This window comes from Petromyzon marinus, unplaced genomic scaffold (assembly GCF_048934315.1).
Source record: "Petromyzon marinus isolate PM22_M1 ecotype Great Lakes invasive population unplaced genomic scaffold, UKy_Petmar_22M1.pri1.0 PM_Scaffold_26, whole genome shotgun sequence".
NCBI lineage: Eukaryota > Metazoa > Chordata > Hyperoartia > Petromyzontiformes > Petromyzontidae > Petromyzon > Petromyzon marinus.
In genome coordinates, this window is record NW_027423235.1 from 149,388 (window position 1) to 221,117 (window position 71,730).

At 46.4% G+C, this 71,730-nt stretch overlaps 3 protein-coding genes and 1 long non-coding RNA gene across 5 annotated transcripts; 1 reads left to right on the plus strand and 3 right to left on the minus strand.

Annotated features, from left to right (window-relative positions):
• Positions 1-1,622: 1,622 nt before the first annotated feature.
• On the minus strand, positions 1,623-19,483 carry LOC142923056 (chitin synthase chs-2-like). 2 transcript variants are annotated; one of them, XM_076063995.1, is made up of 6 exons: positions 19,112-19,483; positions 17,632-17,794; positions 16,332-16,418; positions 13,458-13,599; positions 3,354-3,554; positions 1,623-2,367 (listed from the first exon to the last, which is right to left on the minus strand). In XM_076063995.1, the coding sequence occupies exons 1-6, from the start codon at positions 19,165-19,167 to the stop codon at positions 1,964-1,966; spliced, it is 1,053 nt and encodes a 350-aa protein (XP_075920110.1). In that variant the 5' UTR covers positions 19,168-19,483; the 3' UTR covers positions 1,623-1,963. The 2 variants fall into 2 exon arrangements, with proteins under 2 accessions (XP_075920110.1, XP_075920109.1); XM_076063994.1 differs by lacking the exons at positions 1,623-2,367; positions 3,354-3,554 and having other exon boundaries at positions 12,450-13,599.
• LOC142923055 (uncharacterized) lies at positions 19,484-24,741 on the minus strand. Its single transcript, XM_076063993.1, has 3 exons — positions 24,736-24,741; positions 22,526-23,598; positions 19,484-20,845 (listed from the first exon to the last, which is right to left on the minus strand). The coding sequence occupies exons 1-3, from the start codon at positions 24,739-24,741 to the stop codon at positions 20,785-20,787; spliced, it is 1,140 nt and encodes a 379-aa protein (XP_075920108.1). The 3' UTR covers positions 19,484-20,784.
• A 132-nt stretch (positions 24,742-24,873) lies between these two features.
• On the minus strand, positions 24,874-30,169 carry LOC142923057 (uncharacterized). Its single transcript, XM_076063996.1, has 3 exons — positions 29,736-30,169; positions 27,466-27,598; positions 24,874-26,240 (listed from the first exon to the last, which is right to left on the minus strand). Exons 1-3 carry the CDS (start codon positions 29,894-29,896, stop codon positions 25,890-25,892), a joined length of 645 nt encoding a protein of 214 aa, XP_075920111.1. The 5' UTR covers positions 29,897-30,169; the 3' UTR covers positions 24,874-25,889.
• A 13,887-nt stretch (positions 30,170-44,056) lies between these two features.
• LOC142923049 (uncharacterized) lies at positions 44,057-52,826 on the plus strand. Its single transcript, XR_012940496.1, has 2 exons — positions 44,057-45,291; positions 46,403-52,826. It is a non-coding gene; the product is annotated as an uncharacterized LOC142923049 (long non-coding RNA).
• Positions 52,827-71,730: the final 18,904 nt, after the last annotated feature.

The window sequence follows — 71,730 nt, forward strand, 5'->3', positions numbered from 1 at the left end:
ACGTGTGGTTTGCATGAAACGAAATTGTGCGAGGATCAGGTGTGGCAGTCGCAGACTCAAGGATTCAGATTGTGATTAAAATAGCCTCGGCGTCACTCGACCAGAATATGTCAGGTGATCACCACATGCAAAATGTAGTCAATTTCTGTAATTTTCATATCAGGGCTCACGACACATTCGACCACTATTGAGCAGTGACATAACCACCGCGGTGATGTGTAGCATAGTATCGATAAGGCACAATTATTGCAACACACCGCTCTATGGGACGTTGGCACGTGTTGTAACAGGCATTGCAAGACCCGACCATGTCCATCCAGTGCTCGCCGAGCTGCTTTAGCTTCCAGTTGCCGACCAAATACATTGTTATAAGGTCGTACTCGTAACACAAAAAGAGCGTGCCACAAATGAACTACAATACCTTGATAACCACGTCAAAGAGCATAAACAATCACGCGAACTCCAGCTATCCTCGCAGTGGCTTTTGGCTAGCCATCGAACAAAGACCGTTACCGCATCACAAGCTTTCAGATGCGCTGCTGCGGCCATCTGGAACGATATTCCTTCCGATGTTAGGAAGCCACTGTAGTTTGCACTTTTAAATCATGTAGATTGAAAACTAATTTCTTTAAGACTGCTTTTTGTGTTTAGTTTTTTGTACGTCCCCTGCAACTCCGATGAGCAAGGTTGGCTACGTACGGTGCCAAAGAAGTTCAACATATATACGTACATTGTGTTTCATTTGTAGCAAGCACGTTGTGTGCAATGAGTGCCACGTGCTTCTGCAGAAGAAGCGTGGGCGCCCACCTTGATCTGCGTGTCCGGCTACGTTTTGAAGCAGACGGCGATGTATAGTGCAGGCGGAACGATGGAGATGAGAAGTGCCCAGTTTTGGTCCATTTTGAAAACGAAGGTGAAGCAACCTGAGCACCGGCACGAGACAAATACCACACGAGCTGAATACCATCATTAATACATTCCTGCGGAGGGAGCTGGTAGGAACGTTGGGTTGCTCGGTCAATGGCCAGGGTCAATGGCGGCATGGTGTATTCCGCAAATATGCCCGACTGTGAGGGCAGACACAAACTGGTGTGAGTAGGTTAAACGTTGAGTTTTATAAGGGCACCACGGAGTGACCAGCCCCTCCCCACCCCTCCCACCCCCCACCCAGCCCCACCCTCCCCACCCTCCCCACCCAGCCCCACCCTCCCCACCCAGCCCCACTCTCCCCACCCCCCACCCAGCCCCACCCTCTCCACCCAGCCCCTCCCAGCCCCTCCCCACCCTCCCCACCCAGCCCCTCCCCACCCAGCCCCTCCCCACCCAGCCCCTCCCAACCCTCCCCTCTCCACCCAGCCCCACCCCTCCCATTTTATTCGGGTGTCCGGATACAAGTGAACAGACATCCACAGACATACACAATTAATCCCCTGCCTCCTGTGAATTAATCCCGGTTGGGTTTCCAGTCCACTACGTTTCCTACCAGTATCATCTCATCACCACAACCACCACCATCATCACCACCATGATTGACGACAACCGTTCAATCAGCTGTAAAGAAAAGAGTGCACTCAGATGAACAGAATCGTGCAGCCTGTGTGTATGGAATTTTTTGGCTGAAAGAAACATGCAGCAGTTTGAATACCCTGGTACACAAGCAATACGACTCGCAATATTTTTAAAACGCAAGCAGTGCGCATACGTTATGATGAGAGGATTAACACGACCACTCACTTTGAGGTTGTATGCGTTAAACACCCAACGATGGCCAATTGTTATCGTTAAATATTTGCAATCAAAAATCTCGTGGAAGGAACAACTCTGAGTGACGACTTGAAGCCATGCACGACTGTGAGCAGAAGTGTTCCAAGTTAACTTTTTTTTAAAACGAAACTATTTTTAATATACCAGATAAGGCCCACTGAGCTATGTAGCTCTTCTTCATAAGCAACTTGGCCACAAATTATAGCTGAACGAAGTGGCTTATTACGTAGAAATTTATAGCAGCCAAATACTCAACGCGTGATTTTGATTCTAAATGTAGAGAGAAAAACCGGAGAACCCGGATAAAAATCAACACAACCACGAGGAGAGACATGCGAACTCCAAATATACAGGCGTCAGGGTCGGGTTCGATGATCTGATAAAGAATATAGAGCCGAGAGATGGACGGGTTCTTCTTGGCCGTGCGGACGCCATTTTCCAGGATGCTGAAGGTGTTCGCCATCGTGGAGGGGCCCCAACGCCTCCGCTGGTTGAAGAACTCCTTGAATTCCTGCGGGGCGTTGGTGTAGGCGTCCGATCCGGTGCAGTACTCGACGCGCCAGCCCTGCTGCAGCATCACCGTGCACAGCCAGCGGTCCTCACCTGCACCAACAAATGGAAGAGGGGACGTCCGCGAGGTAGAGGGTAACCGGCTCATAATACCCACAGCCAGCACCAGCTCCTGGCCGAGCGGCATATCTCTGTAGCTGCACCGGCAGTAGCCCTCTGCAATTATCTCTCTCTCTCTCTGCATCTCCCACTGCTGCATACGCAGGAGCCACAGCAACTACATCCAACCAGCATCATCCACCTTCAAACATTTTTTATATTTTGCTTGCCTTTCAATATTCGGATTTTGATAATTAAACCAAAATCGACGTAGTTTCCCCATGACCTAACAACCTTACCTGATTGGCTCTGTCGGGTGTTGGACGCTTATAGTTAAAACAAATTTACACTAAACCTACACGACAATCTAATCCAGCAGGAATGAATTGTGAATCATGAATATTGGTCGTGAAAGTCTACGTATTAAATTGATCTTGCGGGGTCTTGGCCCAAGTATTACCACGATACAGTGAGGGAAAAAAGTACTTGATCCCCTGCTGATTTTGTACGTTTGCCCACTGACAAAGAAATGATCAGTCTATAATTTGAATGGTAGGTTTATTTGAACAGTGAGAGAATAACAACAACAAAAATCCAGAAAAACGCATGTCAAAAATGTTATGAATTGATTTGCATTTTAATGAGGGAAATAAGTATTTGACCCCTCTGCAAAACATGACTTCGTACTTGGTGGCAAAACCCTTGTTGGCAATCACAGAGATTCTAAGCACGTGATGTTGCATCTAAATGAGGGAAAAACTAGAGGACCCTTAGAAAGTCTACGCAACCATGGGGAGAGAGACGCAAATTGCAATATACACGCGTCAGGGTCGGGATGGAACTTACGACCTCCTGTATACCAAGCTTGGGAGTTAACATCTCGCCAGCGTGACATGTATACATGTTGAACTTCTTTCGCACCACACGTAGCCAACCGTGCTAATAGGAGGTGCGAGATCCAAACACACGTCGACGCTTACCTTGGTCGTACTGGATGTACTGCAGGGCCTCGGTGGCCACTGTGGTGTAGGTCTTGAGGACGTTGTCATCCATGATGGCCTTGGCTCGGAAGAGGCTGAAGCAGCCAGGGCTGCAGAGAACGCAGCCCATCACGTGCTCGGCCGTCTTCTGTAGCCAGTGGCCTACCGCGTACTCGAACTTCTGGTAGCAGACGAGCGGCCCTGTCGGTGTATAAACAATTGTGGTTAATTGGCTGAACGCAACTCAAAGTGAAAACCCAATGGAGCAGTCCTACGATTCAGGTGTGGCTTTCTTGGATTCATTTATGTTGTACGTATGTTGTTTTTATATGTTGTATGTGGGTTATATGTTGTATTGTGTATTGTATTCATGCTGTATGTACGTTGTATGTATATGTGCTGAAAAAAGGACTGTGGGTTTTGCATTGAAACCACAACCAAAGGACGTTTTTTTGTAAGTATGGAGAGCGAGGTTAGAACTTTGAATTCCGAGATTGGGAGGAAATGTAATTGCGGACTACGGGGGATTAAGGGCGAGTCAAGAGGAGGGGTGGGGAGGTACAGGAGGAGGGAGAGGGAATAGGCAGGTGGGCAATGGAGGGGAAGATCGGAGACATTTGGGGGTGGAGAGGGAGGGAGGGGTTGGAGAAAGAGTGGACGGCTAGAGGGTAGGGAAGGGAATGCTGGGGAGACGAAAGGAGGGGGTTATGAGAGAGGGCAGGAGGTGAGGAAGAGAAGCAAGCCGGGAAGAGCGATCCGGGAGGCCACGGTGGGAAAGCGGGAGGGCAGGGAGCAGAGGGATGGGTGGGGTCAAGTAAAACAATACATGCTCTTTGAATTATTCTCCTGTTTTAATTGCGTATTTGTTATTTATTAAAAAATGTGCATTCATAAATAGATGTGATTTTTGTTATAAGAATAAGTCAAGGAGTGGCTAAATCTGTGCTCTCCGGTTTCCTGGGTGTCCTAGCCGGTCCCGCCTAGCTTGACCACTTAATAAACGAAGGACATTTGAATTGTGCCGTTAAAGCATCGAGATTAGATATTAGTGCGTGCCATGTAGTTTGATTTCGTCGTAACTATTGTTGGATATGAGCTTTTTCCAAAATTGATATTAACAATAATATCTGCCGATATATATTTTTTTTAATAATAAAGAAAAATAATCCATAAAACACACAAACCCAAAAACACGCAAACACAGATGGAAATCGTAAAAAGGACATAAATGTATAGAATAATAAACTCCAAGAGAGGGCAGAGGTTATCTGCGAAATCTCCAGACTGCCACGGAAGGACGGTGAAAAGGGGGTATCTGTTTTCTCTCACTCAAGGGTTGGAGAGAGAAAGAGATCCCGGCCGTCTTTGTCTCTCCCCGCAGCACGAGAAAATAATTTAACACCCAGTGAGGAATGGCTTGTTGTTACAAAGAGGGTCGTCCCCTCCGCCCCCCAGGATCATATAACGCAGATGGCTTGTGGAATGCCACACACACGCATGTACACACACACACACACACAGGCCACGCCCCCCCCCCTTTTCACTGCGCAGAGCGGAGATTTTTTTTTATATATATAACGGTCCAACCATTTTTTCAAAAGTTCAGTCAAGACAGATCAACAGTTCAAGAAGTTCGACAAGACACGAGCAGTCGCAGCGAATGGCTGGCTCCAAGAAGCGCGAGCCTCGCTGAGTAGCGAGGATCGCCGAGTCGCGATGTATCAACGAAAGTGATTTCAGAGCCGAAGGGACGAAGTATCACTCAAAACTTTATTCCTACATCAAGTGCCAGCTTCTAGCTGCAGCGCGACCAGCGCTGCCAAGCAAGAGCGTGCAGCTCAGTCATCCAGCAGTGAAGAAGCCGGCTGCCAACGAATCAGCTGAGAGCGCTCGGGCATCTCAACAGAGAGAGCGCGTGCGACTTGGCTTATCCAGCAGCGGAAAGAGCCTGACCAGCAAGAGTGTCAGCGCCACTGCGCGCCACTTCGGGCCACCAGCGCCACCACTGCGCGCCACTTCAGAGCGCGCCACCAGCGCCAGCCAGCGCTACAGCGCGCCACTGTTCGCGCCACCAGCGCCACTTCATGCCACGGTGCGCCACCAGTGCTGAGAGCGTTCGAGCAGCACCAGGAGAGAGCAGCGGGCCCGCACTCAACACCCATCGGCGCGACGACGGCGAGCGTCGTGCCGACTCTTCCAGCCAGCTGTGGACAGAAACTGTGTACCGTGTTCATATGCCCCCTCCCCCACACGCTCACCCTCACACCCCCACTGCTCCGCAGGGAACAAACACATTTTTGACATAAGAGATGCCAACCTCGGCGTCTGCTTTACGCAAAGAATTGAACCAGTGATAAAGAAGACACACGATACGCATATCGGGATAATCAAGAAGGGTTGCCACTCCAAGGCGGTGCATTAAAAATCAATTGATAATGAAAAACACTGCTGCCATTGAGTTACGTGGATAAGGTCATTTAGAAGCAAAAGAGTCGTACCTTTTTCTTTTCAAAGGCATAATCTTGCCAACGAATCCATTAACGCACATTTGTGCCTTTAGGAATAATACTTGTTTTATTGTTTTTCGTATGAATATCGTCGCATAATTTTAAGGACTTTATTCATATTTCTCATATGTTCGTGTTACATTGCATAAAAATTAATTGCCAATACCCAAAGTGAAACAACGTGATAAGAATTGACTTGAAGGTCTATGAAGGGATGTGGTACTGTGTGGGCAATTTTCAAATACGAATTTGCATATTATAAGGTTAAGGTTTTTGTTAGGATAGCATATGCATGTTCTTAGCATCTCTCTCTCTCACCAACTGCTCGCGCTACGCGGGGGGGAATGAATGAAAGTGAAACGCAATCGTGATGGTTACCGTGTTAATGCTGTGTTGAAATTCCGAGATTGAGCATTCTCATATTATCCAAAATTAAAGTTTAGCTAGAGAATAAAATTAATTAAAGCAGAAGGGTTGTGTGTGATTCTTTCTGAAATTCCGCATAAGAATTGCTCTGCGATTGAGATCTGAACCTGGTGGACCTATCATAAGCACACTAACACACATAATCAATAAATGTTAAAGCAAGAATAATCGTATCCTTATTGCTAATACAGAGTTAAACAACGAAGCCAAGTTGACTCTCTCATTCACGCTCACAACACCTGCATAACTGCATGCGATTAATTGTCTCATCCCAATTGATAACCAACCTTCGTCACCGAGGCTGGGCCCGATTATCATAACGACCTGCAGTATCATAACCACACCCACTCGCATAAATTAATACGATTATATATCGAATTAGCATAATTTATATGCATAATTACACATATTCATGTAATTTTGGATAAATTATGCTAATTTTAAATTTCATTTAATTTTCATTATTTTCATAAATTTTTCATAACCCACATATACAACACTGTTTGGTGTTAGTCATACTCTTTGGTTCTATTGGGTAAAGTCACGTAGGTAAAAAAAAAATAACAAAAATCACGACGTTTTGACCACAACACAAGTGGCCTTCATCAGGTGAAGGGACCAACCTGTCTGGAGGACAGCGTTGGAGTGAAAAAAGTCAAGCGCAGTTCGCCTCCTTTAAGCTGTGAGTGGGTAAACAGAAAAGACGCCTTGACAAAGGAATTAGCATAAAATGTAAAGCTGTGCAAGCTCGCAAATAGAATCAAAGATACATTAGCACCACCGTGAGAGTTTGGGATGCCACTAATTGAATGAACATACTGTACCATTAAACAAGTCCAGCGCAGGTCGCCTCCTTTAAGCTGTGAGTGGGTAAACAGAAAAAAACGCCTTGACAAAGGAATTAGCATAAAAATGTAAAGCTGTGCAAGCTCTCAAATAGCATCAAAAATACATTAGCACCACCGTGAGAGTTTGGGATGCCACTAATTGAATGAATATACTGTACCATTAAAAATTCCTTTAACGTTTGGTTCGATTTAGAACATCTTTCCAATGGTTGCTTAATATGAAACCATCTTCTCGGTTGAAATTGTGTCTGTGTTTGTAGATCTGGATTGCCTTGTGAGCAAATCTCTGATAAAAACCCGTGGGTTTGCAAAGAGCCTTGGTATCGGAGAAAATTATATCGTGATCACCCAAAGCGTTGTAACAATGATCAGCTACGGCAGAAGAATTCGTTTTGCCGTGTTTCAAAGCTGATTTGTGCTCGCAAATTCGGTCAGAGACATGTTGCTTTGTCTCCCCGATATAGCAATCACCGCAGGTACAACTCAATTTGTAAACCCCGGGGTACTGTAAGTCAGGAATGACATCCTTCACGGATGGGATCAGATCACGAATTTTGTGTACTGTATTGAACCGGACCTGGATCTTGTGTTTGTTTAGAATTTTGGAAATCTTTTTAGTAACGCCTGCTATATATGGTAGTGTGATGGTTTTGACCGGAGTATCAAGTGGTTGTTTCTGTATGGAGGGAGAAACAGTTTGGCGGATGGTACGGTCAGAGTATCCATTCCTTTTGAGGGCCAGGTGTACATGTTTTAATTCACTGGTCAGGTGGTGTTGGTCCGAAATGCAATGAGCCCTATGGTATAAAGTTTTGATGAGATAATTCTTTTGGGCTGGGTGGTGGTGGGAATCAGGTTTCAAGTAGGAATCTGTGTGGGTGGGTTTCCTGTAGACAGAATGCCCCAATGAGCCATCAGGTCTCCTCTCAAACAGAACATCTAAGAATGGTAGCTTGCCATCTTTCTCCACTTCAATGGTGAATTTGATGGCGGGATGTCTGGAATTGATGTGGCGTAGGAAAAGGTTCAGAGCTGGGAGGCCATGTGGCCAAATGACAAAAGTGTCATCCACATATCTATTCCACAGGGAAGGTCTGAGGGTGGAAGTCTGGATGGCGTCTGATTCAAATTTCTCCATGAAAATATTGGCTATCACTGGTGACAAGGGGGATCCCATGGGGGTACCCTCATTTTGTTTGTAGAAGGAGCCATTCCAAGTAGGTATTTTTGAGGCAGTGCCTAACCAGTGCAGGTGTGTCGGGGTCTAGTCCATGTTGGACCAAATTTTCAATTATTTCAATGGTATCAGGTACTGGGACCTTAGTGAACAAAGAGACCGTGATATGATCCCATCCGTGAAGGATGTCATTCCTGACTTACAGTACCCCGGGGTTTACAAATTGAGTTGTACCTGCGGTGATTGCTATATCGGGGAGACAAAGCGACATGTCTCTGACCGAATTCGCGAGCACAAATCAGATTTGAAACATGGCAAAACGAATTCTTCTGCCGTGGCTGATCATTGTTACAATGCTGTGGGTGATCACGATATAATTTTCTCCGATACCAAGGTTCTTTGCAAACCCACCGGTTTTATTAGAGATTTGCTCACGAGGCAATCCAGATCTACAAACACAGACACAATTTCAACCGAGAAGATGGCTTCAAATTAAGCAACCATTGGAAAGATGTTCTAAATCGAACCAAACGTTAAAGGAATTTTTAATGGTACAGTATATTCATTCAATTAGTGGCATCCCAAACTCTCACGGTGGTGCTAATGTATTTTGATGCTATTTGAGAGCTTGCACAGCTTTACATTTTTATGCTAATTGCTTTGTCAAGGCGTTTTTTCTGTTTACCCACTCACAGCTTAAAGGATGCGACCTGCGCTGGACTTGTTTAATGGTACAGTATGTTCATTCAATTAGTGGCATCCCAAACTCTCACGGTGGTGCTAATGTATCTTTGATTCTATTTGCGAGCTTGCACAGCTTTACATTTTATGCTAATTCCTTTGTCAAGACGTCTTTTCTGTTTACCCACTCACAGCTTAAAGGAGGCGACCTGCGCTTGACTTTTTTCACTCCAACGCTGTCCTCCGGACAGGTTGGTCCCTTCACCTGATGAAGGCCACTTGTGTTGTAGTTGAAACGTCGTGATTTTTGTTATTTTATTTTTTTACCTACGTGACTTTACCCAATAGAACCAAAGAGTATGGATCCTTGCAGTCACGAAAGCTTTAAATCTAGAATTGGTGTTAGTCAGCCTGTGATCTGCCTCAGCTCAGCATGGCACGTGCCAGCTCATGCCCACTGCTATCTTCTCCTGGCAGATTTCATGGCCATCTATTTATTTATTGTTTGCGAGCCAGCTGGTCAGGAAGGTTGGACGATTACCAAGGTTCATCTTCTTTGGTTCTTTCGGTAAAGTCACGTAGAATGAGAATAAAATAATAAATTGATAAAATAAAATAACACAATAATATTCTCACGACGTTTCGGCCACAACACAAGCGGCCTTCATCAAGTGAAGGGACGAGACTGTCTGGTAGGACAGCGCTGGAGTGAAAGAGCCACGTTCAGATCACGGCCTTTAAGCTGTGTGAGAGGAACAAAGCGCCCTCAACTTTAGCTATCCGTGGTGCTAAAGTTGAGGGCGCTTTGTTCCTCTCACACAGCTTAAAGGCCGTGATCTGAACGTGGCTCTTTCACTCCAGCGCTGTCCTACCAGACAGTCTCGTCCCTTCACCTGATGAAGGCCGCTTGTGTTGTGGCCGAAACGTCGTGAGAATATTATTGTGTTATTTTATTTTATCAATTTATTATTTTATTCTCATTCTACGTCACTTTACCGAAAGAACCAAAGAAGATGAATCATCGCAGTCACGAAAGCTTTAAATCGAAAGATTACCAAGGTTGGCGATGTGTTGGATTATTACATCCGCGAGTCGTGAGAGATGGCGACGACTTGGGGGGAGGCCTTCATCCCGCAGTGTATGGACCACGGCTGATAATAATGATATTGATTTTGTTTTCACTTAACAATTCCATAGGATTTGCGTAATTTACTCCGAAGTCTTTGCAGTATTTTGGTATTTCATTTGAGTTATGTAAAGTTAAACTTCCATTACTAGCGGTGGTAGTGGTCTTTCTCAGACCACTTCATGATATACTAATCCTGCTCCATGTCCACTCGGTATTGCTGTGGTGGATGCGTGTTGATTTAATTACAATCCTTCCACTGTGCTTACGTGTGTGTTTATTTAACTTTATTTAAACATCCCGAGTAGTTGTGGTAGCAACGGCGTTCTGTGATTCACATTAAAGGTTTTTGGGTTAGATCACGTAAGTATAAATGTGTCATAACCCTCCTCCATCCAACACAGCCAGTAAGCTTGATTTGGAGCTTTCGTGACTGAAGGAATTACTTTTTGGTTCTTTCGGTAAAGTCACGTAGAAACAAAATAAATTAAATAATAGAATACGACGTTTCGATTGCAACACAAGCAATCATCATCAGGTACGAATGAATGAGAAAAAACAAACCTGGTCAACTTAGAAATATAATGCAATACAACGTAATCAACCCTACCTGGTTGATTACACTCTTCCAAAGATTGCTAAATTTGAGAGACAAAACACGGACACGGAGACACATATACAGACACGTCAGCAGAGAGAGACACACACATAGGCACACAGAGAAACATGGCCTCTGTGTCGAGGACTTAAATAGAGAGAGCGGGGGGCAGAGAGAGAGGGGGGGTAGATAAATTAGCACGTCAATGAGAGCTTTGGAGCTTTCGTGACTGCAGGAAATACTAAAGAGAACATGGAGACACAGAGAAAATCAACTGAATAAAAAAACTTAGTAAAATTTGGGAAAGTATTGCAATGCAACACAGAGAGTTGGTCAACACACAATTAACGCATAGCCTGGTTGATTACGTTCTTCCAAAGATTACTAAATTAGAAGTTAAGTGTAAAATTTGAGAAAGAGACAAGACAAACACGGAGACACAAAGACAGACACAAGCAGAGAGAGACAACACATTTACAATTTGAGTACGAGGTTTTGCTGGTAATTGCATTCAGCATCATCGGGCGATTTCACAAATCGTACTCGAATTGTAAATGTTGTAGATTTACTCTCCAATACACGGGTGGGCTGAAGCAGTCATTAATTGGCGCATTTTGTTTAAGTGACAAACCTGACTGGCTGTGTAGGGAGGTAGAGGGTTACTAAACATTTATACTTATGCGAACTAACACAAAAACCTTTATTATGAATAATATTGCTTGCAAAAGCCTACGTGTGAAACTGGCGTTCTGTTAGTCTGCTGAAACAGCGTGTGCACTGAGGGTGAATCTTGCGTGAGGATTGCATCAGGGACACCCTAGGCCACTGCATTTGCATGTTTTCCAATTACTTCAACGATAACCTGATGGGAATTAATTGTTGAATGCTTAATTCCGACCTGCAACGGTTGTGCGTAATCTGATTGGGTTGAGTGCCATTTTACTGCAGGACTTTAACAGAGGCGAAGGCGTTCAAGGTGCTGAAGTTAATACGCCGAGCAATAAAAAGCCGAGCAATAAAACGTGCGGGGCGGGCATGCGGTTCGCACAGTTAAATTGTGTGGCACGACCAGGAAGTGGGGGTGGGCGGGGCGTTGATTTCCCCACCCAGAATGCGAAATCAACAAAATCAGATCCGATCCGAACGTTAATCACTGTCGCGGGTTTCACATTTCCATAACTTGTAAACAATTAACACATTCCTGTGGAGGGAGCTGGTAGGAACGTTGGGTTGCTCGGTCAATGGCCAGGGTCAACGGCGGCGTGGTGTATTCCGCAAATATGCCCGACTGTGAGGGCGGGCACAAGCTGGCGTGAGTAGGTTAAACGTTGAGTTTTATAAGGGCACCACGGGGTGACCAGCCCCTCCCCACCCAGCCCCACCCCTCCCACCACCCAGCCCCACCCTCCCCTCCCCACCCAGCCCCTCCCCACCCAGCCCCTCCCTACCCTCCCCTCTCCACCCAGCTCCACCCTACCCTCCCCTCTCCACCCAGCCCCACCCCTCCCACGTGGACAGACATTCACAGACATACACACTTAATCCCCTGCCTCCTGTGAGAATTAATCCCGGTTGGGCTTCCAGTCCATATAAGGGCATCACGGGGTGACCAGCCCCTCCCCACCCAGCCCCACCCCACCCAGCCCCACCCCTCCCACCCCCCACCCAGCCCCACCCTTCCCACCCAGCCCCTCCCCACCCTCCCCACCCAGCCCCTCCCTACCATCCCTTCTCCACCCAGCCGCACCCCTCCCACGTGGACAGACATCCACAGACATACACAATTAATCCCCTGCCTCCTGTGAATTAATCCCGGTTGGGCTTCCAGTGCACTACGTTTCCTACCAGTAAAATCACGCTGTACACATCTGCCATCCACACGCACCCATTCTCAAGCGCTGTCCAGGCTCGGCGCTGCTGATATCTGGTGACATCCCGCACCAAAGACAAAGATCCCCTGTGTAGCCTTAATAGACAGTTGGAACAAGTGCTGTTCACAAGAAGCGCCTGTGAAGGCCAGCACGGCACACCGAGGGGGTGGGTGGCCAGCACCATGCCCGGCCGCCTTTGTCTCCCCAGCGGCGACATTTAAACATCGTACCAGGTTATAATTTGAGGCTGAGTTGACCTAGGGGAGCCGCTGTACGGGTTCAGATAATCGTCACTGGTGTTGACCTTGAGCGAGAATCGAACTTGGGTCGCCAGGTTCATAGTGCAGTGCACTAACCACTGCACCACCACTCTGCACCACACACGCGCGCATCCTACACCACACACACATCCTGCACTACACACATCCTGCACCACACAAGCATCCTGCACTACACACATCCTGCACCACACACATCCTGCACCACACAAGCATCCTGCACTACACACATCCTGCACCACACAAGCATCCTGCACTACACACATCCTGCACCACACACATCCTGCACCACACAAGCATCCTGCACTACACACATCCTGCACCACACAAGCATCCTGCACTACACACATCCTGCACCACACACATCCTGCACCACACAAGCATCCTGCACTACACACATCCTGCACCACACAAGCATCCTGCACCACACACACACATCCTGCACCACACACACACATCCTGCACCACACACACACATCCTGCACCACACACACACATCCTGCACCACACACACACATCCTGCACCACACACACACATCCTGCACCACACACACACCCTGCACCACCACACACACCACAGCTGTCTGCGCACCCACGCCCGTCGGGTGAATTCTCCCGTAGGCGGCGCCAACGGTGGAGTCCCTCGTGAGTCGGTCGACCAGCATGGAGAGCGCCGAGGGGTAGAAGTCCGTGTCTCCGTCCAAGGCCAGCACGTAGGTGTTGCGCTTCTTCCTCTGCGGCGGTGAACGGGGAGTAGTGGCATGGAGACAGATCAGCAACAGCGGTGGCATTACAGCCGTGACCTCGTACAGAGCAAGCAAAGCAACCCGCTCACTTAGCTCCTCAACCCCAACGCTCCTTCTCCAACCTCTAACAACCAAACACACAACGTATGCATGCTGTATGCAAGGAGGATGTCTCCCCCAATATTCAAATATGCTCAAAATGTCCCCCCCCAATGTATTGCTATAAAACAAATTTCTGTTTATATGATTGTAGTTATGGTTGTACTTTATTAATCCCTGATCTCTGCCATTACATACAATGAAACAAGAAAAGGTAAATAAGAAAAAACAGAGCATTGGAATACAATACACTATTAGACATTATTGTAAAAAAAAAGTCCTATGTGTTAGTGAATATTTTTTATATATTTTAGGCAGGAAATGGCAGGAAACCAGTATTCAAATTAAGATTTTTTTTTCTGGGGGAGACCCCCTGGAAGACTTAGTCCCCCCCAATGTTGACTCCATGGCTACGGCCTTAGCTGTATGTATTGTATGTATGTATAACTTCTTTCGCATCGTATGTAGCCAACCATGTTCGTCAGGAAAGGATACAAACTAAACACAAACTGCATTTCACAGAAATGAGTGTTCAAATAGATTATTTAAAAGTGCATAGCTCCAGTGGATTCCTAATAACAACCACGCGGGTGGAGAGATCGTTTCTATCTGCAGCGCTACAACCTCTGGAAACAACCTCCCTGAAGCGGTGCGCACACTCGACTCCATCGTCACTTCATTAAGTGACAACTCAACAGCAACAACGCGGCTCTTTTCGCTTGCGTACACCAACAACTAACTCCGGTAATCCTCGCAGCAGCGGCTTTGGGCGAGCCATCGAACAAAGATGGGCACTGCATCTCGCGCTTTCAGATGCGCTTCTACGGTTGTCTGGAACGCTCTTCCTTCCGATATTAGGAAGCAACTGGAGGTTTGCACTTTTAAATAATCAATTAGATTGGAAACTACATTCTCTAGAACTGCTTTTTGTGTTTGGTGTGTTGTCCTGCCCCCACACCTCCGATTAGCACGGTTGGCTACGTACGGTGTTAAAGAAGTTAAACATAAATACAAATAAATTTCAGCCGCAAACCTATTTTACACTTCTATTTTAAACAACTGTAATAAGTGTATATATTTTTTTCTTTTTGTATAGAAAGTTATATTGCTATTGTAGTGACCTATATTGGGTCACTACGGCGTTTAGCGCCAGCTACTGACAGAAGAGGGGAACTGTGCGTGTTAGAGCCTCTCTCTGGCACCAGAGTATGTTTGGCATGGAAGGGCGCCTTACGGGGCATGCTTCTGGTGACTATCAGAGAGAGGGCAGTTGAGGACGTGACAGTCTAGGTGAACCCGAGAGGGCACGTGACCAGAACAGGAAAATGAGGGGGGCCAAAAGGTGGCGAGAGGGACACGTGATATTAGGCCCAGAACCTTCTGGTAATATCCAGAAGGGTGCGTAGCCGAGGTCGGAGCCAGGCCACGCTCAGGGGCATAAAAGGGAGGTCCCGAGAGCCGATCCAGGCTGTCTGTTGGAATGGAACGCGTCGGTGCTACGCCTCTTCGATCCTCGATCGTCGGTCTTTACGCTCGGCATCGTGGGTCAGGCAGTGTGTTACTTACTGACCCGGTTATGTAGTTACCCCGTAGTGGTCTAGTTACCCGTTGTCGTCTAGTTAACCTGCTGTATGTTTATGTAGTTACCCTGTTGGGGTGTAAGAATAAACGTGTTGCCTCCGAGTTCAAGTGTGTGCCTCCGTGGAACCCAGTACACTATTTTGAGTATCAACGTGATGATGGCGCGTTGAGTGACAGATTGTGCCAGAAAGGCAACCAAAGATTAACTTCTAAATGTGCCGACTCTGTGTGCAGAGACACGCATAGTGCACGCTATGCCTGGGCCTCAACCCAGAGGGAATGGGCCTGAGAGAGAGAGAGAGACCCTCTAACAAACGAAACAATTTAAATTTACTAGGCAAGACCCACTGGGCAATTAGCTCTTTTCAGAAGCGACCTGGCTATCACAAATAATAGCTCAACAAAGTGGATTATCATTTGGATATTTATAGCAGCCAAATACACGAAATGCGTGATGTTGATTCTAAATGTGGTGGGAAAAACCGGAGGACCCAGAGATATATCCATGCGGCCAAGGGGAGAGAGACACGTAAACTTAAAATATGCAGGCATCAGGGTCGGGATCGAACACAGTGCCTCCTGCATACCAAGCGAGGTAGTTAAAATCTCGCCATGGCGGCACCCGAGCAGGGTGTATTTGGCCTACACTTCCACACTGCTCCCACGTCTTGGGAGAAGTATAATTGGGTAGGCCCTGCACGTTCCCTGGATGGGCAGCTTGCGTGCGGTTCGCGTGCGGTGGGGTAGAGTGCGAATACTCACACTCTACCCCACCGCATGTAGAACTGCCCATCCACGGAATATGCAGGGCCTACCCATTTATACTGCTAAGTTGAAAGTGGCCTCCCCTATGTCGGCTTAGCCTTAAATGAGTAAACATTAGCACTGGCGAGAAAAAGGCGGATGGGCGTGGTGTTGGACACACGACCCGCTCGCATGCCATCCCACCCTTAAAAAGTGCTCGCTAACAGCACTTGCCTCAACAGTTTGTTAATGGATATATGAGGCGTCGTTGTCTTTGCAGTTTACAAAATCCTTACCTCTACCCATTCCTCTTGTTCATCTTTCTTAACTGTGTGGATCTTGTGGTAGATCTTCCAGCCAAGGAGGTAGTACAAGTACATCACCTGTACAGAACACGTCAAGGGGTTTAATAACAACAATCACCATCAGCAGCAGCCGTGATTGATCCACTACTGGATTAAGACCTACCCAAGTCGTCGCGATGTTTCATGAGATCCTGAGTCGTTATCCACCCAGAACCTCTATTACCGACTGATTCCATCGCTCCATCTCCCCAGTGGTCACCTCTCTGCAATGAGTTCCATTCTTTGGCTGCCGCTCCGTTATTATTCTCGACCCAATGGCCATGACAGCGCGTGCTGCTCAAGTGTAACTCAACAGCGCCACCAACCTTCCCCCCCCCCCAGTCGTGGATAGAAGGCAATAGAACAACACGCAAATGAGCATCGGCGTGAGATTGCTGTGATACATCGATAACAACCCTGGTGCAGTCATCATCATCATAGCACTCAACGGGTAACACCACGGAACACCAAATCAATCGAGTCGGGGAACACTCGGTCACGGACAACACTGCTGTGTGCAACTCGTTTACAGCACTTGCCCCAAAAAGCCTGCTGAGCCTATATGGGGTATCTTCGTCTCTATGGTGTGCACTGATTCGCACGTGAAACGAATAATTAATCATCACGTGATTTAATTTCAATATGAGAGCATGACTCTCGAGGTAGCATACAGATGGCTTCAATAGATGTGAGCTATTGCCATCTGCTTCTTACGGCTGATGCTGATGTCGACTCGTAGAGCGAGCTGTAAATTTACATCGAGGTGGTTGACGATCCAGATGATTGCGTCAGGAGTAGCGGAGTGGCGAATCATCGCTGCTGTGATGATGCCTCTCCCTTCATTCGTGTTGTGAATCGGGTGTTGAGTCGTTGTGTGTTCAGTCGCTCTGTTCCAGGTGGTGACCACTGTCGATATTAGGAATGCACCGAAGCTGTGCACTTTTAACTCTAGATTGGATACTAATTTATTTAGAACTGCTTTTTGTGTTTATTTATTTGTATCTTTCTCTATACCACCAATTAGCATGGTTGGTGAGGTACAGTGCGATAGAAGTTCAGCATACATACGTATCGTCGCCGGACACTGACCGGAGATATTTACTTTTCCAATTGTGCATAATCGTCATCGTCATGTAGAAGCACATCAGATGTTGCTGTTGCTACTATGCTCTAAGTGTGGATGCGGTTGTAGGGTTTGTGGCCCAATGAGATTTGGGGCGGAAGATCTGAAGCCCAGGGATGCAACAAATACCTGGGACAAGCACTTGCGGTGGCGGATCATCTCCTTGTCTTTGAGGTGCACGCACAGCGAGTTGCCGTGCGGGAGTTTGTAGGAGAGTCGCGCTCCGTACGGCGTCTGAGTCCTCTCCATTGAGGGCGCCTCTTGTGGAATCTTCGAGTTTTTCTCAAAATACCTTCACATCAGCAGCAGCAGCAGCGCAAGCGACAGAAAAGACATGCCCCAATTACTATGTTCCATTGCTGCTACTGCTGTCATATCTGGGATGAAGTCCCCAGTTGCCACCTCACTGCTGCACTCGCAATTTTTTTTATTTTGATTATTTTGCTGCTATAAATTTCCACATGATAAGCCACTTCGTTACGCTATCATTTGCGGCCAGTGCGCTTCTAAAAAAAAGATTATACCTCAGTGGGTCTTACCTGGTAAAAAAAAGAATAGTTTCGTTTTATTTGTGATCTGCTAACCTGTCCTATACTTTGCACTCCTATCGTGTTGTTTGTTGAGGTAACGGTCTGACCCGCCCCTGCTGGACATCTGTGAAATAGAGCTTTTAGCTCATCGAATTCCTCCTGCAGTATAAATACATATTCTGATTCGGAATTGAGTAAAGCAGCAGCAGTCGTGGGTGACTGATGATCCAGCACTCAAAGATTATTTCCCAGTCGTTTGCTTGCTCTCTGCCAGTCAGACGCCTCCGTATCTCACTTCTATCGCTACTACTTCTACAACCATTGTTACTGTTCACACGAACTTCGCTGCTCGATTGCTCCACCCACGGCGAGGGCCTCGGTCGCCCAGACTGAGTCGTCTCGTTGCCCAAATTCTTACCAACGCACGAACAAAAGACAAAGATCCCCCCGTATAGCCTTCAACAGAGTGTTGGAGCAAGGGCTGTTAGCCAGTAGCACCCATGAAGGACGGCCCGGCACACAAGGGGGTGGGTGACCAGCACCACACCCGCCTGCTTTTATCTCCCCAGTGCTGCACCGTTTGTGTAAATTATGTTAAGCGCCTAGTCCGCTCTACAGCAAGGTTGGCTACGTATGGTGCAAAAAATAGTTCAACAGATGAGGTTTCTGCTCAATTCAACACGCGCGTGAACGTCCATCTATCACACCGCCCACCATAGTGTCTCTGTTTGCCGGCCAATTGTCAGTTTGTGCACCTTCGGATTTGCACTCAACAACGGTGATGGTGACGCAAGGAAGGCATTGCTGGCCCTGCGATCCGCACTCACGACGTTCATCTGCGTGACCATCACCAATCATCGTCATCGTTCACCATGATCTATTCATTTCTGAACGAAGGCATCGGCGCAACCTGTTGCCATCCTTCCCGTGGTATCTCGCACCACGAGCTGAGCTTAACCACCCCGTGTCGTCCCGTGCTTTGTTATTACGAGGCCCGTGCCTCTATCCATCCATCCCTCCCTCCCTCCACCCACCCACCCAGCTCATCGCTACCACAGAATAACATCCGGTGCACTGACCGGCACACTTCAGCGATGACGTCCGTGAGGCTGGTCACGAACTGGTTGACCACCATGCGATCTCCCTTCCTCTCGAAGGCGTCGTCGAAGTAGATGTGAGCCGAGAAGTCGTACGGTTCCCGCTTCACCGTCTTCCCCTCCTCCTTCTCCCACTTCTTTTCCTCCTTTTCCTCCTTCTGCTTCTTTTCCTCATTCTCTTTCTTCTTCTTCTCTTCTTAATTTTTCTCCTCCTCCTCCTTCTTCCCATCCTGCCCCTCCTTCCCCTCTTCTTTCTCCTTCTTATTCTCCTTCTTCTCCATCTCCTCCTTTTTCTCATTCTTCTTCTTCCCTCCGCCGCGGGAACCGACGTTGAGATCCTTTGGCTCACTCCTGTCTAGCCTGGCAGCGGCAAGGGGGAAGGGTCGTTATTGTTATCCCGCCACACGCTCCCCATCGAGTCAAGGTCATGGTACAGCATCGCTCTCCTCTGCAATCGAGCGCTCTCCCAAGGTCTCCCGCCGAAACGTTTCCTCCACCTTTCTCATCCCACTGATCACAGCAAACTTCCACCGCATCCTACTGAGTTCAACTCACAACGACCTCTACCCATCGCCGGCACCGGCTTCTGGATGAGTGCGTTTCTCTGTAGCTGTACCAGTCAGCAGCCGTCTGGAGCTCTCTCTGTATCTCCCACTGGTGCACACGCAGCAGCAACCAAGAAGCAGACTCTAACCCATCCAGGCTCTCATCTGTCCAGGATCTCACCTGGTTGAGGCTCTCACCTGCCCAGGCTCTCACCTGTCGACGCTCTCAATATTAGCATGCATCATAATATTTTTTGTTGCGGGAGCCCAGACGTGTTAACTCAAGAGAAGTTTACAGCTTGCACAATTCACAAACATCGTTCAATGGTCACATACAAAGACCGGTCCGCGTTAAACACGATCAGCTGATTAGTTGCGACGTTCGAAGGAGGGCAAATGTTCTCGAGGTTAGTAACGCGCTGCTCCATGTGAATATGTCATATTTACGAGCATCCAAAGAAAATTGAAAATACACCGCCCACAAATACTGCACTGCGTGTAAGCGGTTAAATGTCCAAGGTCGAAATATGACGGTCGTATATGCGACATGGTAATATGGCATTGCTGTAGATTGTCCAAATAAGAGCCACAGTAATGTGGTTCTATTTTGTTTAACATTTTTTCACCGGCATATGCATTGCTGCATATATCACGATATTTTTTTTTCAGGACACTTTAAACGTGCAGTTTAGATTAATATCCTCAAATCTCGTTGAGCTGAAGGGAGGGACGCGGTAGCGTGGTAGCCTGACTGGTGTGGTGCCCTGCAGAAATGAATGTACGTATGTGTGGTGGACTTATTTCACACCATACATACCCAACCAAGATAATCGAATGTGCAGGAGAAGGACAACAATCTAAACACAAAAATAAATTCTGAAGAAATTAGTTGTCAATATTATTTAAAAGTAAATAGCTCCAGTTGTTTCCTAATATCGGAAGGAAGAGTGTTCCAGACGGCCGCAGAAGGGCATTTGAAAGTGCGCGGGGCCGTGACCACACCCCATCTGCATATTCGCGAGGGACCCCCACTGGCCCTTGGGATCCGGCCGCTTGATGGAATTGGGCGATAGGGAATACACCACCTCAGGATGGACGAGATGATCTTCGTCATCTCCTCCTTGGTCTCGTGCCACATGGTTGCGCACAACCCCTCTCTTGCTTGTGGTTGCTAGAGGATACAACGAGAAGATGAAATCATGTTCAGATTGAGAGAGGGAATCGCAGAGCGCGGTTCTCTGTTTTATGCATTGGCATATTGTGGGATGGACATATTTCAGTCTGTAGAACAGAAGGGCAAACGTCACAAATCGTCATCATTATTAAATAAATTCAGAAAGAAAAAAATCCTGCTTTGATTACACTGCTCATACTTAACCTCCGACACTCAAAACACGAAACATAGACAAAGGCATCGATCAGACTAACACAAACTAAAAACAAAGATCGCCCATAGAGCCTTGAGAGACTGTTGGGGCAAGGGCTGTAAGCGACTAGCACCGATGAAGCGGGAAACGGGACTTGAGGGAGTTTATGGCCAGTCACACAGACACACACCTAGTCACACAGACACACACCTTGTCACACAGACATCTAATGACACTTATACCTCGTCACATAAATACAGCAAACAAAAAGAGTTCCCCTGTGTAGCCTGAACAAACTGTTGGGGGACGTGCTGATAGCGAGCACCTATGAAGGCCGGCACTGCACACAAGCGGGTGGGTGGCCAACACCACGCCCAGCCGCCTTTGTCTCCCCAGTGGTGATGTTTACACACCACACCAGTTACTAATTTGAGCAAGGGGAGGCCATGACCTATTCACACACACCTACTCACAGAGACACCTAGTCACACACACACTCCTACTCACAGAGACACCTGGTCACACACACACCTACTCACAGAGACACCTAGTCACACACACACCTACTCACAGAGACACCTAGTCACACACACACTCCTACTCACAGAGACACCTGGTCACACACACACACCTACTCACAGAGACACCTAGTCACACACACACACCTACTCACAGAGACACCTAGTCACACACACACCTACTCACAGAGACACCTAGTCACACACACACACCTACTCACAGAGACACCTAGTCACACACACACACCTACTCACAGAGACACCTAGTCACACACACACACACCTACTCACAAAGACACCTAGTCACACACACACACCTACTCACAGAGACACCTAGTCACACAACCGCCATTCGCCACTAAGTGGCGGTGACGTCACCACGACGCTTGTGCCAGGCCATGTGCACCTTGAGGCCACGTGAAGTGTCGAACGCCCGCTGGCAGGAGGTCACGGAGCAGACCCAGGTGCTACGGGTCGACTGACTGAGATGACTGGCTGATGCACCACCTGTGCCAACCTGCCGTGCTTTAGCCACACGGCGCTCGGCTCGTTGTTGTGAGCGTCGCTCCTCCACCCTCCGTTGTTGTTGGAGGGCGACTGCCTCCAACTGCCCAGTAGCATCCTTCACGAGCCTCCTCCACAGAGGCCGATCTTGACACCGCTGGTACCAGTCATCGGCAAGTCCACTCAGCTCCACGTCTCCCTGTACCACATCACTCCATCTCTTCTCTAGCCCGTGCCGCGCCCGCCTAGCCCCCTCGATCCGGCCGAACAAAAGCCGTTTCAACATGCGGTAGCTGGGCATGCGGGCTACATGAACCAACCTAGTCACACACACACACACCTACTCACAGAGACCCCTAGTCACACACACACCTAATACCTAGTCACAAATTACTCATAGTTACACACGCTCATAGTCACACACGCAAGTCCAATACATCGCACCAACACCAACATACGAACCTCCTCTCCTCCAGCACCACCACCTCCTCCTGCTGCTGCTGCCGCCGGTTGAGCAGCAGCCCCGCGACGAGACACGCAGGCTGTGGGGTGCGGCGCACGAAGAGCTCGCGTGTGCGCTCCATGCGCCTCGCGTCATCTGGGCGCAACGCCGGCGCCGCCGCCAGCAGCAGCGCCGCCAACCACAGAGCCCCGGCGCCGAACGTGGCCACGGCGTCCACCGCGGAGTCCTCGCCAGCGCCTAAGAACGAGCAGACGGCGGCGGCCGTGCGGTCGTAGAAGAGTGAGGCGGTTGCGGGCGTCGTCCGCTCGGAGCCGTTCCACCGTCGGACCGACTCGCAGTCGTAGCGAGAGTCGCCCGAGGCGTCGAGCGCGAGGTGGAGGGCGAAGACGACCGCCAGGGCGGCGGGCGTGGCGAGGCAGAGCGGCGCGGCGAAGCAGCTCCCCTGCTGGCGGATCTTGCAGGCGGCGTTCGCGAGCCACTTGCAGAGGATGGAGGCGCCCACCTGCACGCCCAGCAGAGCCAGGGCGAGCGCCATGCTCTCGCGGTGTTCCGCGATGCCGCCGATGGCGCTGAAGCTCCTCCACTCGCCCTCGACGCCCGCGTCCAGCAGCACGACCGCCACGATGATGAGCGTGCGCACGAGCGAGCCGTAGAACTCGGCGAGGTTCCGCGATTCGCCGATGGCGTCGCGGAATTCCCGGAGCCAACCGGCGGGCAGGAAGTTCTCCCACCACGACTGGGACACGAGCAGCAGGCTCAGCAGCAGCAGCGCCAGGTGCGCGAACCTTCTTGCCTCCGTGGAGCCATCGTCGGGCGCCACCAACGCCGCCTTGGCGACCGACAGTGCTAAGGCAACGAGACAGCAGCAGAGGGAGGCCAGACTCAGGAGCTTGGACGTCCGGGGCGGCTTCCTGCGTCCCGTCCACCTGCCGCCGAACTGCAGCGCGCTCGGCACCAGGGTGACGCCGTTGAGGAGGAGGATGCTGCTGAGAAGGTTCGCCGACTCCGCCGGGAGGACGACGATGGCCATGAGCGCCGCTCCGAGGCCGATGAAGCCTTCCAGCAGGCAGTTCTGGGTGACGCCCAAACAAACTCAAGGACATTGAGACTTAAAGAGATTGAGGATTGTTGGAATGGTGAAACACACGCCAAACAAACACCGGCGCTATCGTGGTTTGTTTTTTAAAGGCCTAATTGTCGTATTTGTACAAAACAGGTGACAACTGCGCTGGCCAACGTTGGTGAGGCTTGAGAAAAAATCAACCCCCACTGATGGACATGGCCCAACGTGGATTAACGACAACAACAAGACCTCCTTAAAAGGAATGCATACATCAAGGCCCCGCAGAGTTTGTTATTAAGGTTATTGTTTCCAGCTTTGAAGCTTTCGCGACTGCAAGGATCCATACTCTTCGGTTCTATTCGGTAAAGTCACGTAGGTAAAAAATAAAAACAAAAATCACGACGTTTCGGCCACAACACAAGTGGCCTTCATCAGGTGAAGGGGACCGTACTGTCACGAGGACAGCGTTGGAGTGAAGACAGTCCAGCCCAGGTTGCGTCCTTTTAAGCTGTGTGGGAGGACACAAAACGCTTTGGCAAAGGAATTAGCATAAAATTACCGTAAAGTGCAATAGGACCGGCAAGGAGGGGGGAGAGGGGGAGGGGAGTGTGAAGGGGAATGACCGTAACGTAGAGGACCGGCACGGGGGAGGGGGAGGGGGGTTTACAAATGTGGTGTGAAGTGAAATAGAACATCTTTCCAATGATTGCTTAATTTGAAACCATCTTCTCGGCTGAAATTGTTTCTGTGTTTGTAAATCTGAATTGCCTCGTGGATAAATCTCTGATGAAAACCCGTGGCTTTACAAAGGACCTTGGTATCGGAGAAAATGATATCGTGATCACCCACAGCGTTGTAACAGTGGTCAGCTACGGCAGAAGAATTCGTTCTGCCGTGTTTGAAATCTGATTTGTGCTCGCGAATTCGGTCAGAGACACGTCGTTTCGTCTCACCGATATAGCAATCACCACAAGTGCAGCTCAATTTGTAAACCCCGGGGTACTAAATCATACCAGACATTAAACTAATTTCAATGGTAGTATATTTATCCAAGTAGTGATATACCAAACTTTCATTGCAGCTTATTTCACTTCAAACCACATTTGTAAACTCCCCTCCCCCTCCTGTGCTGGTCCTCTACGTTACGGTCATTCCCCTTCACACTCCCCTCCCCCTCTCCCCCCTCCTTGCCGGTCCTATTGCACTTTACGGTCATTTTATGCTAATTCTTTTGTCAAAGCGTTTTGTGTCCTCCCACACAGCTTAAAAGGACGTGACCTGGGCTGGAATGTCTTCACTCCAACGCTGTCCTCGTGACAGTACGGTCCCCTTCACCTGATGAAGGCCACTTGTGTTGTGGTCGAAACGTCGTGATTTTTGTTGTTTTATTTTTTACCTACGTGACTTTACCGAATAGAACCAAAGAGTATGCTGTTATTGTTGTTAATTGGCCTTGGGCACCACTGCCAACGCAGCTGCAGCATCCCCAACATACTCTTTCCACATTTTGTATGTCCAGCAATGGATTGTCAAATGACTCCGTGAATGATATTCATTGTTTAATTTTTGTTAGCGACATAGACGCGGTGTTGCTGCTGCGAGGTAATGGTCAGCACAGTCGACGTGCAATTCCTTAGGCCGCCGGGTCTATCTCCCAGTGCGGCAGCTGAAATAAACGGGCGAGTTTGTGACGTCTCCTCGCTCTGTCCACCCAGAACCAAGGGGGAGCGTGGGGGGGGTCTAGCAGAATCATTTACATTTATACTTGAGGAATGCGATGAGCTATACAACTCTTTTTCTTAGATGTCCATTCGAGGTGGGTCAGATCGTTACAACAACAAACAATACAAAAAACACGGAAGTGTAAAGTATGGGAAAGATAAGCAAATCACTTATAAACAGAATTAACAAAAAAAATACTTTAGCAGGTAAAGTCCACTGAGCTATTAGCTTCTTTTTTCAGAAGCCATAAACGATAGCTCAACGAAGTGGCTTATCACGTGGACATTTATAGCAGCCAAATACTCCACCCAGGGAGAATATGCACACTCCAAATAAACAGGCGTCAGAGTCCGGATCGAAATCACGACCTGTATACTAGGATAGGAATATAACATCTCGCCATCGTGGTGACCCATTCGCTTCCTCTTCCCTCCCCTCGCCCCTCAACTCCGTCTCTTTCTTCTTTTTATAGCTCTTCTGTTACCCCTAAGTATGCCTCTATCACTCTCACTCATTCCTCAATCCTTGTAACACGCCCGTGTACACTAGATCATTCCATTCTGTAAATGTTATGCAAGCTACATCATAGAGTGCATTGGGAGAAGGCGCTCTATAGAAATATAGCTTAGATTAGACATGGGCTTGCAGCGTGGACAAGTAGGGAGCACGCGTTGACAGAGCAACTTCAAGACTGCACCTTTGCCGTGACCTCTGTCCGTCTTTGTCTCTCTGAATCTTACCAGAGCGATCATCTTCCGATTGGAGACATCGGAGTTCTTGAAGGCGAGCCGGAGGCCGCAGCGGATGGAGCTGAAGATGTTGGGGAGGACGAGAACGAAGGCGAGGACCCAGGAATAGAACTGGTTCTGGTCGAGCTCGCCGGCCTGCCTGGCGACCCTCTTCATCTCGGCCAAGTACACCAGGCTCAGCTGCATTCCACCACATTGCGCACGCGAGACAGAAAAAGCGTCACGATACTCTGCGCATCCTATCTATATAGGGAATCCTCGTTGAGCGTGCGGCATTCACTCTCCACGTCTTCTGCTTTCACGCAATTTATATTTTATGGAAGGTTTTTCATTAAACGCACACTGCGCCTGCTATAACGCGAGTCTAGTATGTGACAGACTTCTAGCTATAACGTGAATCTTGCTTGTGGCACACTGCTCGCTATACATGTGCAGTTAACCCTCCTCAGATTTCTGGCAACTGCCTGATGATGCTGGCTGTAACTCCCAGCGAGGCGTCCATACCCAGTTGGTGAACGTGTGTGGATCACTCTCGAACAACAACAACAACAACCACACCAATGGTGCTCAACGTCAATCAATAAATCAATGCTCCTGCTGCTGCTGAAGCAGTAATACACATTGATTGGCTGCACATTTGTTCAGTGACAACCTCATTAATTAAGTATGGCTTAAGTGAGATATATCTCGTCTATGTACACGGGTGTGCCTGTGTGTATCCGCAACATCTGAAAGGCATTGCTGTGTCAGCGGTTATGGTGAGGGCAGTGTAAAGTATTTCATGACATGACAAAAAAATAAATATGCTTACATAATACAATAAAACCCACAGACCGAGACGTCCCACAGGTTGTCGTTGATGAGACTAAGAATAATAGCAACCGAGATGCCGACTACATGAACACGATGTGAGGGTTGAGGTGACGAGATGTTATCTCGCTCGTCTGGTACACAGGAGCTCGTGGGTTCGATCCCGTCCCTGACGATGCCTATTTTATATTTAGAGTCTGCGTGGTCTCTCTCTCCCCGTGGTCGTGTGGATTTTTCGCTGGATCCCCCAATTTTTCTCTCCACATTTAGAATCAACATCACGCGTTCAGAGTATTTAACTGCTATACATTTCCAAGTGATGATGATACATCACTAAGTTGAGCTATCATTTGTGGCTAGGTCGCTCATGACATTTTTATTCTATGCAACTCAGTGGGCTTTACCTAGTAAAATAAAAATTTGTTTTAGTTTTTTTTTCATATCGAGGGCATGTGTGTATGTATCTTGAGCTTCTTTCCCACTGTAAGTAGCCAACCGTGCTAATCGGAGGTGTGGGAAATGAATCGCGTGATCGTGCAGCAATGAGGTGAGGCTGGGGAGAGAGGTGAGGGAGTTCCTCCTCCTTTCTCCTCACCTTGCTGAGCACCGCCGTTCCGAACACGGCGAGGAAGAGCAGTGTCAGGAGGATAAACCTGAGAACCCGAAGACCCCGAGTTGAGGACTCCTCCTCATCGATGTCTGGGCGAATGTTGAACCTGTCCCAGGATCTACGGTGGAAACAGACGTTCGGTCGAGTCACAGTGAATGTTGTGTTGCGAAATTGCTCTCCGAAATCAGCTGCTGCTGTTGCTGAAGCTGCAGTAATGCATTAGATCTTTTGTTCACGTAACAACTTTTTTAATTGGTTGCGTTAGGTGGAGGAAGCTTTGCGACACGACATTTTACACATACGATCTGACCCGAAAATCGATTACGAAGCACGATAAGTGGTCGCAACAGTCTACACTTTGCTAGATTCAGTCGAATAACTTCAGAGCTTTAATCGACGATATTCGTTGCCAATAGGAAGAAGACGTTGACGAAGCAAATGGAGAGGAGGGCAAAAAAACAACCCTCTTATAGTTGCGCAAAGGAGACTGGATCGGTGGACGCTGGGCATTGCACGAAGAGGCAAGGAGAGGAAGACCATGCGTGACCATTCTGGTCAGCGTGGACTGGGGAAGATGCCACTTTGTGACCGATGCTCACCCATGCCTGAGAGGAAATTGACATCTCCTATCGCCGAGGCTGGAGCGATGGCAACCTCTGCGACATTGATCCCAGACGACGGTGACTCAAGCAGCTTGAGCGACGCATTCTGGGGCATTGCTTCGCTTTGCCAGAAACTGGTTGGCTATTAAAGCTAAACATAAGAGGGTCGGTTTTATTACGTAATTGTTTTTAAATATACATTTTAGTTCGTCGCCTACGATCGAATCACCCACCTGTTTGCTGGTGCTGCTGAGGTAACCAGGTTCACAGGACAGTTGGCTGACCATGATTTGTCTCACGCACGCAGTAACTCCATTATATGTTTTGACGAAAACGTACCAGTGTCTCCAATGCCACCAATTGGGGGTGATACGGAATTCGCCAAAATGTTATTTGCGTGTTTGGCCATTGCCGTTTCATTTGAATCTCGCCCCTCATCCGAGGCTAATCGACGCACGCAGACAATGAACATAATCGAGGGATGCTGCAGTGTTTGCGATTCTCCCGTTGCGGCAGCTGGCCTCTGTCCAACCAGCAGTTCAAGTCGATCGACTGATCGCATGTGGTGGGTTGAAGTGTGGGTACCCCCACCCATTCAATACGTCATTTAGGCCCGTCTCGAAGAGTGGGCCGCATACAACCCTAGCGGGGGCCCATAGGACTCCCCGTGGTGAAGGGAGGCGCTGCCACCAGTAACACCACGGTGGCGAGATGTTATCTCCCTCGCCTGGTATGTAGGAGGTCGTATATTCGATCCCGACCCTGACGCCTATTGCGCCTATTGTATATTTGGAGTTTGCATGTCCTCTCTCGCTGTCTCCCCATGGCCGCATGGATTTTTTTGCGGGTCCTCCGAGTTTTCCCTCCACATTTGAAATAAAAATCACGCGTTTAGAGTATTTGCTGCTATAAATTCCCACATGATGAGCCATTTGTTTGAGCTATCATTTGTGGCCAGGTCGCATGTGAAAATAGCTTTACAGCACAGTGGCATTACTTGGTAAAATAAAATAGTTTATAGTTGTTTACTTAGTTTTAATCAGCTGATTTAGTATTCTTCGCTTAACGTACCTGGCGGTATGGTTCACGTGTCGGCCAATAATCGGTCGTAGAAATATTCTCGCGTCATTGTCGACGGGCGAGAACATTCCACAAAGCACCGTGAGAGATGACACCGACTTGAGGCGGTGTTCATCCAGCAGTGGATGGATCATGGCTGATGCTCACGATAATTGATGGTGGTTGTGGTTGTGGTGGTTGTGGGGGTGGTTGTGGTGTAGGGAGTGGTAGTGTGGTAGTTAGCACGCTAGCACGCTAACTACCACTCGTACAGACGATTATCTGTATCAGTCCTAGGCCTCCCCTAGGTCGACTCAACCTCAAATGAGTACATTTTTGTAAAAATCGCCACAAAGGAGATAAAAGCGGCCGAGCGTGGAGCTGACCACCCACTCCCGAGTGTGCCATTCCAACATTAATAGGTGCTCGATAACAGCACTTGGGCCAACAGTCTGTTAAAGCTATGAGGTGGATCTGTTTCTTTTGTGGTGGTTATGGTGGTAGTGTTGTTGGTACTGTGTTATTGGTGGTGGTGGTTGTTATGGTGCTGGTTTTGGTTGTGGTGATTGTGGTGGTGGTGAAACGTTAACTTACTTCTCGCATTGGGTTTGGGGCTCCACTTCTTCTGATTGTGCTTTCCTCTGCACGTCCCTGCGTTCGTCCGCACACGGGCACTCGCATTTCCATTCAACAGCTCCCGCCTCTCCTTTCTCTGGTGGCTTTAAGGACTTCGGTGATGCTTGAGGCTTCGTCATCGCCCGTCTACGCGTTTGGGAGCTCAAATGCCGGTGGTGGTAGAGTCTCCCTCTCGGGTCTCCCTTCAATAATCATTAAACCCCTACCTGTCTGCGATGAGCTGTGGCGTGATTAATGGACATAACTCATCTGTAGAGCTCAACTGAGAGTCGTTGAGACAATCAGCCCAATAGTTTTATCTTTGAGATGCGATTGCGTTGATACGCTACACTCTTACACCGTGTATTATAATTGTCACACGAACTAGCGATAATGATTATTATAAAATTGGCAAGATTAGACTCCAGTGGTGAGGAAAGAAAACATCTGACACTGAATGCAGATATTTCAACTGTCTACATACTTCTACAGAGGCATCAGCACTGAGCCCTCTAGGGAGCGGGGTACTAGTCTCAGATAGCGTGGCAGCACCATTGATTATATATATCGAAAGGGAGCGATGACCCCGGGTTCAGTTTGACACCATAATTTGCAAGTGGTCAATGACATAGCTGAGGGAGGCAGAGACTTGCTGAGCCACGGGGCATACATTTACAATGAGGAAGCTGATATTCTCTGCGGCTTAACGTTCACAGTCGCGATTTCGTGAGTTAATGTTCAAAGCAGCGTAATTCCGTCATCATCATTTTTTGCCATGAACAACATCAATCACGTCATCATCATTAACATTGAGTCATCAAACATCAACAACAGCGCCATCGCCATCATTAATTGCATTACCACCATTGCCACCATCATCATAATCATGATGAACATTAGCATCATTCATCAACATCACCCACCAGCATCGTTACCAATAGATGATGGAATCCCGACGCCACGTTGGTTGTGGGAGCTGTTTCGACCATACTTGACCACCATGCTGGGTCAGTGTTCGCGACGAGTAGGGTGGAGGGGTGGGGAGGGGTGGGGATGGGTGGCGCAGTGGTTGGCGCATTTCGCTACGAACCTGAATACCCGAGTTCGATTCCCCGCTCACGGCCAACATCGGCGACGCCTATCTGAACCGATCCTGGGCCTCCCCTAGGTCGACTTAGCCTCACATGAGTATCTGGTGCGGTGCGTAAAAACATCGCCACTAGGGAGACAAAGGAGGCTGGGTGTGGTGCTGCTCACCCACCCTCTCTGGTGCTGTTCTGGCCTTCATAGGTGCTCGCTAACATCCCCTGCCCCAACAGTTTGTTCAGGCTATACGGGGTATCTGTTTGAAAGGGTCGGGAGCGGCGGTACAGCGGTTAGCCGTTGAGCTACGAACCCGGCCACCCGAGTTCAATTCCTGCTCACGGCCAGCACCACTGACGATCACCAGAACCGGTTCTGGGCCTCAAATGAGTACCTGGTGTCGTGTGTAGCAAACATCGCCACGAGAGAGACAAATGCGGCCGGGCATTGTGATAGCTACCCACCTCCTCGTGTGCCGTGCAAGACTTCTCAGGTGCTATTCTCTAACAGCAATTACCCCAACAGGTCTATTTAGGCTACACGGGGGACCTCTATCTTTAGAGGGGTGGGAGGAGGGGCGGCGGGAGGGTGGGGGAATTAGTTCTGAATCCTCTTGCCGTTTGATGTTCGCCGTGGTTGGGAATCTATGTGGGGGGCCGGGGTTCAGAAATAGAATAAGAAGTTGATTAGCCAAGTCAATAACACATTGAACTCTACAGCTCGTTACCAACGGTGACTCGGCCAGCAGACAAACACGCAGCAAGTGTTACAAATCAATAAGCAAACAAATCACGAAGTAAACAACATATATACATCACTAACATCAAAACACCAGCAGTTTCCTAAAATAGTCTCATGGCACTTTGACACTTCCGTGTAATGCATGTTACCTGTCACGATGACGCCGTGAGCTCAGTGAATCCCCACATCCAAAAACGACCGAGAGATCAGGAAGTTGATTGTGTCGCCATGGTCATCATTGATAGCACGACCAAATATAGCTTTCATGTTGAATATGTTTGAACTCGAGGTGGTCGGGTTGAGCAGAGATCAAGGTGTTGCACCGCTCTGATCCTGGGTTCGAATCGAAAGAGCCACTTGTGATGAAGCTGAGTTCTGAAGTGTAAGGACTCGAGAGTTTTAGCCTAGTCGCTAATGACTCTACGAAACAATCGGACCCATTAATAAACGTTCTTGGGTTAGATCGCGTAATTTATAAATGTGTCGTAACCATCTTACTCTGATGTTACATCCCGTCTGACCAATATAGCATCTGTCACATAAAAGAACACCAAAGAAATGTAAAATTATCTCAAACACAATTGTCGGCAGTGGCAGAACATGCTTGTCAACAAGGACACTCAATTGATTTTGATCACGTTGAAGTGTTGTGTAAAACTAATTATTACTGGCCAAAACTAATTAGAGAATCCATTGAAATTGAGATTAATACTTTAATCGCTATGACAGCTACAGGCTTAGTGCGGCCTGGAAGCGTATTATTAAAAATAATAGATTACAATTCCAATTCCTTATAGGGGAATGAAATACTAATTAATAACAATTGAATGATTACCAATCTATTATATAATTACAATACCCTCCCCCTCTCCACCTCAAATCACTGCACCAGATTAGGTTATATGATGACGTCACTGTGCTGCTCTATTTAAGACCGGGAGTGGAGGGCTTCACTATTCTGGCAAATTGCCTGATGATGCTGGATGTAATTACCAGCGAAACGTCGTACTCAAAAATTGTAAATTATGTTGAATCACTCTTCAACACACCGGTGGGCTAAAGAAGAGAACTATTTGTCTTCTGTGAACGTGACACATTTTCAACTGTTTGACCGTGTCGGGTGGTGGAGGGTTACGACACATTTATAAATAACGCGATCTCACCCAAAAACGTTTATTATGTTTATTATGAATAATATAGGTCACGAAAGCCTACGTGTTAAACGGACCCATTAAGTTTACTTCTCGACTTAATTTTTCAAAATTTCTGTTGTATAGGAATACAAAAAACCAACGTGGTTTTGATTATTTTACAAATGTTACTTTCTGTGGCAGGGGAAAATGAAAGAATTTCCCCCAAATGCGTTGACCTTTTGGCGTTCTCTGGTCTAACAATGGTGAAACAATGCCATAAAGAAGGATCTCTGCTGTAGGCAAATCAGTTTTAAAGACAATGCATATATTATCAAAGCAAGTTTCTCAGCATGTTTTGCCACAAGTACTTGTGGTTAATGCACACCGCCTGTTTTTTATTTTTAGCCAGAAAGGGTAAAACCGATTCGTATTGTTTCATCAGTGTCTTTAGTATTACTATGTTGGTAGTGGTGCGCAAGCACAAACAACAACAAACCAATCGGATTGGTCAATAACGCTTCCTTAAAATGAAACAGACAATAGCTGACGTTTTGGCCATATAAGTGGATGAGAGTTGCAGTCAGTAGTTTAAAATCATCCCACGGCATTGAGCAGGGTTTGTACGTGGTGACGTCATCACACCTCCCCCCCATCCCCCAACCATCCACCAATACACGATAATATGAAGACAAATGTTTTGCTGGTTAGCTGACTGCAGGAAGGGTGACGTCGACAGGACGCGCGGGCTGCTAGTTACATTATAAAGCAAAAAGTGTTTACGATTAATAGTCTTTACATAAAGCACTGAGTGAGGGATTTCTGGCTTCAAATCTAATTTCAATCGTGAGAGGAAATCCACAAAACTCGTCTTGATCACGGAATTTGTATTGTTCCCTTCAACACGAACACGACCGCGCGTTGGGCAGGGCATCAACACTCATTAATGACATCCACCCTTTTCTTCACCCCGAGCCCCCAGCCTGTCGCACACCTGTTTATAAACTCTCTCTTCCTATCCTCTCTCTTCCTGCCAATGTATTCTTTACATTTTAGCCCAAATAATGCATTGGTGGCATCCTTTAACATTTGCCACCAATTTGCAGAGGCGAAATGTTATCTCCCTCGCCTTGTATGCAGGAGTTCGTAGGTTCGATTCCGACTCTAATGCCTGTATATTTGGAGTTTACATATCTCTCCTCTTGGTCAGGTATATGGGGTTTCCCTACACATTTCTAAATGTGCGTTTAGAGTATTTGGCTGCTATAAATTTCAAAATGATAAGCCACTTCATGGGGCTATCATTTGCTGCCAGGTCGCTTCTGAAAAAAAACTATATATCTGAGTGGTCTTTATCTGTAAAAATGAAGAAAAGTTTATTTAATGGTTTAAAATCCCGCATCCCCTTTTCACGCCTTCTTGCCCGTACCTTTCTTGAACAATTTCGCTGAGCATGGTATTTCGCTCTTTACGTGACCTCCACGTTCAATCGCGGCTGAGTCCCGGCACGGCCCCGACTGCAGGATTAGAATGAGCGTAATGCACTTAGTGATGATCGCCTGGGCGTTCATGATCATTTCAAAAGCATTAGAGATGCTCTCAAGGAGTGTACGGACCAAACCTATGATATAGGATTGGCTAATGCTTTCGGTTCCTGAACATTTCAAGCAAGTTTTATCTTTGCCCTTGGTATCTAATGTAACTGTCTTAAATACAACAAAATGTGCATTCTGATATGCAGTAAACTATGTATTAACTTAAAATGAGTAAACGCTCTGTATAGCATTTAACAATACAAATATATTTTGAGTGTGGTATTGAGGTGTTCATTCACTGTTGGTAGCGTTGGCTGTGACCATTCTGTGGGTCGTGATTGATACGAGTTCACCACAGCCAGTTCGCTGATCTTGATGGTGATAGTTCAGGAAAGCGGGGATGTCCAGCACTTTAATGGTGTCTCTGATGTCTTCTGTAACAAAGGATGCCAGTCAGCGTTTCGGGGTTTGTGGCTCACTGTCACAAGGCAGTATCCACGAATCTTCCAGCAGGAGCCTTGACTTCTCAAGTGCACCATCATGCAGCGCCAGGACATGATGTCTTCTGTCCTCAAAACATTCACAAGATAGTCGCATTTGATGCTTCACAATCTGTCCACATTGAGCTGCACGATTCACGGCGATGGACTAATCAGAAGGCTGCCGTGTCCTTCAGGGGTGGTCCATTTGCTTTGCTGCCATCGGTTTATTCGCCAGGGAAGACCGTATAAAGTTCATCGGCTGATGTGTGAAGGTAACACGTGTTGCATCTTCTCTAATCACATGTGTAATCAGATAGTGCCATCTACTGGTTAGTAAAGGGAAGCACGGATACAAGCACCACTATAAACATTATCCAATCCCAAAAGGGAGAGGTATTTGGGCCAAAGGTGAAGGGTGGGGCTGACCGAGAAACTCCGAGAACCGGCTAGAAAGTTACACGAGAGAGCGTGGCCGGGGGCGGAGATTAGCCGCGCCTGCAGTAATATAAGCGGAGGCGGACTCGTGGTCGGTGTGTGGAGTCTTGGGTCCGGACTACGTCGCTGCTCGCCGTCATCTCTCTCCGTCATCCGGCCACGCGGAGCTCCACCGCCCTCACCAGCACGCCATCAGTCAGCGGCGAGGCCGGGAGTGGACGGGCGGGACCCGCCGGGAGATCACCCGTGTGTGTCGTCTGTGAGGCGTTAATATCTACGTGTGTACTCGGGAGAAGAGAAGATAACGTTGGCCTGTGTTGTGCCCATGTGTGAAATAAAGAAGAGTACCCTCTAAACGACGTGTCGCAGAAGTCGCTCATTACACATGGAAGGATGTCGGACATACTACCATTGCCGTTGCTTCACATGAAGCTGTGTACTGCGGAACACACATAAAGGTGGCCTCTTAACATATTTGGCAGTGTTTGTGTGACTCGAAATCTCATCTAAATGGTTCTCGTTTGATCAACCGTAGAAAAATGAAACTACTCCCAATCTGGAAATTAAAACGTTATGATTTTGAGCTATGTGATATTCTAAACGCAAACCTGCCTTACCAGGTTAAAGCACACTATAAATAAAATAGAGATCAATTACTTTGTTGTCTTGGCTATGATCATTCTGGCATTAAACTGCTTCAGATAGCACGCATTCATTATAACTGGACCAAATCACCGTAAACAGTAATAGGTATTCTGTAGACCAGGGCCCGATATATTTACGTATTAATGTATTAGCACATTACTTTTAATCACATTTGTATCTCTGTATTGTCAAAAACAAACAACAAAGCACAATCTGTAAAATATTACATTTCAGATTTTTAGGACCACGACGTAAAAAAATACATGATTGCAGAAAACATCGAAATGATACAATTTCAAATCAAGATTGATACAATTTGTAAGATAATGTACAGATTTGTAGAGGTGGATGTAGAACAGCGCTGCTCTATGAACCCGATAATCTCAGAACTATTTTGGTTACGGCCAACATCACTGTTTTGAGCCAGCTGGCCAGGATTGGAAAGAAAAAAAACCTAGCCCACTTAACACCCAGGAAACTGAAAAGCCGCACAGACCAAGATTTCGTGACGTAACATTGACATTAACATTTAAGACTCACAGTAAAACAACAAGCAACATTAAAATATTGATTAAATTCATGATAATAAAAAAATTCTTAAAATATCACAAATGGTCCTCAAACTATTCGGGACACTTATTCCAGTGCCCAGCCAGGCTGCTTTTGATATTTAATTTAAAACACCGCAAGCACCAACTTAAAAGCTGTGAGTTGAACGCCAATGTTTCTAGACAACTATGTTTATTTTACCATGCAAGGTCCACTCAGCCGTATTGTTCCCTTTCAGAAGCGACCTGGCCATATAGCTCAACGAAGTGGCTTATCACGAAAATTGATGGCAGCCAAATACTTTATTACCTTTCAGATGATTAATGTTTTGATCAAATAAAACCTGGTATATAAACAGGGTGGTGTTCCCTTAAATCAGTCATCCCCACCTCCGATTACCACGGTTTATTACGTAACACACATACATACAAATTTATCAACCCGCACTGACGAGGGTGATCATGTACGGTTAAACAAACCCCACGATCGACAAGCCATGGAAAGACATTCATCCAGCAATAGATTAAACGAGAGCTGTCAATGATTATATATGTAAACAAAAATCGTATGGAAATTTAAAAGTAACTTCAGCATATATAGTCATCAGGGGTAGAGACTCCGCAGATAACATAAGGACCCTCGTCAATGCGGTTGATGTCACCTGTTGTATATTTTGGGTCTTGAAATATAAAAATTATAACGAAAAAATGAAAATAAAAAACGTGTAATTATCCAACAACGTATGTAATTATGCAAATAACTTTATGCTAATTAGGAAGGTGTAATTGGGTTAAGTTATGCAAGTGTATGTAAGTATGCTAATGTATGCAATTATGATAATTAGGCCCTGCCTCGTTGTATAGGGTTGTATTATCAATCGGGATAATACACTGAATTGTATGAAGTTATGCAAGTGTGATGTAAGTATGCTGATTAAGCTCGGCTTCGTTGTCTAGGGTTGTCTTATCAATCAGGATAATACAATGATTCTCGCTTTAACTTTTACTGATTGTGTTTTAGTGTTTATGTCAGGTCTCAAGATTCAGATCTCACCGCAGGATACACTTCTTATAATTAAGATTATTATGCATGAACTTAGGACGGCACCACTCAGACTCTTCTGTGTCTCTAAACATAACACTCTAATATGCGAACTCTTATGCTAGGCATGTCAACACAGTACTCCTGGAGATGTCCTCCTCATTGATCCGTACATTTAACCCTCAATGATTACGTTTGTTTAACTGGGTAACAGAACAATCGGTTAATTCCTCAGAGTAAAGCGAGCATACACGGCGATGGGAAAAAAAGTCCTTAAAAATTAATGTTACAATATTCATACAAACAGCAATAAAGAAACATGTCCGGAAAGCAATAGTAGACCTCAATGAATTCATTGGTAAGATTATGCAATTAACGAAATGTCTTGGAACAATGGTGTGCAGCAGTGTGCCTGCTTGTCTAGCGAATGCTTATCAATTGGCTAAGGCTTCAATAAATTCGCGGGCAAGATTTTGTGATTTTACCACAATAGTCTCCCTCTTGATTTGAAGCTTTCGTGACTGCAGGAATCCTACTCTTTGGTTCTTTTGGTAAAGTCACGTAGTTAGAAATAAAATAAAACAAATCACGACGTTTCGATCGCAACACAAGCGGTCGTCATCAGGCAAAGGAGTCAACCTCTAAAGGCAAACTGTTTATAAAGGTTTGGGGATGGGTGTAGCCCAAGTGTATCAACAGCATCAGGAGCATGGGCGGTGCACGAGTGCCAATGCAGCAACAATGCCAATGCAGCAACAATGCCAATGCAGCAACAATGCCAATGCAGCAAAAATGCCAATGCAGCAAAAATGCCCATGCAGCAACAATGCCAATGTAGCAACAATGCCAATGTAGCAACAATGTCAATGCAGTGGGCGAGAGAGCTGCTGTGGCAAGAGGTTATATAGGAAAGAAAGAGGGGGAGGAGCAAGGGGGGAGAGAGAAATAGGGGGGGATGGGGGGGGGCGTGAACGCTAGGGAGAGAGAGGACGTGAAGCTGAGAGGGGGGGAGTGGGCGGGGCTGGACGTGGGAGGCTGGGAACGCTAGGGTTGCGGGGGGGAAATTAACTCGGAAAAATAGACTCGTACCCGGCAGATATTATGGAACAACCATAAACTGTTGAGGTTTTACCTGGTTAATAACATCCTTCCAATGATTGCTCAATTTGTATCCATCTTCTCGGTTAAAGTTATGTCTATGTTTATATATCTGAATGGCTTCATGAATAAACCTTTGATAGTTAGCCCGAAGGTTTGCAGAGTACCTTGGTCTCGGAAAAAACAACAGCATGCGAGCTCACAGCGTTATAACAATGGTCAGTCACGGCAGAGGTATTGGTTCTGCCTTGTGCTCTCAAACACGGTCCGAGACATGTCGTTTCGTTTTCCCAATGTAACTGCTCCTGCAGGTACAACTCAGTTTGTAGACTCCAGGATATTGCATCTCAGGAATGACATCCTTCACAGATGGGATTAGATCACGGATTTTGTGTACTGTATTGAATCGGACCTGGATCTTGTGTTTGTTTAGGATTTTGGAAATCTTTTTGGTAACACCTGCTATGTATGGTAACGTGATGGTTTTGATCGGCTTCTCAGGGGGTTGTTTTTCCATGGTTGGAGAACTTTGGAGTAATCTTATTCTAGTTCCGATATGTGCGTTATGTGTGCGTTGGTGTATTGTCTCCTTGCTCAACTCTTTGTGTTAAGTAGACGCCAAGGAGGGGCGTTTCTTGTAGCAAAAATTAGTTGGTTCCCTGCTGAGCGATGAGTCGTGTGTGTGTGTGGGCGTGTCATACACACGGCGCCCTCGCTCTCTCTTGGCGATGCTGCAGGCCTGTCTTTTGCTGGATGAGCTGAGTCGGCATGACGCTTTTCTTTGAAGGTGCCCGATTGCGCTCGCAGCTCGGCTACTGCTGCTGGTCCTGTGCGGTGCTCGCTTAGTCGATGCTTGGCGCTTTTCCGCTCTTTCTCCAGGTTGATTGCTTGTCGTTGCTCGTCACTCTTTCTCTCTTGCTGCAGCTGCTAGTGGGAGCTGGCATTCAATGTAGAATAAAACTTTCAGCGATACTTTGTCTGTCAGCGCCGAACTCGTAATCGGTGACACATCGCTACTCTGCAAGCCTCGCCATCCTGTGTCGATTGTGGGGCCCACCCCCGGAGCTTGCCGCAGCAAGACTCAATTTCCGTTGACTTCGTAGACTCGTGGCTTCTGCTGATGCAGCTCCCTATCGGGGGAAGATTCCCGGAGCCTGCCACTTGCAGGACTGAATTGTGTGTGTTGTGTCCCTGCTTATATCTAAAATTCTCTCCCCTTGGCTTGCCTTCTCACAAATGACCGGAATTCCTTTGATTTCACTCTCAGCTTGTAGGAGCAGTTGTTTGTCCGGTGTACGTTGTGTGTGTGTGTGTTCTGATTTATTAAGCAATCTGTTAAGTCTCATCAAGGCCTGGTTCCTGTCCCCCTCCTCAAGCCATCTCGCCAACTGTGGAAACAGATGCTTTCAATTGTGCCTAAGTGTGTTTTTCTAGTTTTCCAACTTCTGCAATGATTAATCTGGAAGAGGGAGGGGTTCCTTTTGCCCGGTTGCGTTCTCCCCCCCTCTTCCGTCGCCGTTGGAGGTGTTACATTTTCTTGTCTCTCACAAAGAGGGGCGCCGTCTCTTGAAGTGTGACTTCCCGTTACCATGTTTTCTGTTCACTCTTGTGGGTTGTGAGTTGAGAGAAAAATAAACATGATTTTCCACCCCTTATCTTAGTGTGTATCCCTTTTTGCGGTGTTGACTCTTTAAGTGACTCAAGGCATATTTTGAGCAGTGTTCACAGTACGCCTGGTTTAGAATTTCTTCGTGGTGTTTGATATCTCAAGGGGAGGCGCCCTCCCTGCATGTGTGATTTATTGCTACCACGTCCTTCTGGAAGACAAAGGCGGATGGGAGGCTCTGATTCTATGGAACACATATTATCTTGGTCGTGTGTTATTGACCTGTTTCGCATTGTATTTCTTCTGGATGACCCTCTGTCTAATACTTTGTAATTATTAATTGGTTTATGTTTAACCAAGATTTGTGATCTACCATAGTTGTTACGTCAGGTATTCTGATGGTTTTATTAAGCTTTGTTCTTTGTCCATGTCACCAGGGATCTGTGCTTCTTATTCTCGAGTTATATTTTAATATCCTGAGGTTGGAGATATAACTAAGTTTTTACTTAAGCTTTCGTGATTGCCAGAACTCATATTCCTTGGTTCTTTAGGTAAAGTCACATAGATAGAAAGATACAATAAAAACAATATATGGTGAATAAGATTAAAATAAGGTAAGTAATAAATAAAAGCCACTATTCTCGACCTTTGTCTGGTTCGTAATCTGGGTGAGTGTGTTGGTAGTCTATGATGTAGACTTATTCTTGTCGCGAAGTTTCAAACTTTACCGTTAACTAAAATAAACTACAAAAAAAGTTGTCTGTTCGGTTCTCGCCGCCCGGGAAGAATTGTGGCGCCTATTGTTTGTACGTGCTTTGTGGCGGTCTTTGAAGCCGTGTAGAGATTTCCCCAGAATATCATTAGCAACCCCCCCTCTCCCCCTTTTGCACCGGTTTTTATTTATTTATTACATTTTATGGCTACTTCCTTGCCTGGTGTAGCTTGTGGGAGGCAGCTGCTGTTTGAGGGGAGGGTGTTTGTGTCGCCCCCTTTTTGCCCCAAGCGACACCCTGATTTATTATTATTAAAAAACAAATATTGGCAGAATTATTCTTAATATCAATATTTGGAAAAAAAGGCCTATATATACAACACACCACAAAATACAAAATAGAAGTTCCTGTTCAGTACCATGGGAGAAATAGGGATACTGGCCCGATTCGTCAATTGGTGCCATATATTGTACTCGCCACCCCTGCACAACGGTCTCCACCAACGGAATCATTTCAAGAAGGTTCACACTCACGCATGGAATTCTCCCTCCTGAGCGTGCTATCCATAGAGGCCCTGGCTGAGAAGACTAGAAAAAGCATAGAGATCAAAGTGCTGTCCTGTGGGGATTGAGTAAATCAAATACATCTCTATGCAGACAATATAATATTAACCATCACCGAGCCTGTAACCTCAATCCCTGCCCTCCTGAAGGAGATTAAGGAATATGGAGAAATGGCAGGATATAAGCTAAATGTAAACAAATCATAACTAATTACCATCTCCCAGACTCTCAAGGCCTCACAATTAAATTCTGCCCCTTCAAATGGTGCCTTCAGAGGATTTAATATCTCGGAGTCATTATTCCGAGTCGGCTAAGTGAGCTTTTTAAGGTGAACTTCTCCCATCTACCCCAATAGATCCAAACTTCCCTGGCAGTGTAGAATCATATCCCATTGTCTCTTCCTAACAGGGTGCACTTGATTACAATGTTCACCCTCCCAAATATATTGCACCACCTGAGAATGATTCCAACCCAGAAAATGACGGGACCAGTTCATGTATCAACGTCCTTGGCCGTGCTTTGCTTGCTCGAGACTGACATCTTGGGGAAGATGCCCCTAATAATTTTGATCGATCAAGGTTGCCTTGAGTTGCCATCGGGCCGTCAAATGGCCTTTTCGCTTTCTCCCACTCGAATGGGCATGGCCACACTACTGTACAAGCGCTTGCGAGTAAGACCGTAAAGATTCCCCCCGGTGTGAAAATGTTCGTTTCTTTATGATTGCACATGCCGCTAGACCAGGAGGCGACTGCGGGAAGAATTCTCCTAGGACCCTCAAACAAAGCCATTCGGAAGTTGACGTTGGTAGGCACCCAGACTCTGGTTATCCAATGACCAGGAACCGTTCATTCAAGTCCTGAATGCAGGGTTGGACACGTCTGTCATTCAGGAGGGCACCGTGCTAGCCCACACATCACCCGCGCTTCATGAGGGAAATACCGATAGCGGTAAGGGGGCCGTTTCAAATACGAAGCCGTAACAGGTTTCTGATGGATACATTTCCGAAAATTCTGATTTTTCTGAGTCCCAGAGGTGGGAGTTGAGGGCGCTTTTGCGTGAATTCTCCAATGTATTTAGCAAGGGCAAATTTTACATCAGCCGCACTACGCTTTTGAGTCACCACATCGATACGGGCGACGCCACTCCCATCCGGCAGAACCCCTATCGGCTGAGCCCAAGACAGCCTTTCATACACCACAAGTCTTATTTGAAATTAATCGGCTTCCGATGGGTCTTCATTCCACGCTGGCTATGTTCCAGCGATTGATAGAACTGGTTCTAGCTGGCCTGCAGTGGTTATCGTGCCTGATATGTCTCGATGATGTTATCGTTTTTAGCCGTACGTTTGAAGAACATCTGGAATGGTTACGTGCTGTCATTCTTAAAATGCGTGCGGCGAACCTCAAATTTAAGCCGAAGAAGTGTCATCTGCTCCAAAAAATTGACATCAGCCGCTCGGCAGTTGTATTGGTTATTGGCTGAACCTGGTCTTCATTATGCTTGCGGGTGTTGTTACACGGTGAGTGTGGGAGCTGCTGGTGCTGGAGGGGGTCCAAAGGTTCCGTGTGTTACTGCGTTTTGTTTTTTTCTCTCTCTCTTCCCTTTTCTCTCTTCCTTTTTTTGCCTATTGTTGTTATGTACTTCCATCCTCTTCCCCCATTAGTTACTGTATATTCTGTATATAGTGTATATGTTGTATAGATGGGTTGGGGTATTTGTTTGTTGCGGAACACTAAGGTGTTGTTCGTTTTGTTCTTTTGTTGAAGGGGGAGTTGACAGGCGGGACTGCTGAGTGCTACAAAGGGGGGGGGGGGGGGTTGATGTAGTGACATCGCGGGAAGTCACTGTGCAGTGCCGGCCCTAGAGAGGCACTGTGTGTGGTGTAACCACATCATGGATACCACAAAAGTGTGGGTCTAGTACTGGCCTTAGAGGGGCCCGGTGAGCGCTGATGGATAGCGCTAGATGGCACCATGCTTGGCGTGCAGTGCCAACCCTACAAGACAAGGTGTGGGAGTGCTGACCATAGGAATGAGGTTACTAGAGGGCATGGCACTCTGGTTGACCCGAGAGGACACGTGACCAGTTAAGTCTACAAAGGGGCCCAAGTGGTGGCTAGGTTTGGTCACGTGGTTAGCATCCAGATCCTTCCCGAGGATTTTGGAAGGTGGTCATGGCCAAGTGTAGAGCCAGCCACGCCGCAGAGAATATAATCTGGGTCCCCAGAGGGACCGGCGTTGTTGTTCATCCTTGAATAAACCTTTGTCTACATTCTACGTTCTCCGTTCTCAGTTCAATGAGTCTCCAATACGTGGACCTGGACCCGAGCTGTGGTCCCGGTCCGTAGTAGCTCGGTACGTTGTAATTAGTTTAGTTAGCCTGGTGGTCACCACCATAGGTTGTTATTCTGTTAAGGGGTAGTTATCCCGTGTGTTGGAGTTAAATACATGTGTTGCCTCCAAGTCTATGTCTGCGACTCAGTTGAACTCACTCCAAGTCTATTACATCAATAATACGTGACTAAGTTTGATAGTATTATGTAATTTTTTTTAATTGCGGCATTCTCAATTTACAATGTAGTTATCTTGTTAGCCTCACGTATAATTCAGATGAGCTTAGTTGTAATTTCTAAGTCTTTTTCGTATGTATTTAAGTACAGTGCAAGTGTAGTGGGCTCACTTGAAAGACACACTGATTCAGGAGGCAACACATTTATTCTATGACCACAATGGGGTAACGACACAAACGCGTCAGGTCAGTCGGCACACTGCCTGACCCAAGTTGCTGAGCATGAAGACCGAAGAGAAGACGTAGCAAGGCGGGTTCTATTGCAGCAAACAGCCCTGATGCAGCCCCGGGACCCCCCTTTCATACCCCTCAGCGGGGCCCCGCTCCGCCCTCGGACACGATTTCATCCAGAACTTACTAGAAGGTTCTGGATCGCCTTCCACGTGTCCCCTGCCTGGCTCTGCCCTCGGCCACGCCCCCTTCTGGAACTCACTAGAAGGTACTGGGTCCTACAACACGTGTCCCCTCTGTCACCTTTGGCCTACATGCCATCACGTGCCCCTGCGGCCAATCGGGCTGCTACATCCTCAACTGCCCCCTACTCTGCCAGCCCCAGAGACGTCTACCATGACATATACTCTGCTGGCAGAGGGCTACTATACCCACTATTCTTCTCTCTGTCGGTAGATGGCACTAGGTGCCGTAGTGACCCATTATATGTCACTACACATGTAATGGACACCCACTGTGAACCAGTTAACTACACGGAACATTTATTCGGTTGGTTGGCATTATATATTATATTTTGTTCAGTCATATTCGCGCAGAATATATACACGTGTGCAATATGAGTTTAATGTGTGAAATTATTCACGTCAATTATGTTGCCATATTTAGATAGGTGGAAGATTGAGGCATCATGCCACGATTGAGCCATTTAATGTCTGTACGCTCTTCGTTAATAAAATATAAGTGTATGCTTGCAGTTTAAATTCTTCATCATCATCATCATCGGACATGTTTAATCCACTGCTCGATGGATACTGATTTAATTACCAGCTAATGCTCACACACTTGTGTGGTGACGTGGAATGAGTCACTGGAGCGCGTGCCGCTGGGAGATTGGTAGACAATGGCATTAGGACTATCAGCCCGTTCTACCAGTTGCAGCTGTGGGCAAAGCATGAAGCCATCTGAAGGATCCAGAGGGGTGCAGGGCCGAGGGTGGAGCCTGGCCACGCTTTTCAGGATATAAGGCGAGCTCCAACTCACAGCCGGGGCAGCTGCGATCTGGAGTGGAATTCGTCGTGCTGTCGTAATTGTGATCGTCACCCTCTTCAGCTGTGGGTTTGGCAGCATGTTGGCTGTCCCGACCCGGTGTGTGGTTATCCCCTAAGGCTCTGAAGGTCGGAATAAAAGAGATAGAGTACCTCCTATTAGTGTCTGTGAACTAGAACACAACATTTGGTGTCAGGCGTGTTAACGAAATTTTTTTTATATTTTAGGGTTGTTATGAATGTTTTTTCTTCGAATCCTTGAGGGGGAAATAGACTATGCTGAAACACGTGAAGAGGAAGGCTTTCACCCGCATACCCTCGGGCAAGGAGGATTCCCGGGCAGGGCTGGCAACCGGGACCCCTTGTGGGGGGCCCCGGAGTGGTGATCCCGGCGGGGCAGCGAGCAAAGGGCGACGGCTCTGCGCCGCCGCCGGCTGAAGGGGGGCTGCAGGCAATCAGCAAGCGCATCGTGGGGCTGCTTTCCACAGTGTCGACTCTGGTGGGGCAGCTGGGCAGGGAACAGCCGAAGGAAGGGGCTGTGGCTCGGGGGTGGCGAGCGGGCGACTCCACCATCACTGCTGACCGAGGGCAGGAATTGGGTCCCTTTAACCTGCCGCCGACAGCTCATCCGGGGGCACCTTCCCTAGCGCAGCGGCTGCCGCTTCTCAATTAATTTTCGGCTGCGGGGGGTGCTTGGGCGGCCTTCCAGCGGCGGTTCTCCACCGCTTGCGAGCTCGCAGGGTGGTCCGATGCGGAGGCGCTACTTATTCTTCCCACCGCACTGGATGACAGCCTTGGCGGCGTTTTTTTTTTACATTGGGGAGGTGGACAGAATGAAGCTGCGTCAAGCGTACTCCCAGTTGGCGGCAATTTTTGAACTGCCGTCCAACGCGGCAGACATTCGTAATACAGAGTTGGGGGGGGGGGGGGGGGGGGGGGGAGACGGAGACACCCCGCGCTTTCTGCAGCGCACTGCTGTCGCTGGCCAAGGATGCGTACCCAAAGATGGAGCGGGCAGGACTGGATTCTCTGGTGCTTGAGAAAATGTTGACGCTGGCTCAGGAAAATAACGTTTGTTTGCCAGCCACAGAGGAGGATGACCTGTTCTCGATTCAGGTAGCCCATTGCATCCAGGCCCACTGTAACCTGCGACGACGTGCTGGGGTAAAGGCAGGGGCTGGATTTCCGGGAGAAAAGGGCAACCAGGCGCTCCGAGAGTCTCCCTGGGTGTGCGCGTCAGGTGGTTGGAGCCTGCGGAGGACATTCGGAGTGGGACGACGATGGGACAAGCGGCGGCGGGGGGGGGGGGCATTACCTCTTTCAGTTGTGGCCTACCGGGACACATCTCCAGGGGCTGCCGTGCTGATTTGGGGCAGCCTCCGCTCCTCTGGGTCCAAAGGCAGGTTGCAATAGGTCACACACCCGGCCGACACAGCCACCTCATGCATCCCATTTCAGTCCGTGTCAGGTGCACACGCCGTCGCCCCTCATAGGAATACGGGGTATGAAGGTCGTGCATGATGGTTGGCAATAGACCGCACTGGCACACTGTGTCATGGCAGCGGGATCATCCACAGTATGTGGATTTGTGCAGGCTGTTGAGGTGCGAATGCTCATAGATACGGGGGCATCCGCCACCATGGTTTCAGAGTTTATTTTTAGGACTCTGCCATAGATGTGGGTTGCCTGGGTCTGGTAGATAATCTGTGTGTTGCCGCTAATGGTGGGAGTTTAGGCATTGTGGGCTAAATCAAGGCATCGATACGGATTGGCGATATTGAAAGGACGGGCCTGGTGTTGGTTTCAAGTTCGTTAGCGGTGCCTTGTTTATTGTGGAAGGATTTTTGGAAGGGGATGCCCCTCTGGATTTTAATTGACCAGGGTTGTGTGGAGTTACCGTCGGGGCATCGGTTGAGATTTTTGGAGTCCCCTACTGGATGGTGTATCGCTAACACTGTGGTTCAGGCCATGGTGTGTGAAACTGTTAGGGTTCCCCCGGGTGCACAGATGCTCATACCCTTGAGCTGCGGAAACGGCTCGACCAGAATTACTGGGAGTGAGGTTTTTCTAACCCCTTCAAATAGAGCAGTTCGTGGGCAAATTTTATAGGGCATCAGACCTAGTGTGGGGAGCGGTGGTGCAGCGGTTAGCACACTGTAATTAACATGGCGACCAGGGTTCGATTGTCCAACACCAGTGACAATTATCTGAGCCGGTCCTGGGCCTCCCCTAGATTAACTCAACCTCTAATGAGTATCAATTATAATGTGTAAACAATGCCACTGGGGAGACAAAGGCGGCCAAGCATGGTGCTGGCCACACACCCCATTTGTGTATCGTACCAGCCTTCATAGGTGCTGGCTACAGTAGGCTGTTGGCAATATGTTGTATTTTAATTAACTATTTGGCACGTTGTTTACGTGACATACCTTACTGGCTGTCGGGTGGTGGAGGGTTGCGACGCATCTATACTTATGGGATCTAATCCTAAAACCTGTATTAACATGTTAAGCTGTGTTCAACCACCACACTACAGGTCTCAACAACACTCACTCACTGGTTCGCTCAATCACGATTATATTATTGCGTATGGAGGCAATAAAGGGTGTCAATTGAATAGTGTACCAAAAAAAAGTTTAAGAGTTGTATTGCTATATTCTTGGTTCTTTCGGTAAGTCGCGTGGTTTTCACACCTGATGGTTGTTGTGTTGCAGTCGAAACTTCGTGAATTTTATTGTTCTGTTAACGCCGACAATGGTATCTGCAGCGAAACGTCGAATATAAAATTGGAAATTTTGCTTGCTTTTTAACATTTCGGCTATTGCTGAAGTGCCAAATCAATTGGCATGTTTTCCCAAGTGACGACTTAAAGTGATTGGCTCTGTCGGTTGGTGGAGGGTTATACTGAACATTGGCCTCTTACCTACCAAGAGTATAATGACATTTATTTTCGGCACTTCTTGACTCGAGTGCTCACTCGCCACGTCATAGAGGCCGTGATGGCGTGGAGAAGGCCGTGGTAGCGGGAAGGATGCCGTGATAAACTCGCTCATCTTACACTGACTCACTCGCACATCAATCACTCACACAACCACAGACCCATTCACTCATCATACACTCACTCGCACTACCACTGACTCGCACACATCATACACTGGGAGTGTCATGCTAACAGCTATGGCTGCAACTTTGGTCGTACATGTTATAGTATCGTAATACTATTGCATGTTCACCAGCTCACTCCTTGTTTAAAGAATGTTGCTTTGAAGGTCTGGCTCTCAGATTAACTCTCCCAAATAACATATATTGGTAGTGTCCTGACATAGACCGCCTAGTGGGAAGGATGTTGAAGCTGCATCTGCAGAGCTTTTTGGAGGCCTCCCTAAAGGTGAAATAGTTTTAGTGGGTGATCTAAATTGGAATTTGCTAAACCCGCTGGCCGTGGCCACATTTTGCAGATGAATTTAACCTGCTAAAATTAATAAATGTCCCCACAAGACCCAACCTAAAAAATCTGGTACAGTCATCTCTGCTTGACGCCCTATTGACAAATGCCCCTCACAATTTCACACTGACTGGTGTTTTGGGTAAAAACCTTAGTGATCACTCCATTTTTGGGGTGAGATCATCAGCCAGACCCGAAGCACTCGGACACTTCAGCACTCGGGCATTTACTAATGATGTGCTTCACTCGGATATTGACAAGGTCTGTGATATCCCCAACCTAACTACGGCTTGGGAGACCTTCAGGTACACGTTTCTCCAAATTCTTAACAGACATGCTCCGTTGGTTAGATTTAAAACTAAAGGCAACCACCCACCATGGTTTGATCCTTTGATTACAAAGCTCATGAAAACTAGGGACAAGGCTTGGACATGTGCTCAGAAAAGTAATTTGGTCAATGACTGTCTAGAATACAGGATTTTAAGGAATAGATGCGTCAAAAAAATGCCTATTTTTCCTCCTGGAATCACATGGAAATGCCAGGATTTTCTGGAAAACAATCAAATGTATCGAAAAGGCATCCAATACAGATAATCTGCCCGTTGAGCTTAACGGAAATGGGGAATATTTTTCAGATCTCAAAAAAATAGTTGACAATTTTTTAACCTTCATTTTTCTGAAGCTGGTAATCTTTTTGAAGTATTGGGAGTCACCCCTGCTCATGCAAATTCATACACCCCTGTCCAAATATTAAACGACTTTAGTTTCCAGCAAATCCACGAAAGTATTGTTCTGAAACAACTGTCCTACCTCAAAGGGTCTTCCTCTACCGGAGCAGATAGTATTCCCATCTTTGCTCTACTAACTGTTGGTCACCTAATATACAAACCTATAGCCCATATTTTCAACCTGTCCATCATATAAGCATCAGTTGCTCTAGAATGGAAACATTCCTACGTCCGTCCACTTCACTAAGAGGGCCCTAAAGATGATCCAAATAACTACCAACCTATCTCAATTTTGTCCCCGTTCATGAAAATGTTTGAAAAATTATTGAACTACCAAATTAGCAGTTTCCTGCCCACCAACAATCTACTACATCTAAAACAATCTGGGTTCTGAAAAAAATACAGCACCACATCTGCTCCATTAGACTGAATCACATTTACAGTAGCCTTGATACTAAGCAGTAATGTGCCTGTCTTTTTCTTGACCTGTCCAAAGCTTTTGATACAGTAGACCACAACACCCTGCTAAGTAAACTAAGTTGCCTCTGTTTTTCCAAAAACGCAGTAAAATGGGTACAAAATTACCTCTTCTCGCACCCAAACTGTATTCACAGATGGTTGGAGGTCAATCGGCGTTAAGATAACAAAAGGGGTTCCACAGGGTTCCATCCTTGGCCCCCTTTTGTTCTCTCTTTATGTCAATGACTTGGGCACTGACCTGGGTCATTCCAGGGTAAATCTTTTTGCAAATTACACGATACTAATTACTGCTGGCCGCTCTCCGGATGGCGTGATTGCTAAGCTACAGGGTGATTTCAACAAACTACAACATCAGCTAGTTGTTCTTAAACTAGTCCTGAATACCTCCAAAACCAAGGTGCTATGCTTCTCACCAGGACTAAAGCTGGAAGTTATTTTTCCCCAATTACAGCCCTTAAATAATTATCAAATAGAGCAAGTCAAGATCTATAAGTATCTTGGTCATCCTGGATTCAAAACTGAATTTTGAAGATCGCATTGATTATATTGGTAAAAAGACGAAAATATAAATTGGTTTTCTGTATCGACACAAGCACTGCTTCTCCCCCAATGTTCCGTTTTGCATTGATAAAAGCTACCATACTGCCTCTGCTTGATTACTGTGACATCGTGTAAAAATCAGCCCCAAGTACTGAAGCTTGATTCCATCTATCACTCGGCCTTAAGATTTACATTGCACTGCCCATATAGGACTCACCACTGATCTCTACATTGGGTCAAACTTAACATCTCTTAATGTTCGACGGCTTGTGCAACACATCTTATTTATTCACGATGTACTTACAAAAAATTCCGCAGACTACCTACTGGACCTCGTCTCTGTTTCAAAGAACAAATTTGACCTCAGGCCTTCGCTCATTTACCAGCTGCACATTCCCTATTGCCGTACAAAAACTGGAGGAAGGGCCTTTGCTATTGATGCCCCCAGGGTCTGGAATGTTATTGCCAATAAACTGCAACTTGAATTGCTACCAATGAGATCTTCTCTCAACACTGCTCTAGAGGAGTTGTACACCCCAAGCTGCCACTGCTATTCATTAGCGTAAAATAAAATGTTTTGCTCCAGATGACTACTGCAAAGTATTATCTGTATTTTGATTTAGCGTGCTGATCTTAAAGGTGCATTGAAAAATAGATACTCCGACTGATGCTTCTGTTGTGGAGTAACTCATGCAGCCAGCTGTGGCTCTAGGGTTTGGTGTTGCAAGTTATTCATGTAGTTTATTGTTAAAAATTCGGTCAGTCCCTATGATCACTGTTACATTGCAATTATGGCTTTATTTTTTGGTTATTTCAAAAAGTTTTTTGGTTTGGACATGTTTGTAGTACGAAGTTAGACTGGTGGCCTTAATCTAAGTTTTCTTCTTGTTGTTTGACTTGCATCCCACTGGGATTTTTGCACACAGCGTTGGTGTACGGTGCTTTTTCAAGAATATTTTGCTGTTTTTTCCTGGATTTTCTGTTTGCACAGTCACTTCAAGATGTTTTCTTGTTCGTTTTTTCTTGTTTTTTGCTTGTTGCGGTTGCACCCGATTTCAAGAGCCAAATGGCTCACAGGGCTATACCAAATAAATAAATAAACTGAAATGTATATCGTTAATACTGGTAGGAACCTCCTGGTGACACCAACCCACAGGGGATCATTGTGACCGTCCGTCGTGCATACAAAAATGGGAGGGGCTGGGTGGGGAGGGGCTGGTCACCCCGTGGTGCCCTTATAAAACTCAACGTTTAACCTACTCACGCCGACTTGTGCCTGCCCTCATAGTTGGGCATATTTGCGGAATACACCACGCCGCCGTTGACCCTGGTCATTGACCGAGCAACCCAACGTTCCTACCAGCTCCCTCCGCTGCAATGTGTTTTGTTAAATTTGAATCGCAGTTCCTATGATTACTGTTCTTACATTGTTTTTATAGCTTTTTTGATTTCGAAAACATGGTTTAAGCCATGTTTCTTGTGGAAGTGCGGAGTTGGCCTGATAACTTAAATCTAAATTGTCTTATGGTTGTTATTCTTTGACTTGCATTACACTGAGATTTTTGCACACAGCGTTGTAATACCGTTTTCTTTTCTGGAAGATTTGCTGTTTTATCCAGGATGTTTCTGTTGCGTGTCGTCGCTTTTAAGATGTTCTCTGTTCATATTGTTTGTGCTTGCACCCGACTCAAGAGCCGCATGGCTCACAGGGATATACCAATAATAAATGAAACTTGAAACGAGCCCTGTGCTCATACGACTGGAATCATGACCCCGTTGTTCCCCACTGCCACGCCCGCACGTCCGCGTGTCTGCCCTGGGCCACATTCGCGCCTCTGACTCGACCATCATTTCTAGCGTCACGCTCACCAACAGGGACACTCACTGATGTTCCTCCATTTACGAAAGCGATGCTTTCTTTATAAAACGCGCGAAAAACTAAATATCAAATGAATTTTCCCATTAATTTAATGCAAAAAAAAATCGGGATGCGTTTCGGACATATCAACTCCACTCCTTATCTAAAAATATACAACTATATCATTTTTCACAATGCAAAAGTACCCGTAAGGATTTTTTTTTACCTTTGCAGGGAATTCACCAAAAGATTTGCATGTTGAATTGACTGGAGGTGATGTGGAGGCTTTGCTGTTGCCCTGCAGGGACACCGTGACGCTGTTGTGGACGGGTGATGCAGCCTCCACGGTGCTTCTCGTTTGATCTGGCGCGTGCCGTATGGAATTTCGTTCACGCGGAAATTCGATTTTGTTCATCTAAAGGTGTCCATAATTTGTCAATTGCATGAACGTGACATTTTGTAAAATCGAACGTTCGTAAATAGATACATGAAGCAGGCCACTGTTGTATATGCCCCCCTTTCCATCTTAATATTAACAAGTAATTTTTCGATACATATAGAAACATATTTCTATTGTTTTTATTTTAATAATGAATAAAAACACCAAACCAGGCCTCGGCATGGCATGTGGAGGTCATATTTACCTTGACCCACTAACACGATTTTGACGTTCAGAGCCCTCCCAGGGTCAGAGGGAGCAGATAGAGCGCAGAGCCCAGCGGGTTGCAAGGGGCTGACGTAAACACAAAGCCAGGGTCACTGGGAGGTTGCGTTAGCCTAGATCTAGTTAAGTCAAAAAAGCTAATTGGTTCTGCATTACTATTAAAGTAACTTAAAATCGGAATTTAACGACAGGGTAGGCTAAAGTTATTTATCTTCACACCCACTTCAATTGAACCCTGCCACAAGCTATAGCAATGTAACCATCACCCGTCTATTAATTTAATATGAAATGTATTTACATTTTAATAATTTCTATACGACTTGACCCGAAGCCTATAACAATCAGGTTTTCCTAAGTCAACATGAATGCTCTAACCCACCCATACGCAAATAATAAGCAGGGTTAAAGCAAGAGGAGAGAGGAAAAGAAATGCAAGCGCACAGCAAAACTGCAACGTAAGCAAAGGGCGATGTTAAACCCAAGGTCGGAGAGAAAGGGAGATCCCGGCCGTCTTTGTATCCCCGCAGCGCGGGGTAGGAGTGTGTATACGCTCGAGGAAACACGAGTCAAACGCCACAACGGGAAGCTGACCCAGACATTGGATTAATACAGAATCATAACTTTGGAACTCTGATGAAATGAAATGTTAACTTAAAACGTTTTAACCATTTCTTTGTGCGTCGGTGAAAGTCGGAGGGAATATCGCCCCTCCCTCCAGGTTGTGCACCCAGACAGAGGCGCCTTCGAGACAATTTATAACATTTGATTGTTTTACTTGTGGGTTTTATGGTAGGAGTATGACAACGGAATATACCGTGGGTGATGCACACAATGACACACTGACACACGTACAGACACACACGGACGCAGATACATACGGACAAAACCTGACACAGCAAAAATCGAAAGAAACCCCGCCTTGTGGGCAGGATCCGAGTGAAGGGATTTTTGTGCATAAAAAGAGGATCCTGAGCATTGAAACCTCAGTTCGACCGGAGGGGGTCGGCTCACCAGAGTTCGACCGGGTAGGGGGTCGGCTCACCAGAGTTCGACCGGGGGGTCGACTCTCGGGAGACAGTTCGACTCGGAGGAGCAACTCGGAAGAGTTCGACCAGGGGGGTCGGAACTCGGGGAGTTCGACCAGTCGGCTCAGGAGCAGTTCAAATCGGGAACGAGAGGAACAGGTCGCCAGCCGGCGAGCTGCAGAGCAGGGGGCGGCGAACAGAGGCCAAAGTGGCCCGTCGCTACCCACTGACGTTGGCAAGACTCGCAAGGTAGTAAGGCGCCACCGAGTGTGATTTTAAAAGAGCTGAAAGACAGAGTATTGTTGAAAGTTTATTCTACATTGAGTCCAGCTGCACAGCGACCGACGCACCAAGCAAGAGCTTCTGCAAACCAGAGCAAGAGCACGTGCGACTTGAGTCATCCAGCAGTGAAGAAAAACCTGCTTTCAGCAAACCAGCAACGAGCACGTTCGAGTTCTCCACCCAGAGAGAGGGAGCGTGCCGATGCAGCTCATCCAGCAGCGGAGAGAAACTGCTGTCAGCGAACCAGCACGAGCGTGATCGCGCAGCTCATCCAGCAGTGGAGAGAGGTGGCCACTGAGCAGCACTGAGAGCGACCAAGCAACTCTCCCGTGTGGACAGAGGCTGGCTGCTGTGTGGAGGAGGGAACGCCGATACATATGATGCACAACCCCCACTCACCCTGACCGCTCTAAAGGGAGCGAGTATCCCTTTCATACAAGGGACACGTCGACGTATGTTAACGCGAGAAGACCAACCACACTCACATTACCCTATAAAGAGAACTCCACGATATGATGCGCTATGCCCCACTACACGACCAATCTGACGTTCGCTGGACCTAAAGACTCAACTCCAAACAATGACTACTCCACACAATTCATGACACACAAACACACTCAAGTCCGTGAACCATATGGCAGTGGAAGCATCGATCGTGTGATAACAGTCCGTCGTTTATAAGTGTATTTGTAATTTTCCTCTTTAATATTTTGTTTTGGACTGTACTTCTAATCGCATAAGTTACCAACCGATCCATCAATACGAATTAACCCTTGGAACCTTCGCCACGGAGCTACGCTCCCGGGGAGGAATCGTGCTAAACCGATTTTCTGATCATACAATCTTATTCACGAATTAATTAATTAATCTCCCGTGAGATACCACGTTCCGCCGCATACCCTCACACTAAGCCATTTCGGTAATCTTATAGTCTGTCCGGTGGATCTGTTGTTACATTTATGCCTTTGGAAATAATAACTGTTTGATTGTCTTTTTATATGAATACCGTTGCATGTTAATCAATCGCCTGTGATAATGTGCTGACCATTTCAAGCATAATGATCGTTCATATTATAATGTATAAGCTTTTGTGTAGTATAGCATTTGCATGTTCTGACTCTCTCTCTCACTAACAGCAATCGCTTTATGCGGGGTCCATGTGTTATCAAAGTGAAATCGTACAGTCGTTGATGATACTGTCTTGATACCGTGTGGATACCGTGTTGAAGTTCCGAGATTGAGAGTTCACATACATATTATAGTTAAGGTTTAATTAGAAAATAAATTGATTAATACAGAAGTGGTCGTGTGATTCTTTCCTGAAATTTTTGCATAAGATCTGTATCCTGCGACGAGATATGAACTCGGGAACCTAAACTATAAACACACCAATCCACACTCATTAAACTTTAAAGCGAATGATATGAACTTGGGACCTAAATAATGAACACTCGGGGAGTGTTAAAGCGAGAATCATTGTATTATGCTGATCAATAATACGAAGTTAGACAACGAGGCCGAATTGACACTAGCGTAACGGCACACGATTGATTGCGTTATCCTGATTGATAACCCCACCTCGTCAACGAGGCGGGGCCTGATTATCATAAAGGCTATCATTAACACAACCACACCCACTCGTATAAATTAATACGATTACCTCTCTAATTAGCATAGTTACACGCATAAGTACACAAATTAGCATAATTTCGGATTAATTATGCAAATTTCGAATTTCATTTAATTTTAATTATTTTTCATCAATTTTCACACGCCCACATATACAACAACTTCCAGAAGTGTAATCAGGACTTCTGAGCGTGCGATATAGCTCAGTGGGCCTTACTTGGTAAAATTGAAATAATTAATTTAGTTTCAGGATGTAGGGTTCTGAAGATATTTCATCTTTCAGTCCTTTCTGACCGTTTGAGTGTGGGTGAGTGAGTGACAACTACTTATGCATTTTTTATTACAAATACAAGCATTTCCAGCTATTGACATGAAATGTATTAACTCTGGAAGATGATGGTGATACAGGTCGTGGGTAGCGGTAGTGTAGCGTTTAGCACGCTGCACTACGAACCCGGCGACCCGAGTTAAATTCTCGCTCATGCGCAACGCAGGTAACGACTCTCTGAACCGGTCATGGGCCTCCCCTAGGTCGACTCAGCCTCAAATGAGTACTTGGTGTGGTGTAAACATCACTACTGGGGAGACAAAGGCGGCCGGGCGTGGTGTTGGCCACCCACCCCTCGTGGGCATGCTGGCCTTCACAGGTACTCGCTAACAGCACTTGCCCCAACAGTCTATTCGGGCTATACGGGGAGTCTTTGCTTTGATGGTGATGATACAGATGGTGATTGATTATACAGATGGTTAGGATGATGATAATGATACATTTGGTGATGATGGTGGTGATGATGGTAATATTAAGACACACTAATATAAAATGTAATAATTAAAGCACAATATATAACATTTGTAATTTCTGTTGAAAGCATGTGCTTATAATGGTCACGTGTATTTGTACGTGGTTGTGCATGAATGCACGTGTATTTTATTTTCTGTATTAGGTGCTTGACGACAGCACTTGGCCCAACAGTCTATATTGGTTGTACAGGAAATCTTTGTGTTTTGATTTACGAATGTTCCATTCACGAAATTTAGTGAAAACGAAATTGACAATTTAAGGATACTTTTCGACTTACGAAATAGAATTTCAGCGGAAACAATATATCACATGGCACGCGCCATGAGATCATCAAGCAAAAAGCTGTCATCCATCCACGACAGTGTCACGGTATCCCCATAGTGCAAAAGTAACGCCTCGTCACCTTCCCAGTCATTCCAACATGCAGATCTTTTGGTGAGTTCCTTGAAGATGTTAATTATTTTTGTTTTAAATTGATTATTATTCAACCGTTGTAATATTTGTTCTTTATTATTTTTTGCATTGTGAAATATTGGTGTTTATTTTGGGTTTATAGTAGAAATGACTGTCTGAAACACATCGCAAGTTTTTCGTATTCAATTAATGGGAAAAGCCATTCCGATTTACGATATTTTGTTTTGCGTGCGTTTTTCGAAGAACGCATCCCTTTCGTAAGTAGAGGCATACATGTACAGGAATCCATTGCCAACTGCTAATTTACCAACCACGAGAATTTAGTATTTACTAACCACGCGCATCTCGCTTTGAGTATTCGCGAGTCGCGCTGAGTCGTGAAATCAAAACAACACGATGTACCTTATGGGGGGGGGGGAGGTTCTTGTATTTGTTCTTGTATTTGTACGAGCTGTTGTTTGTTTATGTTACCGATGTTTACGGGGAGCGTTAGTGCAGCGGGTTAGCAAGCTGTACTATGAAGCCATAAATCCTGGTATAATTCCTGCTCATGGCCAACACCAGTGGCAATTATCTGAACCATTCCTGGACCTACCCTCGGCCTCAAATGAGTACTTGGTGCATTGTGAAAACATCAGCACTGGCAGAGACAAACCCCATATGCTGTGCTGGCCTGCATAAGTGCTCATAACGGCACTTACCCAACAGTCTGTTACATGGGGGGATCTTAGTCTTGGCGTGTAAGTGAGAGTTTGTGGACTTTGCATGTTCTTCCCCTGTTGTGCACGCGTTTTCTCAGGGTTCTCAGCTTTCAAAAAAGAACAACCAATTCTAACAGTGAGATTTTACTTCCAAATTACTTAAACAGGGATTACACACCGTGGCAACATCGCCCCCTTCTGTGAAAGCTGGACAGGACCCTCCTGCAAAAGAGTGAGACTTCCCTGAGTAAACAAATGTAGCACGGTAATCTTTGAAATAATAAAATAAACTGTTCACCCCTAGAGTGGACAAGGTAGCGAGGGTGATTCTAGCAAGCGAGGGAGGTGTACTCGGACGGAACGGACGACGGCTCCCAGCCGACCTCTTCGCCTTTGTCGATCTTGTCATCGTTGGAGGCCGGTCTCAGCTCTGCGAGGATCGCCTCAAACGTGGGGCGCTCTAACGGCGCGTAGCTCCAGCAGCGGTGCATCACCTTGCGGCTGTGGGGCGAGGGGAGGGTGCGGTGAGGGTGCGAGGAAGGCGAATCGCGCACAAGCTCGGACTGTTCTTTCACCTCTTCCAGTGCGCGTTCGTTCTCAGAATGGTTGAATGAGTGCCTATGATGTTAATGACGTCACAGAGAGGGTTGAAGGGGGTCAGGTGGCGAGGGGGTGAGGGGGGGTGAGTAGGTAGAGGGTCATGAAGGCATAAAATATCTACAGTATGGATTCACACAGCGGCGTCTAAATGCCACTGCATCTCCATACGTAGTGCAGAAACACTGGTCATGTTTATCTTGTAGAGAGAGAAGCAGTCTGTGGGTCTCTACAGTGAGGGAAAAAAGTATTTGATCCCCTGCTGATTTTGTACGTTTTCCCACTGACAAAGAAATGATCAGTCTATAATTTTAATGGTAGGTTTATTTGAACAGTGAGAGACAGAATAACAACAACAAAATCCAGAAAAACGCATGTCAAAAATGTTATAAATGTATTTACATTTTAATGAGGGAAATAAGTATTTGACCCCTCTGCAAAACATGACTTAGTACTTGGTGGCAAAACCCTTGTTGGCAATCACAGAGGTCAGACATTTCTTGTAGTTGGCCACCAGGTTTGCACACATCTCAGGAGGGATTTTGTCCCACTCCTCTTTGCAGATCTTCTCCAAGTCATTAAGGTTTCGAGGCTAACGTTTGGCAACTCGAACCTTCAGCTCCCTCCACAGATTTTCTATGGGATTAAGGTCTGGAGACTGGCTAGGCCACTCCAGGACCTTAATGTTCTTCTTCTTGAGCCACTCCTTTGTTGCCTTGGCCGTTTGTTTTGGGTTATTGTCATGCTGGAATACCCATCCACGACCCATTTTCAATGCCCTGGCTGAGGGAAGGAGGTTCTCACCCAAAATTTGACGGTACATGGCCCCGTCCATCGTCCCTTTGATGTGGTGAAGTTGTCCTGTCCCCTTAGCAGAAAAACACCCCCAAAGCATAATGTTTCCACCTCCATGCTTGACGGTGGGGATGGTGTTCTTGGGGTCATAGGCAGCATTCCTCCTCCTCCAAACACAGCGAGTTGAGTTGATGCCAAAGAGCTCCATTTTGGTCTCATCTGACCACAACACTTTCACCCAGTTGTCCTCTGAATCATTCAGATATTCATTGGCAGAGAAAAAAGTATTTGATCCCCTGCTGATTTTGTACGTTTGCCCACTGACAAAGAAATGATCAGTCTATATTTTTAATGGTAGGTTTATTTGAACAGTGAGAGACAGAATAACAACAACAAAATCCAGAAAAATGCATGTCAAAAATGTTATAAATTGATTTGCATTTTAATGAGGGAAATAAGTATTTGACGCCCTCTCAATCAGAAAGATTTCTGGCTCCCAGGTGTCTTTTATACAGGTAACGAGCCGAGGTTAGGAGCACACTCTTAAAGGGAGTGCTCCTAATCTCAGCTTATTACCTGTATAAAAGACACCTGTCCACAGAAGCAATCAATCAATCAGATTCCAAACTCTCCACCATGGCCAAGACCAAAGAGCTCTCCAAAGATGTCAGGGACAAGATTGTAGACCTACACAAGGCTGGAATGGGCTACAAGACCATTGCCAAGCAGCTTGGTGAGAAGGTGACAACAGTTGGTGCGATTATTCGCAAATGGAAGAAACACAAAAGAACTGTCAATCTCCCTTGGCCTGGGGCTCCATGCAAGATCTCACCTCGTGGAGTTGCAATGATCATGAGAACGGTGAGGAATCAGCCCAGAACTACACGGGAGGATCTTGTCAATGATCTCAAGGCAGCTGGGACCATAGTCACCAAGAAAACAATTGGAATACACTACGCCGTGAAGGACTGAAATCCTGCAGCGCCCGCAAGGTTCCCCTGCTCAAGAAAGCACATATACATGCCGGTCTGAAGTTTGCCAATAAACATGTGAATACTCTTTGGTTCTATTGGGTAAAGTCACGTAGGTGAAAATAAAATAACAAAAAATCACGACGTTTCGGCCACAACACAAACGGCCTTCATCAGGTGAAGGGACGAGACTGTAGGACAGCGCTGGAGTGAGAGAAGCCACACTTAGATCACGACCTTTAAGCTGTGTGAGATGAAAACAAAGCGCCTTGACAAAGGAATTAGCATATAATTTAGCATTGAAATGGCTCATTGAAATAGCTAAGTTAAAGTATACACATCTGCAGAGGTACCCCTTGACAAAGGAATTAGCATATAATTTAGCATTGAAATAGCTGAGTGATTAGCTTGTAACTGGTCACAGAAATAGCTATGTTAAAGTCAGAGCATATACATTCACCGAGGCACCTAGTACTAATCAAACAGGAGAATTTAGCAAAACACAACTACGCTCAGACAGCGGACCTTTAAACTGTGCGAGCAAACAAGGTGTTCTGACAAAGAAATTAGCATAAAAATTTGCATTTGATTGGCCGATTTTAGGAAAGAGGTGGTGTACGTGCCGGTGGACTTGCCGTTTGGCGTGGGGTGGGGGGGGGAGTTTACCTATTGATGGTGTGAAAAGGGAATTTATAAATTATAAGTTTGGGGTACCACTGCTTGAAAAAAATATACTGTACCATTGAAATTAGTTTAATGTTTAGTTCGATTTAGAACATCTTTCCAATTGTTGCTTAATTTGAAACCATCTTCTCGGTTGAAATTGTGTCTGTGTTTGTAGATCTGAATTGCTTCATGAACAAATCTCTGATAAAAGCCCGTGGGTTTGCAAAGAACCTTGGTATCGGAAAAAAATATATCGTGATCCCCCACAGCGTTGTAACAGTGATCAGCCACGGCAGAAGAATTCGTTTTGCCGTGTTTCAAATCTGATTTGTGCTCGCGAATTCGGTCAGAGACATGTCGCTTTGTCTCCCCGATATAGCAATCACCGCAGGTACAACTCAATTTGTAAACCCCGGGGTACTGTAAGTCAGGAATGACATCCTTCACGGATGGGATCAGATCACGAATTTTGTGTACTGTATTGAACCGGACCTGGATCTTGTGTTTGTTTAGAATTTTGGAAATCTTTTTAGTAACGCCTGCTATATATGGTAGTGTGATGGTTTTGGCCGGAGTATCAAGTGGTTGTTTCTGTATGGAGGGAGAAACAGCTTGGCGGATGGTACGGTCAGAGTAACCATTCCTTTTGAGGGCCAGGTGTACATGTTTTAATTCACTGGTCAGGTGGTGTTGGTCCGAAATGCAATGAGCCCTATGGTATAAAAATTCGTGATCTGATCCCATCCGTGAAGGATGTCATTCCTGACTTACAGTACCCCGGGGTTTACAAATTGAGTTGTACCTGCGGTGATTGCTATATCGGGGAGACAAAGCGACATGTCTCTGACTGAATTCGCGAGCACAAATCAGATTTGAAACACGGCAAAACGAATTCTTCTGCCGTGGCTGATCACTGTTACAACGCTGTGGGGGATCACGATATAATTTTCTCCGATACTAAGGTTCTTTGCAAACCCACGGGCTTTTATCAGAGATTTGTTCATGAAGCAATTCAGATCTACAAACACAGACACAATTTCAACCGAGAAGATGGTTTCAAATTAAGCAACCATTGAAAAGATGTTCTAAATCGAACTAAACATTAAACTAATTTCAATGGTACAGTATATTTTTTTTCAAGTAGTGGTACCCCAAACTTTCGCAGCTCTTATAAATTCCCTTTTCACACCATCAATAGGTAAACTCCCCCTCCCCCCCACGCCAAACGGCAAGTTCACCGGTACGTACACCACCTCTTTCCTAAAATCGGCCAATCAAATGCTATTTTTTATGCTAATTTCTTTGTCAGAACACCTTGTTTGCTCGCACAGTTTAAAGGTCCGCTGTCTGAGCGTGGATGTGTTTCGCTAAATTCTCCTGTTTGATTAGTACTAGGTGCCTCGGTGAATGTATATGCTCTGACTTGAACATAGCTATTTCTGTGACCAGTTACAAGCTAATCACTCAGCCATTTCAATGCTAAATTCTATGCTAATTCCTTTGTCAAGGGGTACCTCTGCGGATGTGTATACTTTAACTTAGCTATTTCAATGAGCCATTTCAATGCTAAATTATATGCTAATTCCTTTGTCAAGGCACTTTGTTTTCATCTCACACAGCTTAAAGGTCGTGATCTAAGCGTGGCTTCTCTCACTCCAGCGCTGTCCTACAGACAGTCTCGTCTCTTCACCTGATGAAGGCCGCTTGTGTTGTGGCCGAAACGTCGTGATTTTTTGTTATTTTATTTTCACCTACGTGACTTTACCCAATAGAACCAAAGAGTATGGATCCTAGCAGTCACGAAAGCTTTAAATCTAGAATAAACATCTCAATGATTCAGAGGACAACTGGGTGAAAGTGTTGTGGTCAGATGAGACCAAAATGGAGCTCTTTGGCATCAACTCAACTCGCTGTGTTTGGAGGAGGAGGAATGCTGCCTATGACCCCAAGAACACCATCCCCACCGTCAAACATGGAGGTGGAAACATTATGCTTTGGGGGTGTTTTTCTGCTAAGGGGACAAGACAACTTCACCGCATCAAAGGGACGATGGACGGGGCCATGTATAGTCAAATCTTGGGTGAGAACCTCCTTCCCTCAGCCAGGACATTGAAAATGGGTCGTGGATGGGTATTCCAGCATGACAATAACCCAAAACACACGGCCAAGGCAACAAAGGAGTGGCTCAAGAAGAACCACATTAAGGTCCTGGAGTAGCCTAGCCAGTCTCCAGACCTTAATCCCATAGAAAATCTGTGGAGGGAGCTGAAGGTTCGAGTTGCCAAACGTCACCCTCGAAACCTTAATGACTTGGAGAAGATCTGCAAAGAGGAGTGGGACAAAATCCCTCCTGAGATGTGTGCAAACCTGGTGGACAACATGAAACGTCTGACCTCTGTGATTGCCAACAAGGGTTTTGCCACCAAGTGCAGAGGGGTCAAATACTTATTTCCCTCATTAAAATGCAAATCAATTTATAACATTTTTGACATGCATTTTTCTTGATTTTTTTGTTGTTATTCTGTCTCTCACTATTCAAATAAACCTACCATTAAAATTATAGACTGATAATTTCTTTGTCAGTGGGCAAACGTACAAAATCAGCAGGGGATCGAATACTTTTTTCCCTCATTGTATGTGAGGAGTCTGTGGGTCGCAACAGCACGTACGGCTGGAAGTAGGACATTCCAGACTAAGAGGGTTCATAATGTCCGTGTCAACGAGACTGAACCAGCCAGCACAAATCACTGCCAATAACACATCACGTAATTCACCCTTAAGCAATTGTTCAATCAATTTATTGAATCACTACAATTAAAATCAAAGAATATCCCAGAACAAACACTTCGCACTCTCCTCCGTCAGCTACCTGCATCCACAATAGAAACGCATCAGTCCAACAGTGGATAAAACCTGGTGTGGGAGGTATGGGGGGGCGGCTTACACTTGTGGTGGACAGTAGGGGGGTGGCTGCATGCAGTAGCCATCGCAGATCAAGCGGTAGAACTTGTCATCGACTGCCAGGCGCCAGGGTAAGGGGCCTCTCCTACACCCACACACATCACACACCGAGCGGTACACACGTTACACCGAGGAGCACGCACGTCAAACCAAGGAGCACGCACGTCACACACCGAGCAGGTTGCACAGGGCTCCTTTATCAAGACAAACGTGGAGCAGATTACAACTACAACTCTACGCCTGTCACAATGCCCCCCTCTCCCCCCCCCCAGTTTATGGGGGGGCGCGGGCCTCACTCCCCCCTTCGCGTCAGCCCCCCCTAATAAATGGTCCGGTTGCATTGTGAATGCACCACTCGAATGACGTGCAGTCCCGTGGCGCACTGTAACGGGCTCGTGATTTACTCACTAAAATTCAATGTAAAAAAATAAAAACGATCCCAAGACATTATTTAAAATAAAGTATGGCCATCGTGTGTCAGCATCACAGGCGAAAATTGGCATCTAAAAAAAAACTTCACTGCGACTCACTCAATTGGGATTGCTCGCAGCAAACAGCACCTGACCTGCTTGCAGGTTAGGTGCTGAATAACCGTGTGTCACACAGAGAACAGTTGCCACTGAGGGTGCCCTTTTCAAATGCTTGAGATGAGATGTGATTATCGCGTGTAAATGTACACACTAAAATAACGAAAAAATTATAAGCGAACTATTATCGTTTCAGGTGTCAGGGTGGTGCAGCGGTGATCTTTGACCCTCGCAACAAGAAGGGCCTTGGTTAATTATCCGACTGGCACTTTGCGGAGTTGTCTACGTTCTCCCCTTTGTTCTGTATGGGTTATCCAGTTTGCTCACATAGCTTGAAAACACACAATCACAATGTAACTGAGTATTGGCCAAGCATCCCAATGCTAAAGTTACCTGCAAATTACTTCATTGGGATGACACTCGGCAGCAGAGGCGGATGATGGCATTGCTGGGGCCCTATGCCATTGTCAAGTTTAAGAGGCCCCTTCTATGAATGCCTGTATATTTTTGTCAGCAAAATGAAAATAACTGCTTTGGAGAGTCTTTTTTTCTCACCGATCTTTATTTTTTAAACAATTGTTAAAACTTCGAAACTTCGTGTCCATTTCTTGTTTCGTATTTGGAGCCCTCCCACCTCTCTTAATGCGAGGCCCTAAGCTGTAAGTGTAGCCGATGTGAGCTCGCCTGTGATGAATCACACGTATAATTGTGCACTCTTATTTTCTCTGGGTAGCCAGGATAATTTATTATTTAAGTGAATGCAATGGTGATCAGGGGATTGGACCCAGAGCCCCACGTACACAGTAGAGTACATGGGAACGCCCACAATACAGATTTGAGCTGACCTCCGGATTGAGAAATTGACTGGCGGTGTTGTGACGTAGAGGGTGTTTCTGATCGCTATTGCGACCGTCCTGTCCCGATGGTAGGAGAGACGACAGGGTGGACCGACTACATGAGCTTACTCTCCGGCACTGCACAGCAGCAACATCGCCTCCCTACTCCTGCAAAAAACTCGGAAGGACCCTCCTGAAAATAAAAGTCTTCGGAATCAGTGAGGCCTGTCCTTGGGAGGACAGGGGTTGTCTTGGTCGTCACAAGCAATCATTTGTTTCTCCACATTAATTTGTATCCCCGGGTTACCATCAGGGCTGGGCGCTGCAAGCTTAACTTCTGAGATCTGATGAGACTGGTAGCCGTTTTTCAAAAGGTAATTTCGGCATCTGGAGCCCAAGCACGCAACAACTTTATGCAATTAAAAATAATAGTGTAAGCTAAGACTAAAATAGTCTGTTGTGAGCATGTTCTGTACTTAGGGCCCCAAATGTTTGTGGCAAGTGAAAGTTTGTCTCAGCAAAATATAAGATTTCTCACAGTAGCACGCCGTATGACCACACGTCGCTCTGCACCTTGTAGAGCCCATGGAACATTCTTTCTGGAGACATCCACTTTACAGGCAGAGGCACCTAACGGACATGACCGCATGGCCACAAGCACAACAACAATACGTTCAGTAAATTCAGTTCAGGGCGATGCTTCGCGATTCGTCATACGTTTTTTGCGTGAGGCCACATATTCACTTGGCCAAATTAGCGTCATCTAGCCCTCCACTACCCTGAAGGGTTGAATGTGTAATGACATCACGGGATGTCACTGTGTAGTGCCGGGCCGAGAGAGGCACTGCGTGTGGTGTATTGACATCGCGGATACCACTATGGTGCGGGTGTAGTACCGGCCCTAGAGGGGCTCGGTCAGTGCTGATTGATCAGCTGGATGGCATCACGCTTGGCGTGCAGTGCCAGCCCGACAGGATAGGGTGTGGGAATGCCGGCCGTATGAAAGGGGTTACTAAAGGCCATGGCACTCTGGTTGACCCGAGAGGACACGTGACCGGTTAAGTCTACAAAGGGGCCCCAAGTGGGGGCTAGGGGTGGTCACGTGGTCGGGGTCCAGATCCTGCTGCTCGAGTTTTCTAGAAGGTGGTCGTGGCCAAGGGCGGAGCCAGCCACACCACAGAGAATATAAGCTGGGTCCCCCAGAGGGACTGGCGTTGTTGTTCATCTTGAAGAAACCTTTGTCTGCGTCTACGTTCTACCGAGTCTCCAACACGTGAACCTGGACCCGAGCTGTGGTCCCGGTCTGTCGTAGCTAGTCATGTTGTAATTAGTGTAGTTAGCCTGGTGGTCACCACCACAGGTTATTCTGGGCCAGAGTTACCCCGTGTACCACATGGTGGGGGGGGGGGGAGGAATGCGATTTGTGAAATTGCCCCATATTTTAAACTGTTGGCAGAGCAGAGAGATTGAATCCAATTACCGACCTCTAGATTGCAAGTCTAGGGTGGGGGGGGGGGGCATTGCACCACCGTGTGTAGCAGCACCCCCCACTCTTTTTTTTCTTAGGGGCTGTGCAAAATAAAATAAAAACATTGAGTACAATTAAAGTGATGGGCCTTCTATCCCGATGATGGTGATGACATGGGCGATACTGATAATGATGCTGATGATGCTAAGTAAGGTTAGGACTCACATTGCCCTTCACGTATTTGGGGTCAGTGTGGACGTCCCGTTCCAGCCCAAAGTCGCAAATTTTGGTGATGTGTCGATGCGTTACCAGCAATTTCCTCGCAGCCAGGTCCCCTGTTGTATCTGTGTTAGTTCCCCCCTACGTGGGTGTCTTTATATACATCTGTGGTTATGTGTTTCCTCTCTCTCGTAAATTTAGCTCTTCTGTACCTGATGATGGCTGCTTGTGTTGCAATCGAAACGTCGTACGCTATTTTGTTATTTTATTATTTCTTATTTATACGTGACTTTACCGAAAAAACCAAAGAGTAATTCCTGCAGTCACGAAAGCTTCGAATCAAGTCTGAACTACCTCTACGGGGAGGTATGAGGTTTGTGTCTTTGTGTTGTCTCTGCTTGTGTATCTGCCTTTGTGTCTTGGCTTGGATTTGTGTCTCTGTGCTGTCTCTGCCTGTGTGTGGGCCTTGGTGTTTCCGAGTGTGTGCTGCTGCACCCCCTTTGCTCCATGCATACCTCATGCTAAATTGTCTCATTGTCTCTCAGCCTTACGTTCTCTGCCTATTTAAGGCGACTTCACTGTGTGCGTGTCTGTGCTGGTTCGCTCTACTTGGATGTCTATGTGTGTGTGCGCGGTCTGTATTTTAAATTTCATACTTAACTTGCAATTTAGCAATCTTTGAAATAGCGTAATCAACCAGACTATGCGTTAATTGTGTTTTGACCGACCGTCTGTGTTGCTTTATATGGTTTCCAAATTTTGCTAAACCCTGTTTGTTTGGTATGCTTCTCTCTCTGTGTCCCCTGTTGTATCTGTGTTAGTTCCCCCCTACTTGTGTATGTATATACATCTGGGGTTATGTTTCCTCTCTCTCGTAAATTTAACTCTTCTGTACCTGATGATGGCTGCTTGTGTTGCAACCGAAACGTCGTACGCTATTATGTTATTTTATTATTTCTTAATTATACGTAACTTTACCGAAAAAAAAAACAAAGAGTAATTCCTGCAGTCACGAAAGCTTTGAATCAAGTCTGTAGTGCCTCTTGTTAAACAGTGCTTCAGTTAAACAGGAAAATTAATAAATCCAGCAGGCATGACTTGAAAAGTAACAAATTTACATTTTGGGTGGCACTCTAAATCGTCTGGTAAATCGTGTCGCCAATTATAATGTCTGCGTTTATCTGCGCGTGTCTGTGTACCCCCAGTGGAGGAATACGTGCGCAGCTTGCTGGACAACCCTGAGTTGATTGACCGTCTGGCACTGGCCTCGGAGCAGGTGAGACTCCGTATGCGTGCATCAGCTCTGCCCCCCCCCCCCTCATATTTATGGTGCGGGCCTGTATCCTTGTCCGACCCCTCACTTCCGCGTTGCATCCAGCTGCCTCACTGAAGAAAGGGACACTTGCCTTGCGCTGAGTACGACGTTTCACTGGTTGTAATCGCCAGGGAAACGATATACTCGATTTGTAAGTGTTGTGGGTTTACTCTCCAATACACTGGCGTGCTGCTGTAGTAACTAATTGACATGTTTTGTTTTACGTAACAAACCTTACTAATTGGCTGTACCGGGTTAACTACACACATTTACGCGCTCTTACCCAAAAAACCTTTATTATGGATAATATTGGTCGCAAGAGAATACGTGTTAAACAGCTCCCTTTTAGAGCGTCTCATCCTCACCAGCAATGGTCAATCAATCAAATAAATCCTAGATTTATAACGTGGCATATTTAGCAAAAAGCAGAGACGGAAGGGTGAAACTCTAGAGGTAGTTCTATCACATCCGCTTTTGTGGAACGTTCTCTAACACGGATGGCCGTACTGCTCTGAGATAAATCAGACTGGATCCTTCGTCTCGTTACGTGATGGCGGTTGCAAAATTGTTGTTGACGCGTGCATGTGCCGTGCGTGTGCTGTGTACGTGTGCAGGATGTGGTGGAGTCCCGGGTAATCTTCCCCGAACATCTCCCGCTGTCCCAGCTGCAGCAAGGTGTGCGCTCCGGCCGGTTTGTCCAGGGAACCTTCCTTGCGAGTCGTGAGAATTACCTGGAGGGGACTCTGAGGGTGCGAGGGGACGGTGACAGTGATAAAGAGGTACACGTTTCACAAGCCTGCGTCTGGAAGGAACAATGCTGTTCGATCGTATCTGTGTGAGTTTTAAAAACAAATTTATAATGAAGCAGTAGCATAGCGTTCTTGGCATGAGCAGTAGCTCTTAACCTTTACTGCAAGGCTGCAGTAAAGGTTAAGAGCTACTGGGCTAAAATATTTGTATTTTGAACGTCTTTTGCACCCTACGTAGGTGTCGTAGTCTGGCTCCTGCCCCCCCGGCCTGTGGGTCCTGGTGCAGTTGCACTGCCTGCACACTCGATAGCTATGCCACCACAACCACAGTATATACGTTAATTGTGACTACTTTAATAATAGGGTTTTTCCCTTTTTTCTGGCAACAAAACTGAAACCTTTTACAAGGAATCATGTGTGCATTAACCACAATACTTGTGGTCAAAATGCAAACAAAAAACGCACTATGATAATATATGCATTGTCCTTGAGACTGATTGCTCCACACCAGGGACGGCTTTCTTTTGAGCCTCGACCCAATTGGTGCGAGACCAGAGGACGCCAAAAGGCGTACGCATATATTGCAAATATTATCAGTGTGTTTTTGTTTGCATTTTGACCACAAGTATTGTGGTTAATGCACACCTGATTCCTTGTAAGAGGTTTCAGTTTTGTTGCCAGAAAAAAGGGGAAAAACCCTATTATATTTTGGTACTGGCAAAGGAGGTCTAATGATGGTTGTGACTATTTTGTTAACAAAATGAATGGTCTATTTCCACCTCCAAAATGTAACGTTAAATAACAATTAGGTACATTGGCCCTTTGTTGGAAAAAAAAACCCAGTCTAGAAATTGCCCTACTTGAACATATGTTACTGAAAAACATTGGTTTCAGAAGATTCATGGGCTCATAGTCCTACATTTTAAATTGTTTATTCGTGGTATTAAAACTCTTGTACAGTAAAACCTTGGATTGCGAGCATAATTCGTTCCGGAAACGTGTTTGTAATCCAAAGCACTCGTATATCAAAGCACTCGTATATCAGTTGTGATCACGTGATGCTCGGCAGTACAAAGCTGCTCGTATTGCAAGACCCTCGCTCGTTTATCAAATTAATATTCATTAAAAATTTTGCTTGTCTTGTAAAACACTCGCAGACCAAGTTACTCGCAATCCAAGGTTTTACTGTATATGCTGCTCTCTAACAGCACTTTGCCCAGCGGTCTGTTAAGACTATACGGGGGATCTTTTTTGTCTGCGTGCAGGTGTTGATCCAGGGCCTGCAGCATTTAAACCGCGCGATGCACGACGACATCGTGTGCGTGGAGATGTTCCCCGAGGAGCGCTGGGTTGCCCCCTCCTCGCTGGTCCTGCACGATGAGGGCGTCGCAGGGGACGTTGCAGAAGAGAATGAAGAGGATGTGGTGAGTGGAGCGTCAACACTGCCGAACCAAAATCAAACCCAGACACCTGCAGTGTGTGTGTCTCTCTCCCCGTGGTCGCATGGATTTTTCTCCAGGTCCTCCGGCTTTTCCCTCCACAGTTACAATCTGACATGCACTTAGAGTATGTGGCTGCTATCAATTTCAAATGTGATAAGATACTTCACTGAACGATCATTTGTGGCCAGGTCACTTAAAAAGAGCTATAGAGCTCTCAGGGTCCTTACCTGGTAAAGTTATTTAGTTTATAGTTTTTAAATAGTTTTAATATAAATTTTGATTTAAAGCTTTCGTGACTGCAGTAATTCATATTCTTAGTTTTTTTTCGGTAAAGTCACGTTGAAGGGAAACAACAAAATAATAAAATATATAAAACAATAAAAAAATTCTCACGACGTTTCGACCATAACTCAAACGGTCATCTTCAGGTGTGTTGGTTTGCATAAATTTATTTTTAAACGGCGCATTTATTTATTTATAAAAACGTTAGCGCCACGCGCAACGATTTGGCAGTTTATTTAGGACTAGCCCATCTATATTCTGAAAAGAGGAGGGGGGAGACAATTTTTTATAATGTATGCTGTCTGAAAGCCACTGTAAGCGTGAACAATCAATTAAGACCTGAAATGGTTTATCAAATCTTTCCAATGATTGCTAAGATAGAATCCATCTTCTCGGTTGAAATTGTCTCTGTGCTTGTATATGTGGATAGCCTCATGAACGAATCTCTCATGGAAGCCAGATGGCTTACAAAGAACCTCTGTCTTGGAAAAGTCAATGGCATGTGAGCCTACTGAATTAGAACAATGATCTGCCACGGCCGAGGTGTTGGTCCTACCGTGTTTAAGGTCTGCTTTGTGTTCACGAATGCGGTCCGAGACATGGCGTTTGGTTTCTCCAATGTAACTACTACCACAGAGGCAACTTAGTTTGTAGACACCAGGGTATTGTATGTCCGGAATCACATCTTTTACAGACGGAACCAGATCACGGATTTTATGTAATGTGTTGAAACGGACCTGGATCTTGTGTTTATTTAGGATTTTGGAGATCTTTTTTGTGACCCCCGCAATGTAGGGTAAAGTGATGGTTTTGAAAGGCTCCTCAAGAGGGTTCTTCTTCATGGTTTGAGTGATAGCTTTGCGGATTGTATAGTCGGAGTAACCATTAGCCCTAAGAGCTTGGTGTACGTGCTTGAGTTCACTGCTTATGTGTTCCTGGTCGGATATGCATTGGGCTCTATGATACAGAGTCTTGATGAGAGAATTCTTCTGTGATGGATGGTGGTGGGAATCCGGTTTCAGATAAGCATCCGTATGGGTAGCTTTCCTGTAGACAGAGTGGCTCATTGAACCATCAGGTCTCTTTTTAATTAGGACATCCAAAAAAGGTATCTTGCCATCTATTTCGACTTCCATGGTAAATCTGATGGCTGGGTGTATGAAATTGATGTG

What these genes read in the sequence shown, in the direction of transcription:
- LOC142923056 (XM_076063994.1), bottom strand. Translation starts at nt 19,167, where the DNA reads ATGGTGGTCAACCAGTTCGTGACCAGCCTCACGGACGTCATCGCTGAA. An exon ending in GTCATCGCTGAAGTGTGCCG is followed by an intron (nt 17,795 to 19,111) that starts GTCAGTGCACCG and finishes GCTGATGTGAAG; the next exon opens with GTATTTTGAGAAAAACTCGA. An exon ending in AACAAGAGGAATGGGTAGAG is followed by an intron (nt 13,600 to 16,331) that starts GTAAGGATTTTG and finishes TCACCGCCGCAG; the next exon opens with AGGAAGAAGCGCAACACCTA.
- LOC142923055 (XM_076063993.1), bottom strand. An exon ending in GTGGTGCTGGAGGAGAGGAG is followed by an intron (nt 20,846 to 22,525) that starts GTTCGTATGTTG and finishes TGTATCCTCTAG; the next exon opens with CAACCACAAGCAAGAGAGGG.
- LOC142923057 (XM_076063996.1), bottom strand. Translation starts at nt 29,896, where the DNA reads ATGACGAAGCCTCAAGCATCACCGAAGTCCTTAAAGCCACCAGAGAAA. An exon ending in CCCCAAACCCAATGCGAGAA is followed by an intron (nt 27,599 to 29,735) that starts GTAAGTTAACGT and finishes TTTCCACCGTAG; the next exon opens with ATCCTGGGACAGGTTCAACA. An exon ending in GAACGGCGGTGCTCAGCAAG is followed by an intron (nt 26,241 to 27,465) that starts GTGAGGAGAAAG and finishes GGTGGAATGCAG; the next exon opens with CTGAGCCTGGTGTACTTGGC.